Source organism: Odontesthes bonariensis, chromosome 23, assembly GCF_027942865.1.
Source record: "Odontesthes bonariensis isolate fOdoBon6 chromosome 23, fOdoBon6.hap1, whole genome shotgun sequence".
NCBI classification, from domain to species: domain Eukaryota; kingdom Metazoa; phylum Chordata; class Actinopteri; order Atheriniformes; family Atherinopsidae; genus Odontesthes; species Odontesthes bonariensis.
The window spans coordinates 2993878-3065966 of record NC_134528.1 but is presented as its reverse complement, the minus strand read 5'-3'; the positions used below and the strand labels follow the sequence as shown (position 1 = coordinate 3065966).

The 72089-nt window shown below is 44.0% G+C and overlaps 1 protein-coding gene and 2 pseudogenes across 1 annotated transcript; all 3 read right to left on the bottom strand.

Annotated features, from left to right (window-relative positions):
- Window positions 1-16480: 16480 nt before the first annotated feature.
- LOC142374487 (E3 ubiquitin/ISG15 ligase TRIM25-like) lies at window positions 16481-25399 on the bottom strand (annotated as a pseudogene).
- A 3018-nt stretch (window positions 25400-28417) lies between these two features.
- On the bottom strand, window positions 28418-35580 carry LOC142374485 (uncharacterized). The gene is made up of 3 exons (XM_075458210.1): window positions 34488-35580; window positions 33704-34295; window positions 28418-30328 (listed from the first exon to the last, which is right to left on the bottom strand). Exons 1-3 carry the CDS (start codon window positions 35578-35580, stop codon window positions 28621-28623), a joined length of 3393 nt encoding a protein of 1130 aa, XP_075314325.1. The 3' UTR covers window positions 28418-28620.
- Window positions 35581-38795: 3215 nt separating this feature from the next.
- Window positions 38796-40861, bottom strand: LOC142373936 (tripartite motif-containing protein 16-like; annotated as a pseudogene).
- Window positions 40862-72089: the final 31228 nt, after the last annotated feature.

Genomic DNA, 72089 nt, shown 5'->3' with positions numbered 1-72089 from the left:
TGAAAACAGCTGCTCAACCTCACCTTTCAGTGGACCTGGAATAAAATCAGATTTGATTTGTTGCATGTACCAAACACAACAAGATCTTTTTATTTTTATTTCATGGCAGGCTGTAAAAATACAGAAAAGATAGAAAACCGGATCAACCCAGTCTTTATGGTCTTTCTGGTAAAAACAACAATCTGTTCACGCCCGTTTGTGACAGAGTGAAGCAGTTGTTTGCAACGCTGTTAGACTTTTTGAGTGTCCACTTTATCTATAAAAATCATCACAAGGCAGTAAATGTAATTACCAAATGATGCACTTTGAAATCGTGCACGAGGAGCTGAAGGTCACTCATGCAATGAATTTCATTTAAAAGGGGTGAAAACAGATATAAACTCTTCCATCAACATGGCCAGAGTGCTGCCTTCATTTTGAACGACGGATGCACTTTAACTAATGTGCCGGATATTAATTTAAACATGGCCCGGGGCTGTCATGCTCACCCCAACAGTTTTATACCAACTTTTAATAGGTGAAAAAGGGTGAAATAAGCACTAATGCCCATAAAGGGTTGCACTGGCTCCTCATGCAGAAGACATGTTCCCTCTAAGCTGAAATCAACTGGTCTCTGAGGTAGGGCAGAGGAGTTATTTCACATCCTGGTGCTGCTTTCTTCACAAAATCAATGTCCAACAGGATTGTGTCTTCAGGCTTTGATCAGGTGAGGATATAAACATGACGTTTTAAATTGGTTTGAATCATTATGAATTCAGAGAGCAGCAGGCTGGGTGGACCAGGGCAGCCATCCGCCCCGTCAGCCCATCTTTGAGCTGACAGAACCGTCAGCGATGCTAATGTGTTGTTGGAGGAGGTGATTAACATTCACAGCAACCGGGCTCTGGATTAAACCAGAACAGAGATATCCGTCTCTTAGGTGGTTCACTGGGAGGTGGCGTGTTCATGATGTTCAGGCGTTTCCTTCTGATCATTTCTGATGCGATGTTTGTCTGTGTTGAATCCTGAAACATGTATCAAACATGCCTGAAATATGTCTAAAATATATCTGAAACATGCCTGAAATATGCCTGAGACGTGCCTGAAACATGTCTGAAACATGCCTGAAACATGCCTGACACATGCCTGAAACATGCCTGAAATATGTCTAAAATATGTCTGAAACATGCCTGAAAATTGTCTGAAACATGCCTGAAACATGTATCAAACATGCCTGAAACATGTCTGAAACATGCCTGAAAATTGTCTGTAACATGCCTGAAACATGCCTGAAACATGTCTGAAATATGTATAGTTTATGCTTGGCTGAATGCAATTTACGGAGTCTGACAGACGATATGTGACCCATTATATTTAACTACAGTTTGCTGAAGTGTAGAAATGTGTATTTTATGTTCAGCTTAACGTCTCAAGAAGCAAAGATAGCAGGGAGAGAACCCACCCCGGGGGGAGGAGTTTAAGTATCTCGGGATCTTTATTCACGAGTGATGGGAGGAGGGATGGTGAGATGTGCCGCAGTGATGCAGGCGCTGTACCTGAGCCTCAAAGCAAAGCTCTCCACCCTCACCTGAGGTCATGAACTCTGGATCATGACCGAAAGAATGGCTGTGTTCGAAACCGCATACTACTCCTACTACTCACACTAACTTTCTGAGCTAGTATGCAAGTTTGAGTAAGCAGAAGTTCCCGGATGCATACTAGATTCTCCTAAATGTTGGGTATGCATCATGAGGTTACTACTCATACTCAAACTACCCAAGATGCAACGTAACGTGACGTCGCCGATCGTCATTTCCTGTCAAAACGGCAGTTTCAAGCTAGCTACAACGAGGGTAGGTTCACTTCCTGTTTTCAAAACAAAAGCACCAATTGTATCCTAATGGCTTTCCCTGTGATAAAAGGCAACGGGTATTTTATTTTGTGAAAATAACCGGAAGTGCGTTAGCTCCATGCGGCTAGCTTTAGTAGCGCCGAATTCTTGGGAACAAAATTGTAAACAGCCGGTATTTTGTCAGGTTTTCAACACGTTGGGGATCTAAACGACTACTTTCTCTCCTGAAAATGTTTCAAATGTTGCTAAAGTTTACAGAGTTTAGAGCTTAAGCGAAATCAGCTTCAGGCCGGCTGATTTCGGCTCGGGCAGGAGCGCGATGCATTGTGGGTAAACACTCTGCATACTGTCTGATCGATCAGTTTCAAACACTGTTTATATTCTCCTTACAGAAGGGAAACCAGTGGACTTTTCAGCCCCGTCCATTGGGCAGCTTCCCCTGATGTGAGTAACCAGCTAAAACAGTAGCTGCTGCTGGGTTAGACACATGGTTGCTTTCATTATTCTCCCTTTTTTGTTTCTGCAGTGTTGTCTCCTCGCTGACTCTCGCTTTTAAGGGCAGCAGCTGCTTTCGTGTCTTAGCTTTCTGGCTCTTGTTTGATGTTATCTGCAAAAGAAAAGAGGGAAAAAAAACGAAAACCGTCAAAACATTTCACACAGGCGGGACATTTGTTTGAGGGGCTGTGTAATGCCACAGAGTTCCTCAGAAGGACAAGATTTTACATATTCTGGATGACTTGGGGAGCCGTAGAGGCTGTTGTGACTTCTCTCTCCAGACAGCATGTCAGAAAAATAAAGCAAAGGTGGTTTTGTCTGTCGGAGGAAAGAAGGCAGTTAATGTTCTTGTTTCTGACAGGATAGTAAAGATGAATCGGAAAAATAAGAGCAAAGCAGAAAGAGATGAAAATTGGTTTATGTAACGTCGACAAAGGGAAACTTTGGTCTGAGTCTTGCTGTCCTTTGCATAGAGGAACACTGCTAAAGTTCCCTCTCACATTTTTAAAGGGACAGTTCGCCTCTTTTGACATGAAGCTGTATGACATCCCATATCAGCAACATCATTTCTGAACATCTTCTTACCCCCTGCTGCGTCCTGTGAGCAGAGTTCCAGCCTCGTTTTGGTGTTGATGAAGGTAGTCCGGCTAGTTGGCTGGGGTTTAAAAAATAAAGCGTTTGGCTTCTCAAAACAATATGCGTTCAACAGAGTAATACATTTGCATCACAAAATGGTTCTCCAGGAAAAAGTCAGACCTCACAATCGCTTGGTGCTATTTTCTCTCTCCCTTGTTTTGGTTGCCACAGAAGACACATAATGTAGCTGCTGTTTCTCACTCTTTGTAAGGTAAACATGCTTTCAGTATGAGGCCTCGTCTGCGTCTTCATTTCCCACCGTTGGTTCTGACATTTTTCATCTGTTTCTTTGTTTGTTTGCTACGACTGCTAATGCTAAAGCTAACCCGTCCCGCCGCTGAGATCGAGTATGGTCACGTGACCAGACTGCATGGCTGTGTCTGATTGGTGGAACACAGTCAGATGGTAGAGCCTTTGGCGGAAGTCTCTGGCTGTGTTCGAAACCGCATACTGCATACTACATACTGCATACTTCCATACTGCATACTCATCGATCAGACAGTATGCAGAGCGTTTACCCACAATGCATTTCGCTCCTGCCCGAGCCGAAATCAGCCGGCCTGAAGCTGATTTCCCTTAAGCTCTAAACTCTGTAAACTTTAGCAACATTTGAAACATTTTCAGGTGAGAAAGTAGTCGTTTAGATCCCCAACGTGTTGAAAACCTGACAAAATACCGGCTATTTACAATTTTGTTCCCTTGAATTCGGCGCTACTAAAGCTAGCCGCAGTGAGCAACGCACTTCCGGTTATTTTCACAAAATAAAATACCCGTTGCCTTTTATCATAGGGAAAGCCATTACGATACAATTGGTGCTTTTGTTTTGAAAACAGGAAGTGAACCTACCCTCGTAGCTAGCTTGAAACTGCCGTTTTGACAGGAAATGACGATCGGCGACGTTACGTTGCATCTTGGGTAGTTTGAGGATGAGTAGTAACCTCATGATGCATACCCAACATTTAGGAGAATCTAATATGCATCCGGGAACTTAAAAGTTAAAGTTAGTAGGAGTAGTAGGCGGTTTTGAACACAGTCTCTCTCTCTCTGTCAGAATAAAATGAGGCGTACGCGGGGGATAAAAATAATGAGGCATAAAATACCAAAGAGGTAAGAAGAAAAGTAACCAGCTCATTGTAGCCTAATGTAGCGGAGTAAGAGGACAGTTTCTGCTGCAGACATCTACTCAAGGAAAAGTAAAAAGTATAGAGATTTAAAACTACTCCTAGAAGTATAATGTTTTCAAAAACTTATTCAAGTAAATGTAACTCTTTACTACCCACCTCTGATTAAGAGTTCAATTGTTGTATGTAAAGTGGTTAAAAACTGATCTGAATTTGGGAAAGTTCACTTCAGGGTGTTCGAGAGGAGGCTCGGAACAATTTCCTAACCTCGGATTCAGGAGGAGCAGTCGGGTTTTCACTTAGGTCGTAGAACAGTGGACCAGAGCTTTGCCCTGAGTTCCTTAGGGAGTCATGGGAGTTTGACCTTCCAGTCTACATGAGTTTGGTTTAGTTCAGGCTTACAGCTCTGCTTTATGCAGATGATGCGGTTCTGTTGGCTTCTTCAAGCCACGACCTTCAGACCTCAGGGGGAGGAGTCTCAGCTTCAGGGGGAGGAGCTTCAATATCTCTGGATCTGGTTCTCAGTGATTGTGAGTTGGAGTCAGAGATGGACAGACGGATCGGGGCTCCGTCAGCAGGAATGAGGGCGCTTCTCCGGTCTGTCGTGATGAAGAGAGAGCTGAGCCGGAAGGAGAAGCTTTCAGGTTGCTGCTTCATCTTTGCTCCAAAGGAAGTTGTGGATACAAGCGGCTGAAATGAGTTTCCCTCAGAGCCTTAGAGATAGGGGGAGGAGCTCCACCATCCGGGGGGCGGGGCTCAGCCTTAGAGATAGGGGGAGGAGCTCCACCATCCGGGGGGGCGGGGCTCAGCCTTAGAGATAGGGGGAGGAGCTCCACCATCCGGGGGGCGGGGCTCAGCCTTAGAGATAGGGGGAGGAGCTCCACCATCCGGGGGAGCGGGGCTCAGCCTTAGAGATAGGGGGAGGAGCTCCACCATCCAGGGGGCGGGGCTCAGCCTTAGAGATAGGGGGAGGAGCTCCACCATCCGGGGGGCGGGGCTCAGCCTTAGAGATAGGGGGAGGAGCTCCACCATCCGGGGGAGCGGGGCTCAGCCTCAGAGATAGGGGGAGGAGCTCCACCATCCAGGGGGCGGGGCTCAGCCTTAGAGATAGGGGGAGGAGCTCCACCATCTGGGGGGCGGGGCTCAGCCTTAGAGATAGGGGGAGGAGCTCCACCATCCGGAGGGAGCTCAGAGTAGAGCCGCTGCTCCTACACAGAGAAAGGAGTCAGCTGAGGCGGTTCATCTGGTCAGGATGCCTCCTGGTAGGAGGCCCCGGGTCAGAACCAGAACTCTCTGGAGGGATTTTATATCCCATCTGACCTGGGAATGCCTCGGGATCCCCCAGGAGGAGCTGGAGAGGGATGTCTGGGTTTCCCTGCTGGACTTGTTCCATACAAGACCCAATCTCAGATAAGTGGAAGATCATGGATGGATGGATGGTTTTGAAAGGTAGTTAAAGATGAGACGTTTGTATTGGAAACACACCGGATAGAAACTTAATCTAGATTACATTTCATTCACCTTCTTAGATTAACCACGCTCTGAGAGAGGATGGATGCATGGTCCGCTTTTAAAAGTGAAACACAGCTGTAATCCCACACATCTGCATCAGATCATGAATGGACCGCGATTGTTGGAAAATGTGACGGCTCTAATAGGAGGAAGCAGTGATGCTAACTTGTTAAATTACCAGATATAAAAGCAAGAACTGACACACATAAAATAAGCCTTTTTTACACTGGTGAAAAATGCTGTTTGTGGGGCTGATGTCTGTAAAGAAAGATTAATTATTATCTCACAAAGTCTGGTCCGGCACAGCCTGCACCATGAAATACTTTCGTGTTTTTCCCCTTCAGACACGCCACTGTTCTCTGGTCCCAAATTAAAACTCATTCCTTCAGAAACTGAGCCATGACGGATCATTTATGAAGAAATGTTGGAGCAGCTGAAATGAATGATTAGGAATAAAGTCGCTGGCCCTGTTTACATGACGGCACGTTCAGGTCTTCACTGAACAAAGAATTAAATTAATTTACTCAGTAATGAGGGTTTGTTCTATAATAACGACTTTGATCTTTAAATAATTGCTTTGGTGGTTTTACTGATCGAATCATTTTAATCCTCCATTATTTTCTGTTGCTTTGTTCTTGTATCATTCAGCTAAAAAAAAGTGATAATTATTCCATCATGGGTTGTGTAAACTGATGTTAATTAAATCCATCTTCAGAGCATTTTATAATGATTTTCAGGGCACAAAAGAACAAATAAATCAGAGATTCTTTTAACAATCATCAGAACTTTTTGTTTTTCAAAATATTCAGATTGTTCTGGTTATTTTCAAAGCACATTAATGCGTCAATTTTTAAGATAAGTTCTGTTCTCAAAGGATTTAATACTTCCTCCACTGCTGTTTTAGATGTTATACGGTATTTATAGTTTTATGTTTACTCCACTACATATCTGTCTGGTTGAGGTATGTTTGTATCTACCAACCAACCTTCAGGCTCAAATGGATTTCTGGCTTTATGTTCTTGCCTCTGAACGATCTCCAGACTCAGCTACAGACGGATTGTACGAGCATTTAACAGTGAATTTTAATGGTAAATATTTACCCTCTATAAGTAACTTTTGCTTTACAATTTGCAGTTTTTCATTCATTGGATGATAGAAAATAAAGAATATTTGAACTGTTTTGAAATTCTCAGAATAGGCAAGGCAATTTTATTTATAGAGCACAATTCGTACACAAGGCAATTCAAAGTGCTTCACAGCTACATAAAATCACAAGAAGGCAATAAAATCATTAAAAATCATTAAAATAAAAAAATCTAAAAAATTTAAAAATTTAAAAAAAATAATAAAATTTTAGAAAAATAATGAAAATTTGAAAAAAAATAATAAAAATTTGAAAAAAAATAATAAAAATGTAAAAAAAATAATAAAAATTAAAAAACCCATTAAAAAAACCCATTAAAAATAATCGAGACTCAATATGAGTGATTTTAGGAGATAGTAGTTCCAGTGCAAACTGGCCTCAGGATGCTCCTTTGTGTTCGGACTCTGCAGCTAATTGTCTTTGTTTGAAAAAATAAATCGATCAAATAAAACTTCATTCTGTTCCACTCAGCTGTTGGTTTGCACCAGCTTTAACGTCAGAAGGAACAAATAGGCTGAAGATGGTGGTTAGTGTTCTTAGGCCGACTGTCGGCTGTCTAAGATCAGCTGCTTTGTTTCCAATAGTTTGTAGAAAACTGTAAATAAGAGCTTATAAACTCCCGCCTACAAGCATCTGTTTGAATCTGAAACCCAAAGGTTGTACTTTCTAATCCCTAAGCTTCGTCTTTTCCACGCTCACCTGCTCTCTCCACCTCTCTTCTGTCCTCTTTCTTCTCCCCGTTGTTTGCATTTTGACTTCGGTCTGTTGCCTCTGAGAGCAGATGTGCCAAACATCCATAAACTGTTCAAAGTTCTCACACTTATGGCTCCCAGAGACTAAAACCACTTCCAGAAATCCTAAATGTATTTTTTAGGGCTGGGCAACGATTAAAATGTTTAATCTAATTAATTACATGATTTCCCTGATTAATCACGATTAATCGCATTTGTACGCAGAATCCAAAAATGAATCCAAAAGTAGCGTATAGCTTTTAGCATTTAGCTTTATTTTAAATGTGCTGCCATATGAATGAAAGTGCCATAACATTTGTTGTGCAAACACACTTTTAACATCAGCATCTTTCTGTAGTTTTTATGTAGAAGCCTCGCTCCACTGTCTGTTTCCTTGAATGACTTGCTGCTATCAGTTGTGTGTTTTGCCTTTAAGTGATATTTTAGACTGGAACTACTACGCTGAGAAGACAATTCAACTTGGCAGAGTTTACAGATGACTTTGGTTCTGTCGACTCCGCCGTCTGGAAGAACTTTAAAATGAAAATGGCCGAGTAAAAGTTCCGTACCCTTCTCCATGTTTGGTGGATCCGCCGATTACTTTCTTTTCCTGTTCCACAGCAGACAGCAGCAGACTTTTACAGAATAAAAGCCAGTGAGCAAAAGACTTTTACAAAATAAAAGCCAGTGAGCAAAAGACTTTTACAAAATAAAAGCCTGTGAGCGACAGACTTTTACAGAATAAAAGCCTGTGAGCGACAGACTTTTACAGAATAAAAGCCTGTGAGCGACAGACTTTTACAAAATAAAAGCCTGTGAGCAACAGACTTTTACAAAATAAAAGCCTTTGAGCAACAGACTTTTACAATTATAAAATAAATAATAAAACAGGGGTGGTTTGTGGCGTAGTGGGCTGAGCAGGCGCCCCATGTACAGAGGCTATAGTCCTCGCTGCAGCTGGCCCCGGTTCGACTCCCGCATCGGACGGCCCTGTGCTGCATGTTGTTCCCCCTTTCTCTGCCCCCTGCTTCCTGTCTCTCCGAACTTTCCTATCACAAAAGCCCCCCACCCCCCCAAAAAAAACATTTTTAATTTAAATTTTTTTAAATAAATGTTTAAAAAAATTATTTTAATAAAAAACATTTAAATTTATTTAAAAAAAAAGATTTTGATTTAAAAAATAAAAATAAACTTAATTTTTTTATTTTTATAAATAAAACCTGCGTTAATGCGCGATAAAATATCGGCGTTAAATAATTAACGAGTTAACTCGTTGTTATCGCGTTAACTCGCCCGGCCCTAATATTTTCCATTAAAGTTGCAAACCAGATAAAATAGTTTTTAATATAAATATGTTCAGTGATCTGATGCTCGCTGTCCTTCATCTGAAGGTCGGCGGGCTGCATCTACCCAACACGTGGCGTGACTAAAACGGGCATCAGAGTCATCTCCTCGGTGTAATTGTGCAGAAGTTATTCATCACTTTGCGTGAGCCGTGTGTCAGAACATGCGTGTGCGTGTACCTGACATGCTCAGTTGCTGCTTTTAAATGCATTTTCTGCACCTCTGAGTCCCGCCGCCTTGCAGCTCTCAGCAGATCAGAGATTAAAGAAACCTGCTGCTGGGAGGCACTAATGGTTCGGAGCCTCGGCTTCATTAGGAAAACGTCATTAAGTTCAGACCGCCGGGCGCGGTGGAGGCGCTCTGCGCTCTTAAAGTTCAAAGCACTTAAAGGAATTTGTAAGGCTCCTAAATATTTATGGTCATCCTAAACTGCTTTCAACACCATGAGAGACCCTGCGCGTCTCCGTGTGATCGGTTCAAGCACACATTACCCGCTCGGAAAAATCGATAAAAGCTCGGAAGGCCTGAACCTCCCAGCTGCTCACGGCCCGGAGGGAGCATCAGAAACACAGAAGACTCTCCTCAGGACTCCTACCAGCACAGAGACGTCCTCTTAGGTGTCAGGGTTGCATAATATTTGTGATGAATTCACCACCCAACCACCAACTGTTGGAGAAGCTCCGGCCTTCATTACCGGGTCAGAGCTTCAGTCTAATGGATCTCTACCGGGCATTTTAATGTGTGGTGGCCATAGAAACAAGCTGCCTTATTGCAGAATGATTGACACGAATAATTTATTAGCTTCAGTCTGTATTAGCTTCAGTCTGTGTTAGCTTTTTTAGCTTCAGTCTGTGTTAGCTTCAGTCTGTGTTAGCTTTTTTAGCTTCAGTCTGTGTTAGCTTCAGTCTGTGTTAGCTTTTTTATCTTCAGTCTGTGTTAGCTTCAGTCTGTGTTAGCTTTTTTAGCTTCAGTCTGTGTTAGCTTATGTTAGCTTTATTAGCTTCAGTCTGTGTTAGCTTTTTTAAATACAGTCTGTGTTAGCTTATGTTAGCTTTATTAGTTTCAGTCTGTGTTAGCTTTTTTAAATACAGTCTGTGTTAGCTTTTTTAAATACAGTCTGTGTTAGCTTCTTTTAGCTGTGTTAGCTTTATTAGCTTCAGTCTGTTTTAGCTTGTGTTAGCTTTATTAGCTTCAGTCAGTGTTAGCTTCTGTTAGCCTGTGTTAGCTTTATTAGCATCAGTCTGTGTTAGCTTCTGTTAGCCTGTGTTAGCTTTATTAGCTTCAGTATTAGCTTCAGTCTGTGTTAGCTTATGTTAGCATGTGTTAGCTTTATTAGCTTCAGTCTGTATTAGCTTCAGTCTGTATTAGCTTCTGTTAGCCTGTGTTAGCTTTATTAGCTTCAGTCTGTGTTAGCTTTTTTTAAATACAGTCTGTGTTAGCTTGTGTTAGCTTTTTTAAATTCAGTGTGTTAGCTTGCGTTAGCGGTGTTAGCTTGATTAGCTTCAGTCTCACCAGGTGAGTTTTCAGATCGGTCCTGAACAGTGGACTCACTCTGTTTGCCAGCCTATAAAATCTGCAGACAGTCTTCTTTCTCTCCGCCATCAGAAGCTGAGCTCACTGATTGGTTTGTTGATTTGTGAGAGCAGCTGGTGATGTTTGTCTGGAGTGAAACTCTGCGCACACTTGGCTGTCTGGCGCATCGTTAGAGACTATAACTCTGATTTATGTCAGCTCTTCCATTCTTCGCTAAGTCTTAGGAGAACTCCTCAGAGTTTGGATTGAAAGGGGGGGGGCGTGAACTAATTAACCAAAGCAAATGAGAGTTTAATCAGCAAGGGAGCAGCAGGGGTCAGGAGAAGTTTGGTTATCAGGACGGGGAAGAGGGCGGCGCCCCCCGCGCTGTGTTTAATCTGGAGGTGATTGTGTGGGTAATGATGTGGGTAAATGTGCAGGAGATTCCCCTCCCGGGCGCTCTGACGCTGAGACGGCTCCCCCGCTGAGATTCGGCGTCTTTGGAAACACGGTGTGACGAATAGCTTAATGATCACTTATTGCTGTTTGTATCAAAGTGGAACAAACATCTGTTCCTCAGAGCTCGTGTGGACCCGGTTGTGATGGATGCGTTTCTTAAGCTGCTCTGATGAAGATGAGACGGCATTGTGTGACATTTATATTCTCCTTGTTGCAAAGAGGCGCGACGCCGAGCCCCCTGACGGGAGTTTGATCTTTGGCGTGTGTCACGCTGCATCTGACATCCTCCTGTAACTCTGTTCAACATAAGCGAACACTTCTGTCATACACTGTGCACGGAAACCAGCCCAAAAACTCTGCTTTCCTGAATTAAGACTGAAACTGAAAAGAGATTTCATGTTTCTTTGTATCTTTGCCTTTTCACTTTCAATTCAATTCATTTTTATTTATATAGCGCCAAATACAACAAATGTCATCTCAAAGCACTTAGATAATGAAGTCCAATTCAAGCCAATTGGAATTCAATTAATTGTAATCATAATTAATTATAAAATAATCCAATTCGTTCATATAGAGCCAATTGTCTTCTGTGATTGGTTTCTCTCATTTTGGTGATTTGGTTGCTGTTTTCTGTGATTTTGTTTCACTTCATTCTGTACTTTGATAAGAAACTCTGCCACACATCTGTCGATGGAATACAGTCTGAATAGTATTTCTTTGTTTCTAATGTATGTGTCACTCTGTGAGACTATAAATCTAAATATTGGCCTCGTTATAATTAACTTTGGCGTCACAGAGTTGTCTTGGATGTAATCTTAAAACAGCTTCAAGGTCCATGTTTTTATCTCATCTGTTGTTGTTATGTTAGCTTTATTAGCTTCAGTCCGTGTTAGCTTGTGTTAGCTTTATTAGCTTCAGTCTGTGTTAGCTTGTGTTGGCTTTATTAGCTTTATAAGCTTCAGTCTGTGTTAGCTTGTGTTAGCTTTATAAGCTTCAGTCCGTGTTAGCTTTATTAGCTTCAGTCTGTGTTAGCTTGTGTTAGCTTTATTAGCTTCAGTCCGTGTTAGCTTTATTAGCTTCAGTCTGTGTTAGCTTGTGTTAGCTTTATTAGCTTCAGTCCGTGTTAGCTTTATTAGCTTCAGTCTGTGTTAGCTTTATTAGCTTCAGTCTGTGTTAGCTTTATTAGCTTCAGCCTGTGTTAGCTTTATTAGCTTCAGTCCGTGTTAGCATGTTTTAGCTTTATTAGCTTCAGTCCGTGTTAGCTTTATTAGCTTCAGTCTGTGTTAGCTTGTTAGCTTTATTAGTTTCAGTCTGTTGGCTTGTGTTAGCTTTATTAGCGTCAGTCTGTGTTAGCTTTAGTAGCTTCAGTCTGTGTTAGCTTTATTAGCTTCAGTCCATGTTAGCATGTTTTAGCTTTATTAGCTTCAGTCCGTGTTAGCTTTATTAGCTTCAGTCTGTGTTAGCTTGTTTTAGCTTTATTAGCTTCAGTCTGTGTTAGCATGTTTTAGCTTAATTAGCTTCAGTCTGTGTTAGCATGTTTTAGCTCAGTTTGTCCTGAGTCTGTTCACACCTGTATTCAGAGTGTAACTGGATCACTCAGGACACGCGTTGTTTTCCTACTTTTTGTCATCATTTGTTGAGTTGTTGTTTTGTGGTTAATTCTTTCAGTTCTTGATCTCATTTTGTTGGACACTTTCTGGTCTTTGCATTCAGTCTTTGCTTTTCTGTCTCTTTGTCCTTTGCATACTTTTGGCGTTTTGTGCACATTTCCAGTTTCTTCGTGTTTGTTTTTGTCATCGACTGTTTTTCATTGTTTTGTGTGTCTGTCTTTGTTCAATCTTGCTGGTCACTGCAGCTCTCTAACATTCAGATTAAGAATATTTTTGTGGCTAAAAAGGACGAATACGGTCAAAAAAGAAACAGAAAGCAGCTTAAAGGAGACTTCTTTCCCTGAAATTGCTTCTAAGTGCAACAGACGGAGACGGAGCTCTCCTCTTTAGACCTCTGCTGTGAATGATAATTAATGAAGCCGCCTTCAGAGCTGCAGCAGTGCATGCTGGGTAGGCGGAGAGGCTCCCCATCCATCACGGCTGGCATCAGCATTTATCTGGTTAGCACCATCTGAGTTCCAATCCAGCCAGCTCGCTGCTGAGGAGGTCAAAGGAAGAGGAGCCAAAGAGGAGATGGGAAGGTGAGAAAGAAGAGGGAGGACTTAGGTGTTAAACCGACAGAAAATCCATAGAGAAAAATAATCAGCCATGAGTGTAGAGGTCATCATCTCTGAGTCTGCCAGGAGGAAGATATTCACCAAGAAAAAGAGGAGTATTTCCCGTTCTGGTACTTTACTCAGATGTAAGTTGTGTTTTGTCAGCTCTTCATCCGTCTCCATCCTGTGAAATTCTGAGATAAACAGCAGAATAACTTCAGCAAATCCCCTGAGACAACATGTCAAAGCCTTCAGTGGATATAAAAACCGGGACTCCGGTCAGATGGGAGGAAACCAGAACCAATTCAGTTTATTTATATAGTGCAAAATAAAGTCCAATTCATTGTAATCATAATTATTTATAAAATAATCCAATTCATTCATAGAGAGCCAATTCAAAAACAGTTTCCCAGCTAAGGAAACCAACAGATTGAGCTGAAATTTGTCTTCAGTCCAATCAGAACCAGAACCAGGAAGAGTGGCCATCCGCCTCCACCAGTGTTGGTCAAGTTACTTTTAAAAAGTAATCAGTTACAGTTACTAGTTACTGCTCCCAAAAAGTTATTCAGTTCGTAACTCAGTTACCACATTGTAAAAGTAATTAGTTACTCAGCAAAGTAACTGTGGCGTTATTTCTTATGTTCTATAACATCTTTAACATCAAATATGTTTATATTGACTGATTGAAGAATAAAAACACTATAAACAGTCATTTAGAACATTCCGTATTTATTTGAACTCAATAGATTGCAGCCTGCCATATGATGCATAGAAATAAAAACATAAATATTGAATATAAAATGGTGATGGTGGTCACCTGTTTCTGAGCCGAAAGATGTAGTGTTGTTTGTTTTCGAGCGGCTCCGCCTCCTTCGCTGGGGCTCACGCTAGCTGCATTTGGGCTTGGGGTTGGGTTAGCTTGCTGCCTTTGGGGTTGGGTTAGCTAGCTGCCTTTGGGCCTGGGAATGGGTTAGCTAGCTGCATTTGGGCCTGGGGTTGGGTTAGCTAGCTGCCTTTGGGCCTGGGGTTGGGTTAGCTAACTGCATTTGGGCTTGGGGTTGGGTTAGCTAGCTGCCTTTGGGCTTGGGCTTGGATAAGCTAGCTGCCTTTGGGCCTGGGGTTGGGTTAGCTAGCTGCCTTTTGGCCTGGGGTTGGGTTGGCTAGCTGCATTTGGGCCAGGGGTTGGGTTAGCTAGCTGCCTTTGGGCTTGGGGTTGGGTTAGCTAGCTGCATTTGAGCCTGGGGTTGGATTAGCTAGCTGCAGTTGGGCCTGGGGTTGGGTTAGCTAGCTGCCTTTGGGCCTGGGGTTGGGTTGGCTAGCTGCCTTTGGGCCTGGGGTTGGGTTAGCTAGCTGCATTTGGGCCTGGGGTTGGGTTAGCTAGCTGCATTTGGGCCTGGGGTTGGGTTAGCTAGCTGCAGTTGGGCCTGGGGTTGGGTTAGCTAGCTGCCTTTGGGCCTGGGGTTGGGTTGGCTAGCTGCCTTTGGGCCTGGGGTTGGGTTAGCTAGCTGCATTTGGGCCTGGGGTTGGGTTAGCTAGCTGCATTTGGGCCTGGGGTTGGGTTAGCTAGCTGCCTTTGGGCCTGGGGTTGGGTTAGCTAGCTGCATTTGGGCTTGGGGTTGGGTTAGCTAGCTGCCTTTGGGCCTGGGGTTGGGTTGGCTAGCTGCCTTTGGGCCTGGGGTTTGGTTAGCTAGCTGCATTTGGGCCTGGAGTTGGGTTAGCTAGCTGCCTTTGGGCCTGGGGTTGGGTTGGCTAGCTGCCTTTGGGCCTGGGGTTTGGTTAGCTAGCTGCATTTGGGCTTGGGGTTGGGTTAGCTAGCTGCATTTGAGCTTGGGGTTGGATTAGCTAGCTGCATTTGGGCCTGGGGTTGGGTTAGCTAGCTGCCTTTGGGCCTGGGGTTGGGTTGGCTAGCTGCCTTTGGGCCTGGGGTTGGGTTAGCTAGCTGCATTTGGGCCTGGGGTTGGGTTAGCTAGCTGCATTTGGGCCTGGGGTTGGGTTAGCTAGCTGCCTTTGGGCCTGGGGTTGGGTTGGCTACCTGCCTTTGGGCCTGGGGTTGGGTTAGCTAGCTGCCTTTGGGCCTGGGGTTGGGTTAGCTAGCCGCATTTGGGCCTGGGGTTGGGTTAGCTAGCCGCATTTGGGCTTGGGGTTGGGTTAGCAGCTGCAGAAGCAACAAGTGCTTCATATTCGCATGGGTTGATGTTAGGTGCTTCATTAGATTTGAGTTACTTGAGGCAGACATGGATAAAGTTTTTTTTTCCTGGGCATAGCGTGCATGTTACATACACATTCTTGCCTTTTATCTCCATGAGTGAAAAGTAGTGCCGGTACTTCCAGTTAGAGAACGCTACAGGATCTATCGGAGCTATCTTTGCAAACCATGTTTTTATGCATTTTTCCGTGTACCCCCTACGTCATGTTGCGTACCCCTGGGGGTACGCGTACCACAGTTTGGGAACCACTGGCTTAGAAGAGTTGGTGGTCAGGTTCTAACATGTCCTTTGTGGCCTCCCGTGTGGTGTGTAGCTATTTATTCAGGTATTTACTTTCCCAGCACTTCCTTCATGCTTGTTTTGTTTGTGTGTTGGTGGGTTGAGGTGAGGCCCTGACCCCGGTTGGTTTAATCCACTGTTTGTAGCTGCAATCATCCTCCCTGGGAACAGATCTGAGGTGCTGAAAGCGCTAAATGATGTCACAACAATGGACGTTAATGAGGACTCGAGCCCCTGTGAGGATGAAGGTATACGATATAGTCAAGGATAAGAAGTTGGATAAGCCGATGTGGGAATATATTTGGGCTTTAACAGGGATATACATTACAGTATGTGTGGATCCAGGTTATATAACCCCTTGTCCTGATGTTTTTAATTACTTTTGCTGGAGGGTTCAACCCTTTCTTATGGGGTCGGACCCCAGCGATCGCTTCCTTTATTCTTAAGGAGAGGTGTGATGGGTTGGCAGCAGTTTCTGTGGATACCCACAGCTTCACAGGGTCTCAGCCTCTTTATTTCTTCATTGGTAAGAGGATCTAACAAGTCCCTGGTGGTCACGAGTATTTCGTGCATCATTATAACACACATCATTGTGCTCATCCCAGAGCTGAATCCTCACATATTCCATTAATTTCTTTTCCCTGATAAGATGAGCCTTGGGGAGCAGGTGGGCTCAGGGAAGGCTGATAAAAGGCATTCATCAGGAACAGAGCTGAATGTACCACGTGATATTAAGGAGATATTTAATTTCTAAGCAGGACTGCATGCAGGAGTACTTATTTTCCTTTTTCTGACTTGCGTCATAGAGTGTGGGCTGTGTTTTAGACCGTACTTTGACATTTATCTGGGATATAACAAAGGGCAGCAGACAGGGAGAGAACAGAGAGGTATATAGAGAAATATTTCAAAAGGAAGTGATTAACAAAAAACCCAAAACGATGTCGAATACGATCTCTTTAAAGATGTCACATTGATTCCTGAGAATGTACTTTTTTTTTTTTTATCATTTCCTTGAGTAACTGTCAGTTTTAAATAGATCAAATTTGGATGTCCACGGGGTTGGCCGGATGGTGGGTCGGATGGTGGGTTGGGTTGGATGTCCACAGGGAGGGTTGGATGTCCACGGGGTGGGCCGGATGGTGGGCCGGATGGTGGGTCGGATGGTGGGTTGGGTTGGATGTCCACAGGGAGGGTTGGATGTCCACGGGGTGGGCCGGATGGTGGGTTGGATGGTGGGTTGGATGGTGGGTTGGATGGTGGGCCGGATGGTGGGCCGGATGGTGGGTTGGGTTGGATGTCCACAGGGAGGGTTGGATGTCCACGGGGTGGGCCGGATGGTGGGCCGGATGGTGGGTCGGATGGTGGGTTGGGTTGGATGTCCACAGGGAGGGTTGGATGTCCACGGGGTGGGCCGGATGGTGGGTTGGATGGTGGGTTGGATGGTGGGTTGGATGGTGGGCCGGATGGTGGGCCGGATGGTGGGTTGGATGGTGGGTTGGATGGTGGGCCGGATGGTGGGTCTGATGGTGGGTTGGGTTGGATGTCCACAGGGAGGGTTGGATGTCCACGGGGTGGGCCGGATGGTGGGTTGGATGGTGGGTTGGATGGTGGGCCGGATGGTGGGTCTGATGGTGGGTTGGATGGTGGGTTGGGTTGGATGTCCACGGGTGGGTTGGATGTCCACAGGGTGTGTTGGTTGGATGTCCACGTGTGGGTCGGATGCCCACGGGTGTGTTGGATGTCCACAGGGTGTGTTGGTTGGATGTCCACGTGTGGGTCGGGTGTCCACGGGTGGGTTGGTTGGATGTCCACCTGGTGGGTCGGATGACCACGGGAGGGTCGGATGTCCACGGGTGGGTTGGATAGTGGGTCAGATGTCCACAGGTGGGTTGGATGTCCACGGGGTGTGTTGGTTGGATGTCCAAGAGAGAGTCGGATGTCCACGGGAGGGTCGGATGTCCACGGGTGTGTTGGATGTCCACGGGATGGTTAAACTCCACGGGTTGGGAGGTCGGATGTCCACGGGGAGGGTCGGATAGTGGGTTGGATGTCCACGGGTGGATTGGATGTCCACGGCTGGGTTGGATGTCCACGGGGAGGTTAATCTCTACGGGTTGGGAGGTTGGATGTCCATGGGGTGGTTGGATGTCCACGGGTTGGGAGGTTGGATGTCCACGGGGTGCAGGCCCGCCGCTCCGCATACGCAGAGTACGCAGAGTGCGTAGGGCCCCAAGTACCTGGCGGGGGCCCCCAAAATTAAGGTTGTAAAAAAAATGTCATGATAGTTATTATATTACTACATGAAAGAAATTATATAAATTAGTCATGAACAGGCCCAGCGTTTTTCTTAATTCTGTGCGCTATTACTCGATTCGGGCAAATTAGATGTGTTTACCTTATCTATAACCCCCCCCCCCCCACCTTAAATGGTACAGTCCTCAAAGTTACCGCATCGGCGGTGGTGGAGCATCCTCCTACCTGACGTTTTCCGAGTTATGCCCGTTAACAGTGAAGAAGATTTAGAATGTCAAGTAAAGGGCCACATGATTCTGGCGCTGACTAAAGAAAGAAAAGAAAAGGGAGAGATGACGCTCGTGCATCCCTTGCTGGTAAGTTCGTGTTTTTGGTGTAATTGTTTTGCTAACCCAACGTTCAGTGATATTGCTGCCAGCTAACCTCAGCTAACGTCAGCAACCTAGGCTTGGTTAGCGTTTGGGGTTATGAACAAAATCTACTAAATGCTGGCGCCCGTGTGTAGAGTTTGTGTAAAGTACAGCACTGTCACACGCTAAGTGGCGTAGCAGGCCGCCAACAGGTGTGACGGGAATGATTGACATCTACCCATCATTCCCCTAAAAAGCGAGAAAAGTTAACAAGACAAACGCCGTAATGGCATAAAAAAGAAGTTATATTAGTGGCGCGGAAAAACGGAGGAAGAAAAACGACCTGAGGACAAAGGTAAGGCATGTGTTGGGTGATGTGGGCTGGATAGCTGGAGGTGGGACGTTTTTTGTCCCACCTTTGTGTTTATTTGTCCTGCTAGCTAGTCTCGGATAAATGTTGTGTAGCTGGCTGGGGTTTGTTCGTTATAAACTCGGCTTCAGTGTTTGCCTCATGAAAGTTTGCTTATATAAGATGAGTATGACAGTCAGTCCTGCCACGGGAATGACTGACTGACTCCAGTTTATTCAGATTCTAGCAGGGAGGGAGGCATGTTGTTGTCCTGCTCTGTCATTGCTCAGTGGAAGTTGTCTCTCAGGTATTTTACACGATTTTGGCATTACTTAGGATTCATTTACTAAGTTTGCTGTGTTATTTATAGGCCTCTAATTAGAAGTGTTCTACTGTTAGTTTTTTAAGTGATATACAAATATTAGGCATCCTGTTGATAATTTTAGAATATTGTGGCAGTGAATCATTATTCTTAGTTTTATTACTTTAACTAGTACAATGTGTAGATAAATGCAGAAACTTCTTAAAAGTGACAACTTCCAAAACTCTTTTGTTCCTCTGGCCATCAGGATGTACAACAGCTTTAAGTGATGGCACTTCTGTATTTCACTGGTCACTTTATATTTCACTTTGGTCTTATTTCACTGGTCACTTTAGATTTTTAAACTGTTTTTTAAAATAGTTTTTTAAATTCTTAGATTGTTTTTAAAGTGTTTATAATTGTATAAACATTTTTTATTGCTTTATGTCTGCTACTGGATGCTTGAATTTCCTTCTGGATCAATAAAGTATCTATCTACTTTGTAATTGGGTACAATCTTTAAAGGGACGCTGTACATTACAGTTTAATATTTAAAAAAAACCTCAAAATCTTTTATTTATTGTTTTCTTTATATTATATATTTTTATTAGTTTCACTTGCCTGAGTGGTTCAACTTAAGATGTTTAATTTAAACTCTAGCCTGTTTTGCTCATAAAGTGTAATAGATCTTAGTGTTCCATCTAAATGGTTAGGAATCTCTTCATTGTAGTTTGACAAACTAGGGGCCCCCAAACAGCATCTTGCTTAGGGCCCCCACAAAGCTAGAAACGGCCCTGACGGGGTGGTTAGACTCCACGGGTTGGGAGGTTGGATGTCCACGGGGTGGTTAAACTCCACGGGTTGGGAGGTTGGATGTCCACGTGGTGGTTAAGCTCCACGGGTTGGGAGGTTGGATGTCCACGTGGTGGTTAAACTCCACGGGTTGGGAGGTTGGATGCCCACGGGGAGGTTAAACTCCACGGGTTGGGAGGTTGGATGTCCACGTGGTGGTTAAGCTCCACGGGTTGGGAGGTTGGATGTCCACGGGGAGGTTAAACTCTACGGGTTGGGAGGTTGGATGTCCATGGGGTGGTTGGATGTCCACGGGGAGGTTAATCTCTACGGGTTGGGAGGTTGGATGTCCACGGGGTGGTTGGATGTCCACGGGTTGGGAGGTTGGATGTCCACGGGGTGGTTAGACTCCACGGGTTGGGAGGTTGGATGTCCACGGGGTGGTTAAACTCTACGGGTTGGGAGGTTGGATGTCCACGGGGTGGTTAAACTCCACGGGTTGGGAGGTTGGATGTCCACGGGGTGGTTAAACTCCACGGGTTGGGAGGTTGGATGTCCACGGGGAGGTTAAACTCCACGGGTTGGGAGGTTGGATGTCCACGGGGTGGTTAAGCTCCACGGGTTGGGAGGTTGGATGTCCACGGGGAGGTTAAACTCCACGGGTTGGGAGGTTGGATGTCCATGGGGTGGTTGGATGTCCACGGGTTGGGAGGTTGGATGTCCATGGGGTGGTTGGATGTCCACGGGTTGGGAGGTTGGATGTCCACGGGGTGGTTAGACTCCACGGGTTGGGAGGTTGGATGTCCACGGGGGGGTTGGATGTCCACGGGGTGGTTAAACTTCACGGAGCGACCGCTCTTTTTCGGAGCGGTTCGGCTTCTCGCTGTGTTCTGACAGCTTGTTGAACGAGTTGAACGAGTTGAACAAAGAGCTCCATTTCCCTGCGGCTTCCTAAATATTTTGCAGGATTTCTCAGACATCTTTCACACTGAAGTCTCATTGCCAGATGCTCTCTTGGGCTCAGAGTCGCTGATGTTGTGTTTTTCTTTTCACATAACACTTAAGAAGATGTGCTATTTACAGGAAAGTGGAAACCGGTTTTTGCATTGAGTTGCACTTTTATGCCAGTAGTTTGTTTGTCTCGACAAATAAAACCGAACAAGTGCTGTAAAAGCTTTATGGTGTTCGTCCTTAAATGCTTCACCCCCTGGTGACTCTTCAGCCTTTGCCACGGGAAGGAGACGTAAAGGGATGGCACCTATTTATCTGCAAGAGGAGGACCAGCTCTGAGTGTCTTGATGCAGGGAAGCCATGAGACAAAGGTCAGGGGTCATGTGAGGAGGGGCAGTATAGTCTTCTTAGGCTGCAGTTAGGAGGTGAAAGTCGGCTGCATCGGCATAAAGATGTTCATCTTTCTTTCTGTCCAGTGAGCTTCTGCCTTTTCCTACTTTTTTTAATCAGCTTTGAGAAAAATGGTTGCTTCAAGTAAATTAAGAGAAAGGGCTAAACCCTTTTTATAAAATCACGATTTCAGTGGCTGAAGCCAGGCTGACTGAGTGTGCTGATGGTACCTTTGGAAAGGTTGTCACCTCACAACCAAAGGAGAATAAATCCAGATCAGCGTGAAGCATCGAGTGGGATGGCTGGCTGATATGTGGTTTAAATGCCTGGGTTGGTGCAGACTCACTCAGTGGGGTCGCATGGCACTGAAAGGATCAGATTATTGGCTAAATTACAATCAGACTGAGTTATTAAGTGCATGTAGACACCTTAATCTGACTAAGAATTGGACCGGATCGGATTCAGACCCCGAGATAACTGGGTTGAAAGTCACTCTAAACCTGCTTGTAGACGCTGAAGCACGTGGTGAATCAGACTTTGCGTTCTGCGCATGCTCCAGATGTTTTCCCGGGGTCGTGACCCGGAAGTCAAAGGAGACGATATTCCTGTTGTTGTCGCCGTCAGAAAGAAACAAACAACGCGATGGAGAATGCTCCGTTGGGCATCGAGTTTGTGCAACAAGCAGCTCATCACAGACCAAATGTAGAGGGACGTAGCTTCATCTGGCTCTGCGTTCTCCATCTTTCTCCAATGCCTGAGTTTGTTGTTGTTGTTGGTGGTGAAGAGGTCAACAGGAAGTGGCTCTATCAGCAACAGCTGGAATGGGTACAGCGCCACCTATCATACCGGGGTGTGACACGCTTTGTGCCTCTGATCCCATTCATTCACCGGCAGATATCCAAGGAGAATTACCCTTATAACTCATTCTGATTGTAATTTAGCCAATAATCTGGTCCTTTCAGAGCCTTGTGACCCCACTGAGCGTCATTTTATCTCTTATTAACTCTGAGTAGGATCTGAGCCACAGAGCCAGAGAGCCACAGTTTCAAGCCCCTCCCTCCCTCCCTCTTTTTGGGATGTCTGGGATCCATCCCTTGAAGGGGGCTCTTAGCCACTTTTTATGCCCAATTTCTATTAACTAAACATCAACTGAAAGTACTTGATCAGATATGAATTGTGATCATTAATGCATATCTTACCCAGTTATTTTATCGGCTGGTAGTCTAAAGTTAAGTTTATCTTTGGTTTTGGCCCAGTTTGTTTTGGGATTACATGCTGCTTATCTAATGGGACACCCAGTGTTTTTCACATGTAAATTTCAACTTAAATATTGATTCAACTTCGTCAGTTTAAGCTCCCTTCATCTCATTTACTCATCATAAACATGAAGTTTATGATGAGACCCCTGGTCTCATTCTCATTCTCTTTGCTGAGGATGAAGAGTGTAAAACACCTCCATCAGTCCTTCTTCTTCCTCTCTTTGCCTTTTACTGTCTTCGTGTTAAAGCCTGTTAGCTTGTGGCGTCCCTGCTGTTTGTTCTCATCGGTTCTCGGGTTGTTTTTATCGGCTGAAGAAAATGTTTCTTCACTGTTAAAGAACAAATGTCAAAAGAACAGAGCTCACAGAATAATAACTGATCATCTGAAGCATGCAGATCAGATCTAATCAAAGAAAACTGGACTCATTTCTCTGTGATGAAGCTGTTTTATTGAAGAAAGTCAAAAGGACAAATATTTCCTGCTCTGAACATGAACTCTGGACTTTGTGCTGTTACAGGAAAACTGCCTCAGTTAGACCCTCGTATCAGTTTGACATTTTCTCCATCAGAGTCCACAGAAATGAAGACAAAAGAAAACACTTTGCTACTTCCTTCAGAGTCGTGTTTGCTGTGAAAATCTTGGCTGGTTCTCACATTAAAGCTGATGAAGGATCTCCTGATTCCTTCTGCTCCTGGAAATGACAGTTTCTGAACACCTCAGAACAGACTTCCTCATGTGTTGGTCGGTTCAGAAAACAGCAGCAACATTTGATCTTTGAAACAAATCAAAGTCAGCGTAACTCCAGGATTATTTTCCCATTTCCAAAGTGATGAGATCTGAAAAGAGTCTGTGATAAAGGAAGGTCTGCTGATTCCTCTGCTGGGCTCCATGAAGTGGAAGAGAAACAACAACATACAGACACATCAACACCACACTGGAAAAAATCAAAGTCTTACCAAGTATATTTGTCTCATTTCTAGTTAAAATATCTCATTACACTTAATATAAGACACAACTGCCTAACAAGTTCCATTTCAGCCAGATATAGGGACTTGTTTGAAGACAATACATCTGGAATGTCTTGTTAAATGAAAAAGTCTTGGAAACAAATTGTTTTGAGTCACATATCATATGAAACAAGCTTTTTTTTCATTTGAAGAGGTTTTTAAGCTAATTTCAAGATCACTTTGAACTCAAAAGTCCTAAATATCACATTTTATTTCAAAAAATCTTGACAAGCCGATTTTCACTAGTTCCATTGGCAGATTTTTTGCTTATTTCAAGCAAAAACGTCTCGTATTTGTTGTTTTTTTACTTATTTTTGGAGGGGCATTTTTTCCAGTGCCGGATCCGACTGATATTTAGAGCTCAGAGAAGTTTAGATTTTCATGTGGAGAAATATTTCTGTGAATCAAACTCCTGATCAGCAGTGATATCCTCCATGGCTGCACAGACACAGGAAACAGCAGCAAATAAACAGCAGAGCAGCAGAGACATCACAGCAGCCAGCTGTCAGCAACAAGCTGACTAAATACATTTATTTCACTTTACACAAACTCTGCTGAGGCTCCATAAGAATAATCATAAAGCCAAACTCCAGCACAGAGCGGCTGAGTGAATGTGGTCTGGACTCTGTGGAGGAGAGTCATGGTTCCAGAGAGGCTGTAGAAGGACAGAATACCTGCTCTGTGATCCAGGTACACTCCGATTCTGGAGGCCCGACGACCTGAGATGAAGGTTGGGATGTTGTTGTACATAAATGTATAACTGTCAGAGTAATAATATAATGCCCAAGATTTGTCATTAAATCCAAATACACATTCAGTCCCATCTCCTGCTCTGCTGATGTTCTTGTATGCGACTGCTTCACCAACTCCTTCTCCTCCCATCTCCACCTCCCAGTAACAACGTCCAGTCAGACTCTCTCTGCTCAGGACCTGCTGCCATACAATGAATCTGTCTGGATGACGAGAATAAGACTGAGGTTTTCTCATAAATCCCACTTTTCTGTTCCCCTCTGACAGTAACAGCTTTCTGTGTGCTGTGTTTGGATCCAGTGTGATTTCACATGAATATCTTAAGAATCCAGCTCTGCTCGTTGGTTCAGGTTCTGGTTCAGGTTCAGGTTCTGGTTCTGGTTCTGGCTGTGGCAGTAAAACATCCACTTCAGCGACTCTCAGTGAGATGTTGGCCCATTCCTCTCTCAGGATGTCCTGTAGTTTATCTCTGAGCTCTGACACAGCTGCTGTCACATCCTCAAAGTGCCTCAGAGGACGGATCTGGATGCTGGATGAGTGTGTAGCCCCCCTGAGTGCTGCCACTGAGGGGCAGCTGTGCAGAAACTGGCTGTGGATCCTCTGTGTGTGAGAGCTGCTGCAGCTCAGCATCTTTCCTCTTCAGCTCAGTGATCTCCTGCTCCAGCTTCTCCTGAAGCTCTTTGACTCGCCTCCCTTCGGCTTCCTGCTGGGATCTGATCTGCTGCTTCACATCAGAGCTTCTTTTCTGGAGGAGACGGATCAGCTGGCTGAAGATCTTCTGGCTGTGCTCCTCTGTTTTATCAGCAGAGCGATGGATGGCCTCCAGCTGCTGCTGAAGCAGCTTCACATCTTTCTCTGCGTCCTGGATTCTCTGCTGGATCTGCTGCCGACTCCCCTCCAGCTCTCTCTGCCTCTCAGTCCTTTCTGCTGCAGCTAACACTGTGTCGTGGCCTTTATGTTGCTCCACAGAGCAGAGATAACAGATGCACTTCTGATCGGTACGGCAGAACATCTTCATCACCTCATCGTGATCAGAGCAGATGTTCTCCTGGAGCTTCTTGGAGGGCTCCACCAGCTTGTGTTTCCTTAATGGAGCTGAATCATAATGAGGCTGAAGGTGTTCCTCACAGTAAGAGGCCAGACAGGCTAAACAGGACTTGGTGGCTTTCAGCTTCCTCCCAGAGCAGACATCACAGGCCACATCTTCAGCTCCAGCATAGCAGTGATCAGCAGGAGCAGCACGGAGTCCAGTCTTCTTCAGCTGCTCCACTAAATCAGCTAACATGGTGTTTTTCCCCAGGACAGGCCTCGGTATGAAGGTTTTCATGCACTGAGGGCAGCTGTGGATTCCCTTCTGATCCTCTCCATCCCAGTGGCCTTTAATACAGCTCATGCAGTAGCTGTGTCCACAGGGAATAGCCACCGGATCCTTCAGCAGATCCAGGCAGATCGAACAGGAGAAGCTTTCTCGGTCCAGCTGAACTCCTTTCTGCGCCATTTCTCCTCTCAGATCAGCGACTCAGTGAGTTTCACTTCCTGAAAGCTGAAACCGGTCTGAGCTCTGACATACAAATCACGTGTCTGTGCAGAAAACAGAACCGGTCGGTTCACTTTCTGTCGGTTACACCCATCATGAGCTCCAGATCTGAAGGGGAGGGAACAAGGGCCGTTTCTTAATACCCAAGTACGCAAGCCCTTACTCGTGCGCTTCTGACAAGTATGGGATTGTCAGAAGTACGAACTTCAGTGCACACAAGCACGCTCATTGTGCATTTGGAACGGAAGCGTCATCATCGCTCGTGCCGCACTGCTTTCTGGGATAGCAAGCTGTCTGAAGTCACCACAGAAGCAAACTCGATAAAATGGGCGGAGCCAGCACACATCCGGGAATGTGGAGCGTACTTGTCTGGATGCGTACTTTGAATTGGAACAGTACTCGGTCCTTCAGTGATGACGTTTCAGAAGTACACGAGTACGCAAGTACAAACAAGTACGCATACTGAGAAACGGCCAAGGAGATATGTGGGCAGAGGTTATAAGGTTTATAAGGTCATAACCCTAACCCTGCTGTGTGTGAGAGCAGGAAGTGAGTCGAAGCTCTTTCACAGCAGTCTTCATGGTTAGAATACGGGTCGATTCTTCTTTTAATCCCTTTGCAAAGAAACTGAGCTTCACTTTCACAGTGAATCATGATGTTAAAGCTCCAGTTCCTCGTCAGCTTCTTTCCTCACAGAACTTTAAATAAAGCAGACGAGCTTCTCCTGAAATGATGGAATCAGCTGCTGCACATGAATCCAACATGTTGCTGCTTTGGATCCTAAACTGCACTCGACATAAATGCAGCAGAGTTTTGAGGCTGAAACATCAGGAAGAACATTTAGAAACTCTTTGTCCCTCTGATTGATATCATCCTTTTACTTTGGTGTTGATACACCAAGTGGCAGCACATTCTTAACATGAACTTGTAGGTTTATTATTATGGGTGCCAATGCCGAAGGCATAAGACACACATATTACTCTTGTGTATACTTAAAGCTATAATGTGTAATATTTCACGTTGTCTATAAACAAATTTGAGTCTTATCATTCACAAGTATTACCTCAATCGTTATTAATTACCTCCATCACAAAAGTGCAGTGTTCTTATATTCTTTATATTCAGCATGCGAATGTACATAACAAAGTTACACCCCAATGAATGTCTCCATGTCGCTCCGCCATTTTAAAACTACGGGATTTGTAGAAGGACATGTCATCAGCTTCTACAAATCCCGTAGTTTTAAAATGGCGGAGCGACATGGAGACATTCATTGTCCGTGAAATATTACACATTATAGCTTTAATATAATTTTTCCGTTTCCGCCCTATATTTTGACGGCTAACTAGTCTAGCAGCGATGGTCCGACCGGCATAAAAAGCACACCGCTGCGTGCGCAACGAGCTCGATCGGTGTGCTATTACGTTTGGCTCTCATTAGTCGAAAGGAATTCCGGCAAAATGGAAAAAAGTGGGAAAATTGTGGATGGGAAAATGCATTGAAAATTCAAATACTGCCCTATTTTAGAGGCCTTATAACTCAGCCATACAGCATCGCACAGACCTCATTCAAAGTTTATATGTGACAGGAGACTTTCAGCTTTAACTGAACTAAAGGGTTTGTTGCTACATTATACAGCTTTGACACAACGGCAGTTTACGTTTTAGGAAGACTACATCTCAGCTGAGGTGTCTCTCTCACTCAAATCCTCACTCAAAAATTGATTCTGCACCAATTCCACAAACAATGTCTCTCATGTCCGAAATATCTGCCCGATTTGGACAAATTTTACTTAAAAATGTAGGTATTTTTGTCCTCTTTCACACAGTCACACTCATTGAGCTCTGCCTAACAGATTCCTCACAAATCGCCTTTGAGCGCAGAGAGTCGGCCCTCCAGCTGGCATTCCGCCCATTATAAACGCCTACAATCATGAAATTCAGGTGAAAAATGATTTTCAAACTGCCATAAAAAACCAGCCACAAATAGTAGCCGAATGAAAATTACAACGCTGGCTTCTGCCGTCTCTTGGGGCGCTGACGGTTCAAGAATTATTCGGATATGACTTTTACTTTTCGAACAGCGACCGTTTGTTTGAGACAGTCGAGTGCAGTCAATATTATAGTGCGATTTTAAGAAGCCATAATACATGTCAGTGACACAGAGGAGCCGCAGCTGCTCATGTTACCGGGGCAACGAGCCGCACCTGCTCCTGTTACCGGGGCAACGCCTTGTTAGCCTGCTCAGTTCTAAGACTGCTTATGAGGGCAGAGCCAAGATGGCTGCCCTGTTTTAACAGCTTCATGTTATAAATCTGATCTGCTTTTCTCCTTTAAACTGATAGTGAGGGGAAGTTTGAAAATACCCACAATGCAACGGGAAAATGCATTGAAAAGCACTTAACGAGGCCATTTTGAAAAGGCCATAAAATCTGTATTTTAAACAGGACCTTGATAAAAGTGACACAACCGTCAAGAAACTAGACTAATTTCTCTGTGATGACGCTGTTTTATTGAAGAAAGTCAAAAGGACAAATATTTCCTGCTCTGAACATGAACTCTGGACTTTGTGCTGTTACAGGAAAACTGCCTCAGTTAGACCCTCGTATCAGTTTGACATTTTCTCCATCAGAGTCCACAGAAATGAAGACAAAAGAAAACACTTTGCTGCTTCCTTCAGAGTCGTGTTTGCTGTGAAAATCTTGGCTAATGTTCTCACATTAAAGCTGATGGAGGATCTCCTGATTCCTTCTGCTTCTGGAAATGAGAGTTTCTGAACACCTCAGAACAGACTTCCTCATCTGTTGGTCGGTTCAGATTCAACAGCAGCAACATTTGATCTCTGAAACAAATCAAAGTCAGTGTAACTCCAGGATTATTTTCCCATTTCCAAAGTGATGAGATCTGAAAAGAGTCAGTGATAAAGGAAGGTCTGCTGATTCCTCTGTTGGGCTCCATGAAGTGGAAGAGAAACAACAACATACAGACACATCAACACCAGGATCCGACTGATATTTAGAGCTCAGAGAAGTTTAGATTTTCATGTGGGGAAATATTTCTGTGAATCAAACTCCTGATCAGCAGTGATATCCTCCATGGCTGCACAGACACAGGAAACAGCAGCAAATAAACAGCAGAACAGCAGCAGAGACATCCCAGCAACCAGCTGTCAGCAACAAGCTGATTAAATACATTTATTTCCCTTTACACAAACTCTGCTGCGGATCCATAATAAGGATAAAGCATCGTGATCCCAGCACAGAGCGGCTGAGTGAATGTGGTCTGGACTCTGTGGAGGAGAGTCATGGTTCCAGAGACGCTGTAGAAGGACAGAATACCTGCTCTGTGATCCAGGTACACTCCGATTCTGGAGGCCCGACGACCTGAGATGAAGGTTGGGATGTTGTTGTACATAAATGTATACCTGTCAGAGTAATAATATAATGCCCAAGATTTGTCATTAAATCCAAATACACATTCAGTCCCATCTCCTGCTCTGCTGATGTTCTTGTATGCGACTGCTACACCAACTCCTTCTCCTCCCATCTCCACCTCCCAGTAACAACGTCCAGTCAGACTCTCTCTGCTCAGGACCTGCTGCCATACAATGAATCTGTCTGGATGACGAGAATAAGACTGAGGTTTTCTCATAAATCTCACTTTTCTGTTCCCCTCTGACAGTAACAGCTTTCTGTGTGCTGTGTTTGGATCCAGTGTGATTTCACATGAATATCTTAAGAATCCAGCTCTGCTCGTTGGTTCTGGCTGTGACAGTAAAACATCCACTTCAGCGACTCTCAGTGAGATGTTGGTCCATTCCTCTCTCAGGATGTCCTGTAGTTTATCTCTGAGCTCTGACACAGCTGCTGTCACATCCTCAAAGTGCCTCAGAGGACGGATCTGGATGCTGGATGAGTGTGTAGCCCCCCTGAGTGCTGCCACTGAGGGGCAGCTGTGCAGAAACTGGCTGTGATCCTCTGTGTGTGAGAGCTGCTGCAGCTCAGCATCTTTCCTCTTCAGCTCAGTGATCTCCTGCTCCAGCTTCTCCTGAAGCTCTTTGACTCGACTCCCTTCGGCTTCCTGCTGGGATCTGATCTGCTGCTTCACATCAGAGCTTCTTTTCTGGAGGAGACGGATCAGCTGGCTGAAGATCTTCTGGCTGTGCTCCTCTGTTTTATCAGCAGAGCGATGGATGGCCTCCAGCTGCTGCTGAAGCAGCTTCACATCTTTCTCTGCGTCCTGGATTCTCTGCTGGATCTGCTGCCGACTCCCCTCCAGCTCTCTCTGCCTCTCAGTCCTTTCTGCTGCAGCTGACACTGTGTCGTGGCCTTTATGTTCCTCCACAGAGCAGAGATAACAGATGCACTTCTGATCGGTACGGCAGAACATCTTCATCACCTCATCGTGATCAGAGCAGATGTTCTCCTGGAGCTTCTTGGAGGGCTCCACCAGCTTGATTTTCCTGAATGGAGCTGAATCATAATGAGGCTGAAGGTGTTCCTCCCAGTAAGAGGCCAGACAGGCTAAACAGGACTTGGTGGCTTTCAGCTTCCTCCCAGAGCAGACATCACAGGCCACATCTTCAGCTCCAGCATAGCAGTGATCAGCAGGAGCAGCTTGGAGTCCAGTCTTCTTCAGCTGCTCCACTAAAGCAGCTAACATGGTGTTTTTCCCCAGGACAGGCCTGGATATGAAGGTTTTCCTGCACTGAGGGCAGCTGTGGATCCCATTCTGATCCTCTCCATCCCAGTGGCCTTTAATACAGCTCATGCAGTAGCTGTGTCCACAGGGAATAGCCACCGGATCCTTCAGCAGATCCAGGCAGATCGAACAGGAGAAGCTTTCTCGGTCCAGCTGAACTCCTTTCTGAGCCATTTCTCCTCTCAGATCAGCGACTGAGCCGTCTGTGTTCCTGCTGTAAAGGACTCCTCACAGCTGGTGCTCTGAACACTTTGGACTTTAACTGGTGTCATCAGGCTCTAATCTTTCCAGGAGGAGCAGAAACTTGAGATAATATCCAGTAAGTAATAAAAACTGGGTGGTTTTATTCATCATGAAGACATAAAAACAGCTCAAAGTCCAACTTATTGTGTGGTTTGGATCTGATTTCAGAGAATGAACTGATAAACTTTTCTGAGATGATTAACAGGGCAGAGAACAGAGCCGGTGGGTTCCCCTCCTGTTGGTTACAAGGAGATATGTGGGCAGAGGTTATAAGGTTTATAAGGTTATAACCCTAACCCTGCTGTGTGTGAGAGCAGGAAGTGAGTCGAAGCTGTTTCACAGCAGTCTTTATGGTTAGAATACGGGTCGATTCTTCTTTTAATCCCTTTGCAAAGAAACTGAGCTTCACTTTCACAGTGAATCATGATGTTAAAGCTCCAGTTCCTCGTCAGCTTCTTTCCTCACAGAACTTTAAATAAAACAGACGAGCTTCTCCTGAAATGATGGAATTAGCTGCTGCACATGAATCCAACATGTTGCTGGTTTGGATCCTAAACTGCACTCGACATAAATGCAGCAGAGTTTTGAGGCTGAAAGATCAGGAAGAACATTTAGAAACACTTTGTCCCTCTGATTGATATCATCCTTTTACTTTGGTGTTGATGCACCAAGTGGCAGCACATTCTTAACATGAACTTGTAGGTTTTCCTGCTAAGAACGAAGATTAAAATCATATCCTGAGCAAACACACGTCAAAGCTAAATGTATATTTATATGAAGGCTGGTTTCATATCACATCGGCTTCAAACTGAGCTGATGAGACGGTTTCAGGATGTTTTCTTCTGAAACTTCTCTAAAGGAGCTCAGACACTGCATTTAACTGAAATATCAGACAGATGATAGAAGCTCTCACTGACCTGAGCACTAAATTTATTATTATGGGTGCCAATGCCGAAGCCATTAGACACACATATTACTCTTGTGTAGACTTAATGTTATTTTTCCGTTTCCGCCCTATATTTTGATGGCTAACTAGTCTAGCACCGATGATCCGACCGGCATAAAAAGCACACCGCTGCGTGCGCAACGAGTTCGATCGGTGTGCTATTACGTTTGGCTCTCATTAGTCGAAAGGAATTCCGGCAAAATGGGAAAAAGTGGGAAAATTGTGGAAGGGAAAATGCAGTGAAAATTAAGAAATAGGGCAGTTTTGCGCAAACTGCCAAAAACTACCCTATTATAGAGGCCTTATAACTCAGCCATACAGCATCACACAGACCTCATACAAAGTTTATATGTGACAGGAGACTCTCAGCTTTAACTGAACTAAAGGGTTTGTTGATACATTATACAGCTTTGACACAACGGCAGTTTACGTTTTAGGAAGACTACATCTCGGCCGAGGTGTCTCTCCCACTCTGTTTCTCACTCTGAATTCGATACTGCACCAATTCCTCAAACAAATGTCTCTCATGTCCAAAATATCTGCCCGATCTGGACAGATTTTACTTCAAAATGTAGGTAATTTTGTCCTCTTTCACACAGTCACACTCGTTGAGCTCTGCCTCACAGATTTCTGACAAATCGCCTCTGAGCGCAGAGAGTCGGCCCTCCAGCTGACATTCCGCCCATTAAAAACGCCTACAATCATGAAATTCAGGTGAAAAATGATTTTAAAACTGCCATAAAAAACGAGCCACACATAGTAGCCGAATGAAAATTACACCGCGGGCTTCTGCCATCTCTTGGGACGCTGACGGTTCAAGAATTATTCGGATACGACTTTTACTTTTCGAACAGCGACCGTTTGTTTGAGACAGTCGAGTGCAGTCAATATTATAGTGCGATTTTAAGAAGCCATAATACATGTCAGTGACACAGAGGAGCCGCAGCTGCTCATGTTACCGGGGCAACGAGCCGCACCTGCTCCTGTTACCGGGGCAACGCCTTGTTAGCCTGCTCTGTTCTAAGACTGCTTATGAGGGCAGAGCCAAGATGGCTGCCCTGTTTTAACAGCTTCATGTTATAAATCTGATCTGCTTTTCTCCTTTAAACTGATAGTGAGGGGAAGTTTGAAAATACCCACAATGCAACGGGAAAATGCATTGAAAAGCACTTAACGAGGCCATTTTGAAAAGGCCATAAAATCTGTATTTTAAACAGGACCTTGATAAAAGTGACACAACCGTCAAGAAACTAGACTCATTTCTCTGTGATGAAGCTGTTTTATTGAAGAAAGTCAAAAGGACAAATATTTCCTGCTCTGAACATGAACTCTGGACTTTGTGCTGTTACAGGAAAACTGCCTCAGTTAGACCCTCGTATCAGTTTGACATTTTCTCCATCAGATTCCACAGAAATGAAGACAAAAGAAAACACTTTGCTGCTTCCTTCAGAGTCGTGTTTGCTGTGAAAATCTTGGCTGGTTCTCACATTAAAGCTGATGGAGGATCTCCTGATTCCTTCTGCTCCTGGAAATGACAGTTTCTGAACACCTCAGAACAGACTTCCTCATGTGTTGGTCGGTTCAGAAAACAGCAGCAACATTTGATCTCAGAAACAAATCAAAGTCAGCGTAACTCCAGGATTATTTTCCCATTTCCAAAGTGATGAGATCTGAAAAGAGTCTGTGATAAAGGAAGGTCTGCTGATTCCTCTGCTGGGCTCCATGAAGTGGAAGAGAAACAACAACATACAGACACATCAACACCACACTGTAAAAAATCAAAGTCTTACCAAGTATATTTGTCTCATTTCTAGTTAAAACATCTCATTACACTTAATATAAGACACAACTGCCTAACAAGTACTATTTCAGCCAGATATAGGGACTTGTTTGAAGACAATACATCTGGAATATCTTGTTAAATGAAAAAGTCTTGAAAACAAATTGTTTTGAGTCACATATCACATGAAACAACCTTTTTTTTTTTTTACATTTAAAGAGGTTTTTAAGCTAATTTCTCAAATCACTTTTATCACAAAAGTCCTAAATATCACATTTTGTTTCAAGAAATCTTGACAAGCCGATTTTCACGAGTTCCACTGGCAGATTCTTTTTGCTTATTTCAAGCAAAAACATTTTTTATTTGTTGTTTTTTAATTTATTTTTGGAGGGACATTTTTTCCAGTGCCGGATCCGACTGATGTTTAGAGCTCAGAGAAGTTTAGATTTTCATGTGGAGAAATATTTCTGTGAATCAAACTTCTCATCAGCAGTGATATCCTCCATGGCTGCACAGACACAGGAAACAGCAGCAAATAAACAGCAGAACAGCAGCAGAGACATCACAGCAACCAGCTGTCAGCAACAAGCTGACTAAATACATTTATTCCACTTTACACAAACTCTGCTGAGGATCCATAATAAGGATAAAGCATCCTGATCCCAGCACAGAGCGGCTGAGTGAATGTGGTCTGGACTCTGTGGAGGAGAGTCATGGTTCCAGAGATGCTGTAGAAGGACAGAATACCTGCTCTGTGATCCAGGTACACTCCCACTCTGGAGGCCCGAGGAACTGAGATGGTGGTTGGGATGCTGTTGTACTTAAATATATAACTGTCTGAGGAACAATATAATGCCCAAGATTTGTCATTCCAACCAAATACACATTCAGTCCCATCTCCTGCTCTGCTGATGTTCTTGTATGCGACTGCTACACCAACATATTCTCCTCTCATCTCCACCTCCCAGTAACAGCGTCCAGTCAGACTCTGTCTGCTCAGGACCTGCTGATATTCAGTGAATCTGTCTGGATGATCAGAATAAGACTGAGGATGATCCATTAATGTCACTTTTCTATTCCCCTCTGACAGTAACAGCTCTCTGTGTGCTGTGTTTGGATCCAGTGTGGTTTCACATGAATATCTTAAGAATCCAGCTCTGCTCTTTGGTTCTTGTCCTGGTTCTGGTTCAGGTTCTGGTCCTGGTCCTGGTCCTGGTCCTGGTCCTGGTTCTGGTTGTGGTTGTGGTTGTGGTCCTGGTTCTGGTTCTGGTTCTGGTTCAGGTTCTGGTCCTGGTTCTGGTCCTGGTCCTGGTTCTGGTTCTGGTTCAGGTTCTGGTCCTGGTTCTGGTCCTGGTTCTGGTTCTGGTTCTGGTTCTGGTCCTGGCTGTGACAGTAAAACATCCACTTCAGCGACTCTCAGTGAGATGTTGGCCCATTCCTCTCTCAGGATGTCCTGTAGTTTATCTCTGAGCTCTGACACAGCTGCTGTCACATCCTCAAAGTGCCTCAGAGGACGGATCTGGATGCTGGATGAGTGTGTAGCCCCCCTGAGTGCTGCCACTGAGGGCCAGCTGTGCAGAAACTGGCTGTGATCCTCTGTGTGTGAGAGCTGCTGCAGCTCAGCATCTTTCCTCTTCAGCTCAGTGATCTCCTGCTCCAGCTTCTCCTGAAGCTCTTTGACTCGACTCCCTTCGGCTTCCTGCTGGGATCTGATCTGCTGCTTCACATCAGAGCTTCTTTTCTGGAGGAGACGGATCAGCTGGCTGAAGATCTTCTGGCTGTGCTCCTCTGTTTTATCAGCAGAGCGATGGATGGCCTCCAGCTGCTGCTGAAGCAGCTTCACATCTTTCTCTGCGTCCTGGATTCTCTGCTGGATCTGCTGCCGACTCCCCTCCAGCTCTCTCTGCCTCTCAGTCCTTTCTGCTGCAGCTGACACTGTGTCGTGGCCTTTATGTTCCTCCACAGAGCAGAGATAACAGATGCACTTCTGATCGGTACGGCAGAACATCTTCATCACCTCATCGTGATCAGAGCAGATGTTCTCCTGGAGCTTCTTGGAGGGCTCCACCAGCTTGTGTTTCCTGAGTGGAGCTGAATCATAATGAGGCTGAAGGTGTTCCTCACAGTAAGAGGCCAGGCAGGATAAACAGGACTTGGTGGCTTTCAGCTTCCTCCCAGAGCAGACATCACAGGCCACATCTTCAGCTCCAGCATAGCAGTGATCAGCAGGAGCAGCACGGAGTCCAGTCTTCTTCAGCTGCTCCACTAAATCAGCTAACATGGTGTTTTTCCCCAGGACAGGCCTCGGTGTGAAGGTTTTCCTGCACTGAGGGCAGCTGTGGATCCCCTTCTGATCCTCTCCATCCCAGTGGCCTTTAATACAGCTCATGCAGTAGCTGTGTCCACAGGGAATAGCCACCGGATCCTTCAGCAGATCCAGGCAGATCGAACAGGAGAAGCTTTCTCGGTCCAGCTGAACTCCTTTCTGAGCCATTTCTCCTCTCAGATCAGCGACTGAGCCGTCTGTGTTCCTGCTGTAAAGGACTCCTCACAGCTGGTGCTCTGAACACTTTGGACTTTAACTGGTGTCATCAGGCTCTAATCTTTCCAGGAGGAGCAGAAACTTGAGATAATATCCAGTAAGTAATAAAAACTGGGTGGTTTTATTCATCATGAAGACATAAAAACAGCTCAAAGTCCAACTTATTGTGTCGTTTGGATCTGATTTCAGAGAATGAACTGATAAACTTTTCTGAGATGATTAACAGGGCAGAGAACAGAGCCGGTGGGTTCCCCTCCTGTTGGTTACAAGGAGATATGTGGGCAGAGGGTTATAAGGTTTATAAGGTTATAACCCTAACCCTGCTGTGTGTGAGAGCAGGAAGTGAGTCGAAGCTGTTTCACAACAGTCTTCATGGTTAGAATACGGGTCGATTCTTCTTTTAATCCCTTTGCAAAGAAACTGAGCTTCACTTTCACAGTGAATCATGATGTTAAAGCTCCAGTTCCTCGTCAGCTTCTTTCCTCACAGAACTTTAAATAAAACAGACGATCTTCTCCTGAAATGATGGAATTAGCTGGTGCACATGAATCCAACACGTTGCTGCTTTGGATCCTAAACTGCACTCGACATAAATGCAGCAGAGTTTTGAGGCTGAAAGATCAGGAAGAACATTTAGAAACACTTTGTTCCTCTGATTGATATCATCCTTTTACTTTGGTGTTGATGCACCAAGTGGCAGCACATTCTTAACATGAACTTGTAGGTTTTCCTGCTAAGAACGAAGATTAAAATCATATCCTGAGCAAACACACGTCAAAGCTAAATGTATATTTATATGAAGGCTGGTTTCATATCACATCGGCTTCAAGCTGAGCTGATGAGAGGGTTTCAGGATGTTTTCTTCTGAAACTTCTCTAAAGGAGCTCAGAAACTGCATTTAACTGAAATATCAGACAGATGATAGAAGCTCTCACTGACCTGAGCACTAAATTTATTATTATGGGTGCCAATGCCGAAGGCATAAGACACACATATTACTCTTGTGTAGACTTAATGTTATTTTTCCGTTTCCGCCCTATATTTTGATGGCTAACTAGTCTAGCACCGATGATCCGACCGGCATAAAAAGCAAACCGCTGCGTGCGCAACGAGTTCGATCGGTGTGCTGTTACGTTTGGCTCTCATTAGTCGAAAGGAATTCCGGCAAAATGGGAAAAAGTGGGAAAATTGTGGATGGGAAAATGCATTGAAAATGAAAAAATAGGGCAGTTTTGCGCAAACTGCCAAAAACTACCTATTATAGAGGCCTTATAACTCAGCCATACAGCATCACACAGACCTCATACAAAGTTTATATGTGACAGGAGACTCTCAGCTTTAACTGAACTAAAGGGTTTGTTGATACATTATACAGCTTTGACACAACAGCAGTTTACGTTTTAGGAAGACTACATCTCGGCCGAGGTGTCTCTCCCACTCTGTTTCTCACTCTGAATTCAATACTGCACCAATTCCTCAAACAAATGTCTCTCATGTCCAAAATATCTGCCCGATCTGGACAGATTTTACTTCAAAATGTAGGTAATTTTGTCCTCTTTCACACAAAGTCACACTCGTTGAGCTCTGCCTCACAGATTTCTGACAAATCGCCTCTGAGCGCAGAGAGTCGGCCCTCCAGCTGACATTCCGCCCATTAAAAACGCCTACAATCATGAAATTCAGGTGAAAAATGATTTTAAAACTGCCATAAAAAACGAGCCACACATAGTAGCCGAATGAAAATTACACCGCGGGCTTCTGCCATCTCTTGGGACGCTGACGGTTCAAGAATTATTCGGATACGACTTTTACTTTTCGAACAGCGACCGTTTGTTTGAGACAGTCGAGTGCAGTCAATATTATAGTGCGATTTTAAGAAGCCATAATACATGTCAGTGACACAGAGGAGCCGCAGCTGCTCATGTTACCGGGGCAACGAGCCGCACCTGCTCCTGTTACCGGGGCAACGCCTTGTTAGCCTGCTCTGTTCTAAGACTGCTTATGAGGGCAGAGCCAAGATGGCTGCCCTGTTTTAACAGCTTCATGTTATAAATCTGATCTGCTTTTCTCCTTTAAACTGATAGTGAGGGGAAGTTTGAAAATACCCACAATGCAACGGGAAAATGCATTGAAAAGCACTTAACGAGGCCATTTTGAAAAGGCCATAAAATCTGTATTTTAAACAGGACCTTGATAAAAGTGACACAACCGTCAAGAAACTAGACTCATTTCTCTGTGATGAAGCTGTTTTATTGAAGAAAGTCAAAAGGACAAATATTTCCTGCTCTGAACATGAACTCTGGACTTTGTGCTGTTACAGGAAAACTGCCTCAGTTAGACCCTCGTATCAGTTTGACATTTTCTCCATCAGATTCCACAGAAATGAAGACAAAAGAAAACACTTTGCTGCTTCCTTCAGAGTCGTGTTTGCTGTGAAAATCTTGGCTGGTTCTCACATTAAAGCTGATGGAGGATCTCCTGATTCCTTCTGCTCCTGGAAATGACAGTTTCTGAACACCTCAGAACAGACTTCCTCATGTGTTGGTCGGTTCAGAAAACAGCAGCAACATTTGATCTCAGAAACAAATCAAAGTCAGCGTAACTCCAGGATTATTTTCCCATTTCCAAAGTGATGAGATCTGAAAAGAGTCTGTGATAAAGGAAGGTCTGCTGATTCCTCTGCTGGGCTCCATGAAGTGGAAGAGAAACAACAACATACAGACACATCAACACCACACTGTAAAAAATCAAAGTCTTACCAAGTATATTTGTCTCATTTCTAGTTAAAACATCTCATTACACTTAATATAAGACACAACTGCCTAACAAGTACTATTTCAGCCAGATATAGGGACTTGTTTGAAGACAATACATCTGGAATATCTTGTTAAATGAAAAAGTCTTGAAAACAAATTGTTTTGAGTCACATATCACATGAAACAACCTTTTTTTTTTTTTACATTTAAAGAGGTTTTTAAGCTAATTTCTCAAATCACTTTTATCACAAAAGTCCTAAATATCACATTTTGTTTCAAGAAATCTTGACAAGCCGATTTTCACGAGTTCCACTGGCAGATTCTTTTTGCTTATTTCAAGCAAAAACATTTTTTATTTGTTGTTTTTTAATTTATTTTTGGAGGGACATTTTTTCCAGTGCCGGATCCGACTGATGTTTAGAGCTCAGAGAAGTTTAGATTTTCATGTGGAGAAATATTTCTGTGAATCAAACTTCTCATCAGCAGTGATATCCTCCATGGCTGCACAGACACAGGAAACAGCAGCAAATAAACAGCAGAACAGCAGCAGAGACATCACAGCAACCAGCTGTCAGCAACAAGCTGACTAAATACATTTATTCCACTTTACACAAACTCTGCTGAGGATCCATAATAAGGATAAAGCATCCTGATCCCAGCACAGAGCGGCTGAGTGAATGTGGTCTGGACTCTGTGGAGGAGAGTCATGGTTCCAGAGATGCTGTAGAAGGACAGAATACCTGCTCTGTGATCCAGGTACACTCCCACTCTGGAGGCCCGAGGAACTGAGATGGTGGTTGGGATGCTGTTGTACTTAAATATATAACTGTCTGAGGAACAATATAATGCCCAAGATTTGTCATTCCAACCAAATACACATTCAGTCCCATCTCCTGCTCTGCTGATGTTCTTGTATGCGACTGCTACACCAACATATTCTCCTCTCATCTCCACCTCCCAGTAACAGCGTCCAGTCAGACTCTGTCTGCTCAGGACCTGCTGATATTCAGTGAATCTGTCTGGATGATCAGAATAAGACTGAGGATGATCCATTAATGTCACTTTTCTATTCCCCTCTGACAGTAACAGCTCTCTGTGTGCTGTGTTTGGATCCAGTGTGGTTTCACATGAATATCTTAAGAATCCAGCTCTGCTCTTTGGTTCTTGTCCTGGTTCTGGTTCAGGTTCTGGTCCTGGTCCTGGTCCTGGTCCTGGTCCTGGTTCTGGTTGTGGTTGTGGTTGTGGTCCTGGTTCTGGTTCTGGTTCTGGTTCAGGTTCTGGTCCTGGTTCTGGTCCTGGTCCTGGTTCTGGTTCTGGTTCAGGTTCTGGTCCTGGTTCTGGTCCTGGTTCTGGTTCTGGTTCTGGTTCTGGTCCTGGCTGTGACAGTAAAACATCCACTTCAGCGACTCTCAGTGAGATGTTGGCCCATTCCTCTCTCAGGATGTCCTGTAGTTTATCTCTGAGCTCTGACACAGCTGCTGTCACATCCTCAAAGTGCCTCAGAGGACGGATCTGGATGCTGGATGAGTGTGTAGCCCCCCTGAGTGCTGCCACTGAGGGCCAGCTGTGCAGAAACTGGCTGTGATCCTCTGTGTGTGAGAGCTGCTGCAGCTCAGCATCTTTCCTCTTCAGCTCAGTGATCTCCTGCTCCAGCTTCTCCTGAAGCTCTTTGACTCGACTCCCTTCGGCTTCCTGCTGGGATCTGATCTGCTGCTTCACATCAGAGCTTCTTTTCTGGAGGAGACGGATCAGCTGGCTGAAGATCTTCTGGCTGTGCTCCTCTGTTTTATCAGCAGAGCGATGGATGGCCTCCAGCTGCTGCTGAAGCAGCTTCACATCTTTCTCTGCGTCCTGGATTCTCTGCTGGATCTGCTGCCGACTCCCCTCCAGCTCTCTCTGCCTCTCAGTCCTTTCTGCTGCAGCTGACACTGTGTCGTGGCCTTTATGTTCCTCCACAGAGCAGAGATAACAGATGCACTTCTGATCGGTACGGCAGAACATCTTCATCACCTCATCGTGATCAGAGCAGATGTTCTCCTGGAGCTTCTTGGAGGGCTCCACCAGCTTGTGTTTCCTGAGTGGAGCTGAATCATAATGAGGCTGAAGGTGTTCCTCACAGTAAGAGGCCAGGCAGGATAAACAGGACTTGGTGGCTTTCAGCTTCCTCCCAGAGCAGACATCACAGGCCACATCTTCAGCTCCAGCATAGCAGTGATCAGCAGGAGCAGCACGGAGTCCAGCTGCTCCACTAAATCAGCTAACATGGTGTTTTTCCCCAGGACAGGCCTCGGTGTGAAGGTTTTCCTGCACTGAGGGCAGCTGTGGATCCCCTTCTGATCCTCTCCATCCCAGTGGCCTTTAATACAGCTCATGCAGTAGCTGTGTCCACAGGGAATAGCCACCGGATCCTTCAGCAGATCCAGGCAGATCGAACAGGAGAAGCTTTCTCGGTCCAGCTGAACTCCTTTCTGAGCCATTTCTCCTCTCAGATCAGCGACTGAGCCGTCTGTGTTCCTGCTGTAAAGGACTCCTCACAGCTGGTGCTCTGAACACTTTGGACTTTAACTGGTGTCATCAGGCTCTAATCTTTCCAGGAGGAGCAGAAACTTGAGATAATATCCAGTAAGTAATAAAAACTGGGTGGTTTTATTCATCATGAAGACATAAAAACAGCTCAAAGTCCAACTTATTGTGTCGTTTGGATCTGATTTCAGAGAATGAACTGATAAACTTTTCTGAGATGATTAACAGGGCAGAGAACAGAGCCGGTGGGTTCCCCTCCTGTTGGTTACAAGGAGATATGTGGGCAGAGGGTTATAAGGTTTATAAGGTTATAACCCTAACCCTGCTGTGTGTGAGAGCAGGAAGTGAGTCGAAGCTGTTTCACAACAGTCTTCATGGTTAGAATACGGGTCGATTCTTCTTTTAATCCCTTTGCAAAGAAACTGAGCTTCACTTTCACAGTGAATCATGATGTTAAAGCTCCAGTTCCTCGTCAGCTTCTTTCCTCACAGAACTTTAAATAAAACAGACGATCTTCTCCTGAAATGATGGAATTAGCTGGTGCACATGAATCCAACACGTTGCTGCTTTGGATCCTAAACTGCACTCGACATAAATGCAGCAGAGTTTTGAGGCTGAAAGATCAGGAAGAACATTTAGAAACACTTTGTTCCTCTGATTGATATCATCCTTTTACTTTGGTGTTGATGCACCAAGTGGCAGCACATTCTTAACATGAACTTGTAGGTTTTCCTGCTAAGAACGAAGATTAAAATCATATCCTGAGCAAACACACGTCAAAGCTAAATGTATATTTATATGAAGGCTGGTTTCATATCACATCGGCTTCAAGCTGAGCTGATGAGAGGGTTTCAGGATGTTTTCTTCTGAAACTTCTCTAAAGGAGCTCAGAAACTGCATTTAACTGAAATATCAGACAGATGATAGAAGCTCTCACTGACCTGAGCACTAAATTTATTATTATGGGTGCCAATGCCGAAGGCATAAGACACACATATTACTCTTGTGTAGACTTAATGTTATTTTTCCGTTTCCGCCCTATATTTTGATGGCTAACTAGTCTAGCACCGATGATCCGACCGGCATAAAAAGCAAACCGCTGCGTGCGCAACGAGTTCGATCGGTGTGCTGTTACGTTTGGCTCTCATTAGTCGAAAGGAATTCCGGCAAAATGGGAAAAAGTGGGAAAATTGTGGATGGGAAAATGCATTGAAAATGAAAAAATAGGGCAGTTTTGCGCAAACTGCCAAAAACTACCTATTATAGAGGCCTTATAACTCAGCCATACAGCATCACACAGACCTCATACAAAGTTTATATGTGACAGGAGACTCTCAGCTTTAACTGAACTAAAGGGTTTGTTGATACATTATACAGCTTTGACACAACAGCAGTTTACGTTTTAGGAAGACTACATCTCGGCCGAGGTGTCTCTCCCACTCTGTTTCTCACTCTGAATTCAATACTGCACCAATTCCTCAAACAAATGTCTCTCATGTCCAAAATATCTGCCCGATCTGGACAGATTTTACTTCAAAATGTAGGTAATTTTGTCCTCTTTCACACAAAGTCACACTCGTTGAGCTCTGCCTCACAGATTTCTGACAAATCGCCTCTGAGCGCAGAGAGTCGGCCCTCCAGCTGACATTCCGCCCATTAAAAACGCCTACAATCATGAAATTCAGGTGAAAAATGATTTTAAAACTGCCATAAAAAACGAGCCACACATAGTAGCCGAATGAAAATTACACTGCTGGCTTCTGCCGTCTCTTGGGGCGCTGACGGTTCAAGAATTATTTGGATATGACTTTTACTTTTCGAACAGCGACCGTTTGTTCGAGACAGTCGAGTGAAGACAATATTATAGTGCGATTTTTAAGAAGCCATAGATGTCAGAGACACAGACGAGCCGCACCTGCTCCTGTTACCGGGGCAACGCCTTGTTAGCCTGCTCTGTTCTAAGACTGCTTATGAGGGCAGAGCCAAGATGGCTGCCCTGTTATAACAGCTTCATGTTATAAATCTGATCTGCTTTTCTGCTTTAAACTGATAGTGAGGGGAAGTTTGAAAATACCCACAATGCAACGGGAAAATGCATTTAACAGCACTTAATGAGGGCATTTTGAAAATACCATAAAAGCTGTATTTTAAACAGGACCTTGATAAAAATTACATAACTGTCTTCAACGGACTTGTCTTAATCAATGGGAAAATCGATTTAAAAGCACTTCACGAGCCAAAAATGGACTTATGGCCTAACAGCTAACAGCTCTTTGGGAATCACCTTGTTGCTGCAGAAATCCTGTTTTCTGTCTGTCAGACTGTGTTATCTTTGCTGTTTTTCACACATGCAGCTAAAGAAATGGGAACAAATGATGTGTCTCTGTGCTGGGAACAAAGTGCCTAAAGATCCAGTTTAAAATGGCTTCTTTGCTAAGTTGTCTGTTCTGTGTGGACACAACATTGGTTCATCCCTTGAGTTAGGAGCCTTTTTCCTGCCTGAATGGTTCAGAGGTCAGAAAAAACACATTCCTCTGAAGATGCTCAGGTACACGGACTGGACTGAAGATGAGGGAAGAAGCAGAAAATGTCCAAAGAAAAACTCTGAAAGAGCTTCAGGAAGCTGCAGAGCTGCTGATCAGGACACTTTAAAGGTTACAGGAGAGTCTGGCTGCTTGTAAGGAAGATGAATTAAAGCTGATCAGGACTTTTTCACATAACTTTAACTGAAAGGCATGAAAATACGAAAATATGCAACCAAAATATAAACAGTCTGAAGCTGAGGGAAGACCGTGGGCCTGTTGCACAAAACTAAGATAAGGAATTAAGCTGGGATATGTTGGCTATCCTGGCTCAACTTATCCGTGGTCCAGTTGCACAAAAGTGGGATATGTTCAGACGTAAGTTACCATGGAGATTTATTCTGTGAAACTAGCCTGCTCCAGACCAGGCTAAGTTCCAGGATCTATTTAATACTTATCTCAGTCAGCAGTCACCACAAATAGAAACCAATATTTATTCCACTGCCTAGAACATATTGTTAAAACATTTAACTATACCCACTATCATTATTGAAACATTTGTGATCATTAATTGCAATCATTTTAGATAACTGATGATTTTAGATGAACTTGCAATCATTAGATAATTTAGTTTCCCACAGACTACACATAAAGTACATCACCATAGAAATATAAATACACATTAGAGAGTACCATGATATTCCTTTATTGAACAAAGATGAATCAAAGCAAGTAAACCATCAGCTCCTTTCAAAACTGAAGTCACACAGTGCTCTACAAGACAAAAAGCACAGAATCAAAGCATGCAGTTTGAGACAAACTGTTTGTAAAAATGGGCTATACAAATAAAATTGCCTTGCCTATACAGCACAAAAACCTAACAAAGATTCCTCTGCCATTGCAGGCCCAACTTAAATCAACATGCATATTAATTAAAATAATTTAACACATATTGTCTCTGACCAGCTGACCACAGTCGTCATCCGGGAAGATGGCAGGATTGTCCCAGTCTATAAGAGCTGGCACTCTGGGGGCCCTCTCCTTTCTCAGGCAGGCCACAATGATATCACATGCTCTGTCTGGGCTGACTCTCAGGTGGTTCAGACACTGAAAGCGTGCCTTCAGTAGGCCAAATGTCATTTCTATGCCTTGTTCTGGCATAGGCATGGTTGTATGCCAGTTGTGCCTCCAGAGGGTCTGCAAATGGAGTGAGCAGAAAAGGCTGGCAGGCATACCCTCTGTCACCCAGCAATACACCCAGGAATTCACCTGTGAATACAAAATGTTACCATCACAACCTCATAAGTAGTGACATTCTTAACACAGCCATGATGTTAAAAGTGGTTATCAATAGAGGTTCTGTGGCTCACCTTGTGATAGGCGCCATTAGATCTCCGAGTTCCGAAACACTCGGGAGTCGTGGACCGAGCCGGGCCACTTTGCCACAACATTACTGATCAAATAGTCAGCATTGCAGACCATCTGAAATGATAAGATGTTAAACCAATTAATGCACAGTACAGGCAATGTGTGGGCAGGCACATTCTTAATAAAAAGTACACTTGTTAAGTATTTGTCAGGGGACTACCCATTCTGCAGGATGTTCTTATATTTTACTTTGACTTGCTGCCATGTCCGTTTTGGCCCAGTCATGTTAAATCTACTCACAATGAAACAGTGGAGGAGCATGGAGTTACATTTAGATAGTTTCACTCACATGCAGTCAATTTCAACTTATTCATAATCAAAGTAGGCTACAGATATGTTAATTAACATTTTATTTGGATTGTAGCCTAATCGTGATGTTTCAGTGGAGTGGTGAGTGTGTATTTGTGCACTACTTATGCATTCAGGCGGTCAGCAATGGTTTTCCACGCTTGCTCCCTTTGTTTTTTAACTGTGGCAGTATTTCCTTTGTTTTATTTTCTCCTTCACCTCTTCATATGCTTCCATTAATAGTTCTTGCTCCGCTGGGGAGAAATAAGCCGTCCTTGTTGCCATGGTGAATCAGTGAATCTATGATCGATCGTGGGGTCTATTTAAGCAAGCCGTGTGCAGCACTTATCCAGTAATCGAACATTGAGGCATTGCCAGGCCACGCCCTTTAAGTTTTGAAAAAGTTGCCCAACGAATTTTTCCCCCCGTCTTAAGAGTAACCTGGCCAAGTTTGAAGTCTGTAGCATTAAATCTGTAGGACAAGTTCGATCATATGAAAGGCGTGGAATCGGTCAAAAATGGCCCGAAAACGCACCTTCCATCCAAAATGGCCGCCTTCCTGTGGACGTGGAACCATGGAGGCATGAGACTTTTTTGTGCGTCTGGGCATGATGAATGAGTGTACCGAATTTCGTCGTCCCACGGGAAACTAATCCTATTGCGGGGACCATTTTTAAGTATCGTAGGGGGCGCTACAGAGCAAATGAGCGACTCCCAAAAATATAAAGTTTAGATTCTTTCATGTCGTCGACTGGCACGTGGCGCTTGCAAAATTTCATGAGTTTTCGAGCACCTTTTGCAAAGAATAAGAAGAAAGAAAGTACGGAATAATAATAATCCTTCCAGATACAATAGGGTCCTTGCAGTTTCACTGCTCGGTCCCTAATTAAGTAAATGCTAGAGCCATTATCTTGACATAGTGGTATGCTCCAGGCCTTATATTTCTTGAAACCAGCTTTGAAACTGTTGATATTCTAGCTTCAAGCATGTACTTACTCAAAACAGGTCCTAAAATCTCAGTAACAAGCTGTAATATCTTATTTAGATAATTAAGGACAGAAACACTTCAAACAAGTGAAACAGTCTAACATAAAAACTGCTTACTAAGAAGAACTATCTTATTGGACAAAAAATAAGCATATATCCCTTTGATCTAAGATATTTCTTTTTTACTTAGATTTCACTTTTTGCAGTGTGTGAGCTGACGTTTAGGTTAAGTGTCCTTTTGGGTTATTATAGATGGTGATTTGGATCTGACGGGTCATCTGAGAGGTATAAAAAGGAAAAATGATATGAAGTCCTCAGATGTTTCTCAGCACTCAGTACAGGGCACGACGGTTCAAAACAATGAATATTAGAGAAGTGTGGAGGGGAAAACATGCCCCTGAAGGAAGGGTCATCGCTGCTGAAGAGAAAGACGATCGTCAGGCGATGAGACAAATGGAGCAGGGCGAATAGGTGACAGTGTGAGGTTAGACCACTGAGTGGGATAAGAAGTGACTGAGGAGAGGTAAACTGGGCCAACGCAGGAGCAGCAGAGGAACATGGAGGAGCCGACAGGGTGGAGATGACTCACCGAAAGAAGGTCACTGCTTTCAGACAACAGGAGAGGAAGAAAGTGATGGATGGAGCTGGACAGGGCGTAAGGAACAGGAGGGACACAGAGGAGGCAATACTGTCGGGTCGATTTGCCACTCAGAGTAAAATGAGAAAGCGGAAGTGAGATTTGGAGGGAGTGGAGAGGTGATCAGGTTTCCAGTGAGGTGAGGAGATGTGACGGAGAGAGAAGCAGCCAAATCTGAAGATGTGACACTGAAGCTGACAGACGAAGATCAGCATGAAACAGCAAGTTCGGACCCCACAAACACCACAAACGTTCCTGTTTGAGTTTCTCCACTTTTATGCCTTCTTTGTCTCGTCTGTAAACTGAATCTTTGGGGTTTGCTGGTCATGTTGAATGTGCATGGCTGCCGTAGGTATGTCCATGGCTGCCGTAGGTATGTGCATGGCTGCCGTAGGTATGTGCATGGCTGCCGTAGGTATGTGCATGGCTGCCGTAGGTATGTGCATGGCTGCCGTAGGAATGTGCATGGCTGCATGGCTGCCGTAGGTGTGTGCATGGCTGCATGGCTGCCGTAGGTATGTGCATGGCTGCATGGCTGCCGTAGGTATGTGCATGGCTGCATGGCTGCCGTAGGTATGTGCATGGCTGCATGGCTGCCGTAGGTATGTGCATGGCTGCCGTAGGTATGTGCATGGCTGCATGGCTGCCGTAGGTATATGCATGGCTGCCGTAGGTATGTGCATGACTGCCGTAGGTATGTGCATGGCTGCCGTAGGTATGTGCATGACTGCCGTAGGTATGTGCATGGCTGCCGTAGGTATGTGCATGGCTGCCGTAGGTATGTGCATGGCTGCATGGCTGCCGTAGGTATGTGCATGACTGCCGTAGGTATGTGCATGGCTGCCGTAGGTATGTGCATGGCTGCCGTAGGTATGTGCATGGCTGCATGGCTGCCGTAGGTATGTGCATGACTGCCGTAGGTATGTGCATGGCTGCCGTAGGTATGTGCATGGCTGCATGGCTGCCGTAGGTATGTGCATGGCTGCCGTAGGTATGTGCATGGCTGCATGGCTGCCGTAGGTATGTGCATGACTGCCGTAGGTATGTGCATGGCTGCCGTAGGTATGTGCATGGCTGCATGGCTGCCGTAGGTATGTGCATGGCTGCCGTAGGTATGTGCATGGCTGCATGGCTGCCGTAGGTATGTGCATGGCTGCATGGCTGCCGTAGGTATGTGCATGGCTGCATGGCTGCCGTAGGTATGTGCATGACTGCCGTAGGTATGTGCATGGCTGCCGTAGGTATGTGCATGGCTGCATGGCTGCCGTAGGTATGTGCATGACTGCCGTAGGTATGTGCATGGCTGCCGTAGGTATGTGCATGACTGCCGTAGGTATGTGCATGGCTGCCGTAGGTATGTGCATGGCTGCATGGCTGCCGTAGGTATGTGCATGACTGCCGTAGGTATGTGCATGGCTGCATGGCTGCCGTAGGTATGTGCATGGCTGCCGTAGGTATGTGCATGGCTGCCGTAGGTATGTGCATGGCTGCATGGCTGCTGTAGGTATGTGCATGGCTGCCGTAGGTATGTGCATGGCTGCCGTAGGTATGTGCATGGCTGCATGGCTGCCGTAGGTATGTGCATGACTGCCGTAGGTATGTGCATGGCTGCCGTAGGTATGTGCATGGCTGCATGGCTGCCGTAGGTATGTGCATGGCTGCATGGCTGCCGTAGGTATGTGCATGACTGCCGTAGGTATGTGCATGGCTGCATGGCTGCCGTAGGTATGTGCATGGCTGCCGTAGGTATGTGCATGGCTGCCGTAGGTATGTGCATGGCTGCCGTAGGTATGTGCATGGCTGCATGGCTGCCGTAGGTATGTGCATGGCTGCTGTAGGTATGTGCATGGCTGCATGGCTGCCGTAGGTATGTGCATGGCTGCTGTAGGTATGTGCATGGCTGCATGGCTGCTGTAGGTATTTGCATGACTGCCGTAGGTATGTGCATGGCTGCATGGCTGCCGTAGGTATGTGCATGGCTGCATGGCTGCCGTAGGTATGTGCATGGCTGCTTGTAGGTATGTGCATGGCTGCATGGCTGCCGTAGGTATGTGCATGGCTGCATGGCTGCCGTAGGTATGTGCATGGCTGCATGGCTGCCGTAGGTATGTGCATGGCTGCTTGTAGGTATGTGCATGGCTGCATGGCTGCCGTAGGTATGTGCATGGCTGCTTGTAGGTATGTGCATGGCTGCATGGCTGCCGTAGGTATGTGCATGGCTTCATGGCTGCCGTAGGTATGTGCATGGCTGCATGGCTGCCGTAGGTATGTGCATGACTGCATGGCTGCCGTAGGTATGTGCATGGCTGCATGGCTGCCGTAGGTATGTGCATGGCTGCTTGTAGGTATGTGCATGGCTGCATGGCTGCCGTAGGTATGTGCATGGCTGCTTGTAGGTATGTGCATGGCTGCCGTAGGTATGTGCATGGCTGCCGTAGGTATGTGCATGGCTGCCGTAGGTATGTGCATGGCCGCTTGTAGGTATGTGCATGGCTGCCGTAGGTATGTGCATGGCTGCCGTAGGTATGTGCATGGCTGCCGTAGGTATGTGCATGGCTGCCGTAGGTATGTGCATGGCTGCTGTAGGTATGTGCATGGCTGCCGTAGGTATGTGCATGGCTGCCGTAGGTATGTGCATGGCTGCCGTAGGTATGTGCATGGCTGCCGTAGGTATGTGCATGGCTGCTGTAGGTATGTGCATGGCTGCCGTAGGTATGTGCATGGCTGCCGTAGGTGTGTGCATGGCTGCCGTAGGTGTGTGCATGGCTGCCGTAGGTATGTGCATGACTGCCGTAGGTATGTGCATGGCTGCCGTAGGTATGTGCATGACTGCCGTAGGTATGTGCATGACTGCCGTAGGTATGTGCAGGGCTCCTATAGGTATGTGCATGGCCGCTGTAGGTATGTGCATGGCTGCTGTAGGTATGTGCATGGCTGCTGTAGGTATGTGCATGGCTGCCGTAGGTGTGTGCATGGCTGCTGTAGGTATGTGCATGGCTGCTGTAGGTATGTGCATGGCTGCCGTAGGTATGTGCATGGCTGCATGGCTGCCGTAGGTATGTGCATGGCTGCATGGCTGCCGTAGGTATGTGCATGGCTGCATGGCTGCCGTAGGTATGTGCATGGCTGCATGGCTGCCGTAGGTATGTGCATGGCTGCTTGTAGGTATGTGCATGGCTGCATGGCTGCCGTAGGTTTGTGAATATATGATATTCCACTGGAAAGCCCAGATTCTTGTGATTTGTAAAGTATTTTAATATCACCACAAATGCCATTGTGTTGCACAACAAAACCTGTTACGCCAACATGATGTTTCTTTGGCTTGTTGTCCTTCTGCAGCTTTCATCATGCCAGTGATCACATGTTGTTGTGAATCATTATCTGGAGTGTTGAGATGACAGTCGTCCTGGGGCAGCTCTCGCTCGCCTTCGCCCCCCCCTAAGCGCAGACCTTTAGAATCAGTATTTATGTACATGGTTTGGAGTTTAAAAGTGCATTTTACACGCGTTCGTGTCACATGATACTTGCTCTGTAACAACAGCCAGGTAATTCGTTGTCATCTCTCAATTTCTAGGTCTTAAAATTGTCAGCTACATTTTCCACATATAGAAAAATGTTGAAATGACACCATTTCTTGTGCTATTCGCTGGATTGTCACGTTTTGGGCACGTTTAACGTTACTTCGACCTCGCTTACACACCCCACTCTGGCAGTCCACATGCAGACTTTTTCACACATTTTCCAGCCCTGGATGTCGCTTTATGGTTGGACTTTGATCTGAGAGGAGTGGAGCAACCACTGACCTCTGAACCCATCTACAGTCTGAGATAAGTTTGATGAGCCTTTGAGAGCGTTTCGACATCCAATCACCTCATGGTTTGAAGCTCTTATACGTCATGACAGTATATTAATGAGCATGTGTCCTCTTTAATTTGATCTACCTCTGTCAGCATCCACACTTGTATTAAATCCTGCGGGAGAGGATCGAACCAGAAAATTGGATCAAAGCGGGGAAAATGTACCCTGTGAGGATGTGAAATACACTCCAGCAGGTAATAGTGCACGTCCTCCTCTCAGGTTGTCTTCTTCTTTTGCTGCTCTCATCCACTTGCCTTTAAGCAGCACATTAATCAGACAGAAACTCTTCCTCTCCACCTCCCCCCGAGGACTCAGATTTAACAGCCTCTGTCTCCTCAGGTTTCCTCATTTCTCGTCTTCTTTACTCAGTCTCCGGATTTCAAATATCGCTGCTGACAGGTTGCAGGTTTAGTTTCGGCAGGTAGCTTCAGGTCCGGAAAGCATACGTCATGAGTTTAAAGGAGCAGCAACAATTACTCACATCAAGCGGTCGAAATGGAGATGGCAAGTGTCTGAAATACCATTCACCCTCTTTTTAGCTACTTCAGATTAATTACCACTTGGAGAGAAAACAAGAACTCTGAAGACTTTTGTTCAATATCAGAATTTTCTATCTGGGAAAAGCCACACTGATGTTTACTCTTATTAATCTGGCCTCATCTCTTCATGTTTTGGCTGTTTTGATAAGGTTGATATCTGTGGATCGTATAACTTTGGTTATATCTCGACCTCGTCCATTTTACAGATACATTTGATCAGAGAAAGCGCTTCTATGAGGCAGGATTACATCAGAATTATCTTTGTTGTTATACCAAGTTCTGAAAGAAATAGCTATTTGAATAATAAAACTGAAGACACTAAGAATACAAGGAGGCAGTTGGCAGCATTTAGATAAAAAATGGTAAAATATTAGAGGATAAGTTATATTTACAAAATGTGGAAATGAGATTAGAAGGAGAAATATTGCAAAATATTTATATGTACATGTTCTATTTGTATTGCTGTGCTGCTCAGTCTTGATGGCAGCGGTAGCCTTATTCCTTATTCCGTATTCGGAACAGAACAACTGTAGGTAAATGCGAGTTTTTAGAACCATGGACACTTTGTTGTAGTTTGCATGCAAATATTTCACTAGCATGCTACATTAGAGTTTAGCCCGAACATTACTGTTTAGATTGAACATCCCTGGCTTCAATCTTAGATTGTTTTGTAATGATTTTTCAAATCCTGTTCTCAAGCATGAAATGACACCCGCCACATCACAAAAGCATCTGCCGAATATTAATAAGTAGTTGGGCCTTCTGAGAGTTAGCTGCAGCTTATGGTAGCTAGCATCATCTAGCATTATCTAGAGTTAGCTAGCATTATCTAGCATTATCTAGCATTTGCTAGCATCATCTAGCATCATCTAACATTCATCTAGCATCATCTAGCATTATCTAGCGTTTACTAGCATTATCTAGTATCATCTAGCATTATCTAGCGTTAGCTAGCATCATCTAGCATTATCTAGCATTAGCTAGCATTATATAGCATTATCTAGCATTATCTAGCGTTTACTAGCATTATCTAGCATCATCTAGCATTATCTAGCGTTAGCTAGCATTATCTAGCATCATCTAGCATTATCTAGCGTTTACTAGCATTATCTAGTATCATCTAGCATTATCTAGCGTTAGCTAGCATCATCTAGCATTATCTAGCATTAGCTAGCATTATATAGCATTATCTAGCATTATCTAGCGTTTACTAGCATTATCTAGCATCATCTAGCATTATCTAGCGTTAGCTAGCATCATCTAGCATTATCTAGCATTATCTAGCGTTAGCTAGCATTATCTAGCATCATCTAGCATCATCTAGCGTTAGCTAGCATTATCTAGCATCATCTAGCATCATCTAGCGTTAGCTAGCATCATCTAGCATCATCTAGCATTATCTAGCATTATCTAGCATCATCTAGCATTATCTAGCGTTAGCTAGCATCATCTAGCATCATCTAGCATTATCTAGCGTTAGCTAGCATTATCTAGCATCATCTAGCGTTTGCTAGCATTATCTAGCATCATCTAGCATTATCTAGCATCATCTGGCGTTAGCTAGCATTAGCTAGTATTAGCATGCTCTATTAGCTTCTAGCTGCTGGCTCCAGAGTGATGTTTAGCTTCTGCTCACTACTTTTAGTGTGATACATGAGTTTTAAGTGCACTACAAACTGGCTAACTGATTACATAACAGACAATAGAATGAACAAGTGGACAGTTTACAGCCGCGGTCTGTGAAAAGAGGATAATTTCTTGTAATGTTGCTGAAAGAAAGAAAGGAATTGATTCAGAACTTTAAGCTTTGCTTTAATCATGGTGGAGAACCATTACAGCAGAAAAGAAAAACACAGAGGATCCTCTAAACAATGTGTACACACATAAATAACTTTTTTTGTTACGTTTGTGGTATTCGAGTCATTATTTTGACTCATAAAAGAATTTCTTTCTTTTTCTTATGTGATGAAAATAGACTATTTTGCATCACATCACTGCTTTTCCTGCTTCTCAAAGAACACCTGCTGATATTTGAATATCTAGTCTATTCTTTTTTAAAGAAATGAATAATATTAAAGACCCTTTAATTAATAACCCTTTTAATAAAAGGGTCTTTAAGTAATGATGTATTAAACAGGTGATCAGAGAGTGAAGAAGGAGTAAAACATTTGAACCATGTAGCAGTGCATAAGTTCATATCTGGGGTCTGCAGGGTGCATAATTGTGCTGTTTTAGTACATTTTACTTCCCTGTTAATTGGATCGGCAGCCGTTCGTCAGCAGCTACGAACCAGCTGTAGAACGCAGACATGCAGACATGATATTTATGATTCTTCACTGAGGACAGCCGACGCTTCTGGTAACTTTTGGATTCTCGGTTCCCTCCCTGAGGAAGAACTTATTTACTGGGTTAAAGGGATAGTTCGCCTCTTTTGACATGAAGCTGTATGACATCCCATATCAGCAACATCATTTCTGAACATCTTCTTACCCCCTGCTGCGTCCTGTGAGCAGAGTTCCAGCCTCGTTTTGGTGTTGATGAAGGTAGTCCGGCTAGTTGGCTGGGGTTTAAAAAATAAAGTGTTTTGCTTCTCAAAAAAAATTGCGTTCAACAGAGTAATACATTTGCATCACAAAATGGTTCTCCAGGAAAAAGTCAGACCTGACAATCGCTTGGCCCTATTTTCTCTCTCCCTTCGTATCACTGCCTGCTGTGCAGACCGAGCAGCAAACACCGTAACTGGTGCGGCTATCGCTAGGTGGCTGTACGCATTGATATGAAGGGAGGCAAAAATATGGCCAAGGGATTGTGAGGTCTGACTTTTTCCTGGAATCCAGGCGCTTCCACATCTCTTTATTGAGGACATTGGTCCAAACGTCCTCACACTCTCACCGTGATCTATGCCCCACCACAGTTTGGTCACAGAGGTGTTAAGCTGCCATTTGTCCTCGTTGTAATACGAAAAGTGGAATCTTATATTGGCAGGTGTTCTTTTTGCCTCGGATTGGTTTAGACGACCTGTTGGAGGAGGATTTCTCTGAGGAATCCTCCACCCTCCACCTGTCTTTGCTCCACTGGTAAATGCACATTTTCCTGCTCGTCTGTTTGTCAAAGCACATTCATGCATGCTTTCTCTCCCCCCCTTCCCTTCCCTTCCCTTCCCTTCCTCATCCACCTGCTTCACTTCTCTTTTCTCAGCAAATATTGATCCGCCAAATTACTTCTCAAGGTCGTTGGCATCACGATAAGCTCCCACGGAGCCGTCGGCTGGCGTCGCCGTCTGAATGCTCCTGGGGTAAATGCCAAAGCGTCCCCCCCCCCGTCAAAACAAATGTCAGGCAACACCTCAGGACGGCAGCGGCGTCTGTAGCGGCCGCCGGGTCGGGTCCACGGTGAGTGTGCAGGACGAGGGAGGACGGGGTTTATTCAAAGCGCCTGCATGACTCCCAGCTCTCCACCCTGCTTTAGGTCTCACGTTGTGCCTCATCTCCTTCGCCGGGAGCCTCAGGCCTGTAGCCAGGATTTTGCTTGGTGGGGTTCTTTTTGTATAATTTTGGGACTTTGTTCTAGGGGGGTCCGGGAGTATGCCCCCCCGGGAACATTTTGAAAATTCAACCCTCTGAAATGGCATTTCCTGCGTTTTTGAGAGGATTTCAAAGTAAGAAACGGAGACTGTAGATAACTGTTTCAGGCAGTATTGTATTCAAGGAATGTATACATTTTCGATGAAGAATACGAATTCAATATATACATTTTTGTAATGCCTCCACATGCATCTTTTTAGACTTTGTAGAACACCCCCTGCCTACGGGCCTGCACCGTCAGTTCTTTGGGCTCTCACAGGCCTACCCACTAAGCTATTTTCATGTTTAAAGGGACACTATGTAATTTCTTCCCCCATCTCGAGGTGCAATTTTATTTTGCAAAGTCGAATAAATTTGCTCTCTAGCGCCTCGCATTTTCAAATGTGCGTTGCAACTTCTTGAACTACGGCAGGCGGTATGTGTCAAGATTCAAGAAGCTATAGCTTCAGACTCATGGTCTATACAAACAAAAATACATCAAGACACACAGTACAAAGGATTACATAACACACATACAACAACACTATAAATACAGATGACAGATAACATGTCAGATAACAGAAGTTAACATCTCCTTTGGTGTGCAAACAATGCAATTAGTCATATTCCGGGAGTTACCGGAAGTGACGTCGACGCAGCGGTAGCGTTAGCAGCAGTAGCATTAGCAGCGGTAGCGTTAGCAGCAGTGTGTAGTTGCTATCTGGAAAGTGTTCTTTTAAATAAACTCCCGGTAAACTTACAAACTTTCTAATGCCTCGTTTTGTGAGTTAAGAGCCTGTGTGTACTACGGCAGAAGTTTGGTAACAATCAATGCATTATTAGTGGGATCATTTACCAGATAAAATCTATTTACCATTAGCGCCAGTAATAAGCCATTCGGCGGACAGGCCTGGCGTTGGGGAAAACGCGATTCGAAGTGCTTTATGTCCCTCTCGGCACTTTGTCGTTTTTCATAGAGCGGAAGGACATGGCAGCCTCCATAGAGCTTACCTGCTCTATGTAGATACAGACAAGTCATTCTTCACTCAGGAGGATAAGTGAGATTTTTGACAGAGATAATTTTACACCAATGAGGACTAATTTATGAACGAATATGTTGATTTGAGCTAATAAATGACTTAATTTATTACATAGTGTCCCTTTAACTCATCACAATGACAGTCACTTTGCAGCATCTTAAGAATAACTTGCTAGGCTACTTCGGGGCACTTTACACGGAAACAAAAACGGGTTAAAAACGCAAAACCTTTTTGCGGATGCACTATATCGTTTAGATGGTAACGGCGTTTTGGGTGGGATGAAAACGCAAGAAAGTGAAACCGCCCTCCAGAGTGGAATTCTTGAATTTTGAAATTCTGTCGAGTGGCTGTTCCCATAAATCCGTGCAAATGTTCGTAATTACCCCCTGAAGAAGTTGAATTAATTTTTTCACATGTGTGGTCTATCTGCTTATTATTTACTGTTTCTCCAAAATTCAATTAAATTCATTTTTATTTATATAGCGCCAAATAAAACAAATGTCATCTCAAGGCACTTAGATAATAAAGTCCAATTCAAGCCAATTGGAATTCAATTAATTGTAATCATAATTTTAAAAAAAATCATTTTGATCGATGAAACACTGTGTTCATTGGTGTTTTCATTCAAACATATTATAACAACCCTTAATCTGTAGGCTATTGTACATCATAAGGTAAGGAATCCTTGCGTATCAGTAATTGTTAACTCATCACCTGCCGCGACCGGACTTCTCAGGACTGTGGGGGGCTTCGTCTGAACCCCCCGAACCCCCCCCTGCCTACGGGCCTGAGCCTGAAAGCAACAGCAAACCGCAGAGAGGCCGACTTCATGTTTTCGTACACGTTTTATGGAGCAATAAAGCCCGGCCACAAACACCCAGGTGCTGATTTCACTGCACTTTATTGTTCCTCCTCCCTCTGCGGCAGCCGTTAAAAACACACCAGAAGACATGCAGCGCATGAACATGAAGAATATGGGCCGTTAATTTACACATTTGGGCTGCCTGGGGGTGGAGTGGAAATATTCAAAAGTATTTAAGCAATAATGATTTTTTTTTTTATTGTATAACTGATTTTTTTATTTGACAAATACATACATACAAACACAGAGGGGGTGTATATTATATGCAGTTATACTTTCTTAAAGTTCTTTAAAAGTCCTTTTTCTCTCTTTTTTTTCTTCCACTGACTAGATCTTTGTAAATTTCAGTCACCGTTTTGCACCTTTACGTCATATTTCTGCTAATCCAATCTTCTTCTTCGCTCTATGTGCCCTAACGAGCATTCTGCGTTAATATGAGTACTTTACAGGTGAGAAAAACAACCATACAGAGTACGAGTCATTTACAGGTGAGAAAAACAACCATACAAAAAGAAAAAGAAAGAACCTACTCTCCTGTAATTAATAAAAAAAAATAAGAAAAACAAGTGTATATATATATATATTTTCCTTTTTATTTATATATATATATATATATATATATATATATATATATATATACACACATCATAGTACAATATCATGTAAATTATCCATATACCCCATATTTCTTATTGGTTCAGTCTGCTCAGTTAAATTTATTTTTACCTTTATTGTTAAATGTACAAATCTGTTTTTATTTAGTTTACTGATGTTTATTATTATTACTATTATTATTATCATACTGTAGATTTGTTTATAGCTGATGTTTATTCTCTATTTTTATTCTATTCTATTTGCTTGTTTTTCCTTTAATTGTTTACATATCTTTTATACTGTACGCTGCTGCAACACAATAATTTTCCCAATTGGGATGAATAAAGTATCTATCTATCTATCTATCTATCTATCTATCTATGACCATCTTTATCAAACATGTCTGTTTTCAGCTGTAGTCTTGCTGTGATTTTTTTCCATGATAAACACATTTTCTCTCCATTGCATTATGCTCGGAGGCTGTGGTTTCAGCCAGGAAGCTGTTACAGTCTTCTTTGCCATCAGCAGCAGGATTCTCAGTACATATTTAGAGCTCTTATCTGTCACACCGTCAGGAATTATACCCAAAATGTAAAGTGCTGCTTCCAGATGGAGGTTAATGCCCATAATCTGTTTAATTTCCTTTTGAATATTCTTCCAAAAGTCCTGTATTTTTGGGCGATCCCAGAATATATGAGTGGAGTCGCCCACTGCTCTACACTCTCTCCAACATAAATCAGTTGTGTTGCTGTATTTCGATGTGTTAAAGTAACGCATTTTCACTTTCCAATCGAATTCCCTCCATGTTGGACTATTAGTTAGTTTATGTCCTCCCACTCTTCTTCTGATATTATGATATTCGCTTCCAGTTCCCATTTTTCTTTGATAAATAATGATTATTTTAATGATTACATATTCTGGAGATTGTTTCAGTCCCAACGAGACGCAGCTCACTAAAGCTGCAGCGATCGTTCACAAATGACTAAATAACTGGTACGAAGAACATGTTTTTGCACATTTTTAATTCATCTAAAGTCGTATCAGGGCGTATTTTTCTATCTTTGACCTTTGACCTTTGACCTTTGGCCTCCAGACTGCACTGCAGAGCCTCGTGCCCACTTTACATGCATGTGATGTTCAGTATTTCAGATTCGATTCAGAGAAGTGTGTAATTTCCCGTCCTTCCTCAGGTAACCGTATCAGAGGCGGTGGTGTTGCTGCATTTCCACGGCTCTGCGCATCCTGCATGAAATAGTACGGCTAAATTAAAAAACTCTTTTTGGCTCGCCTAAAGGATTTCACGCCACACTGTCTGGAGATAAATCTGAAAAGCCTTCAGGTGAGCCAGCTCCCGTTTGCTCTGCAGATGCAGTGAGATGCTGTAAGTTGGATAAAGTTTTCTTCGGAACAGCGAGTGATGAGCGCTGCTCTCATTAACTGCGCTCGTCCCGATGAAACTCGTTTATCAAAGCAGGAAGATGCAGCTTGGCTGATCACAGCCACTCTGATAGCTGTGGGGTGAGATAGCTGTGGGGTGAGACAGCTGTGAGGTGAGATAGCTGTGGGGTGAGACAGCTGTGGGGTGAGACAGCTGTGAGGTGAGATAGCTGTGGGGTGAGACAGCTGTGAGGTAAGATAGCTGTGGGGTGAGACAGCTGTGGGGTAAGATAGCTGTGGGGTGAGATAGCTGTGGGGTGAGATAGCTGTGGGGTGAGATAGCCGTGGGGTAAGATAGCCGTGGAGTAAGATAGCTGTGGGGTGAGACAGCTTTGAGGTGAGATAGCTGTGGGGTGAGATAGCTGTGAGGTAAGATAGCTGTGGGGTGAGATAGCTGTGGGGTGAGATAGCTGTGGGGTGAGATAGCTGTGGGGTGAGATAGCTGTGGGGTGAGATAGCTGTGGGGTAAGATGGCTGTGGGGTAAGACAGCTGTGAGGTGAGATAGCTGTGGGGTGAGATAGCTGTGGGGTGAGATAGCTGTGGGGTGAGACAGCTGTGAGGTAAGATAGCTGTGGGGTGAGATAGCTGTGGGGTGAGATAGCTGTGGGGTAAGACAGCTGTGAGGTGAGATAGCTGTGGGGTGAGATAGCTGTGGGGTGAGATAGCTGTGGGGTGAGACAGCTGTGAGCTAAGATAGCTGTGGGGTAAGATAGCTGTGGGGTGAGATAGCTGTGGGGTAAGACAGCTGTGGGGTGATAGCTGTGAGGTGAGACAGCTGTGGGGTGAGATAGCTGTGGGGTGAGATAGCTGTGGGGTAAGATAGCTGTGGAGTAAGATAGCTGTGGGGTAAGACAGCTGTGAGGTAAGATAGCTGTGGGGTGAGATAGCTGTGGGGTGAGACAGCTGTGAGCTAAGATAGCTGTGAGCTAAGATAGCTGTGGGGTGAGACAGCTGTGAGCTAAGATAGCTGTGGGGTGAGACAGCTGTGGGGTGAGATAGCTGTGAGCTAAGATAGCTGTGGGGTGAGATAGCCGTGGGGTGAGATAGCTGTGGAGTAAGATAGCTGTGGGGTGAGACAGCTTTGAGGTAAGATAGCTGTGGGGTAAGATAGCTGTGGGGTAAGACAGCTGTGAGGTGAGATAGCTGTGGGGTGAGACAGCTGTGAGCTAAGATAGCTGTGGGGTGAGATAGCTGTGGGGTGCGACAGCTGTGAGCTAAGATAGCTGTGGGGTGAGATAGCTGTGGGGTGAGATAGCTGTGGGGTAAGACAGCTGTGGGGTGAGATAGCTGTGGGGTGAGACAGCTGTGAGCTAAGATAGCTGTGGGGTGAGATAGCTGTGGGGTGAGATAGCTGTGGGGTAAGACAGCTGTGGGGTGATAGCTGTGAGGTGAGACAGCTGTGGAGTGAGATAGCTGTGGGGTGAGATAGCTGTGGGGTGAGATAGATAGCTGTGGGGTGAGATAGCTGTGGGGTAATGGCAGCAGTTACTGAGATATAATTAGGGCTGGGCGATTTAACTCGTTATTATCGCGTTAACTTGCTAATTGTTTAACTACAATAAATATTTTATCGCGCATTAACGCAGGTTTTATTATCGTAAAAGTCTGTTGAATTCATCACATTCACACAGTTACAGCAAACACCACGAAGCATGGAGTAATAAATAAAGATAAACTGAGAGCTGATTCCTCTCAGTCCTGCTTTGGTCACTTTGAACCCTCCAACCCGATAAGTTTTCACCAGTTAACCCACAATCCATTTACCTGAAACTCTCTGTTTCACCCCCTCTTCCATATGTCAGCTGTCTCTGTCTTACTGTTCTTGTTTCTGTAAATAGAAATAAGCACATCAGGTTGGTTGCAGTTCACACCTTCACCACTAGATGTCACTAAATGTTACACGTGGTTTTTTTTAATGGGTCATTTGAGTCTAAAAGCACAGATGAGCACCTGTGGCTGATGGGACGATAAGAAATGGACCAGCTCTCCTGACAAAACTTCTTCCATCAGTGTTGATCCAGAACCGGCTGATATGTTGGTGTCAACCATCCAAGAGCCTTGCTTTGCAAAGGACTCAGATTACAAAGGACTTAGTAAGTTTGCTGAAATGAAGGAGGTCAGTTCATGGTTAAGGAGGGAAAGAAAAATGAGATGAAAGTTAAAAACTGCCTCTGCTCCAAAGTGGAGTCGCTGAGCGGGACAGATAGATGAATAAATCCTTGTTAACTTGGTGTTCCCACCTGAAACAACTGAGGCTGTAGTTTTTTTTTCTCAGACCATCTCCAGGAATGCGAGTCAAGAGTCTTAAAACTGTCATCAAAAGAAAAATTACGTTTGGATATTAATTAGAAATATGAGAGCCTGATTTTTCATTTTGATCTAGATTTACACATCAGATCGTTTTCCTACTGCGAGGCTTTTTTACTCAGCATTTTCATTTTGAGTTAAAGATTTAACCTGATGTTACCAGGACTTTAACAGGTGATGACTTCCAGTTAAGTTCCATCAGCTCGAGATGGACCATTTTGAACTGATTAGCCAAACAATAGGAGAGGCATCCGTGTATAAGGCGCAGGTTATGGTGTTATCTATGACATCATCTATGCTCCCACAGCGGCCAAATAACTGGGTGAGTGTGCCTGGACCCAACTTTACTCAGAAACAACAACATATGAGACAAAGGTGAAGAGCAGAAGAAGAACTTTACAGGAGCTGTGATCCTCTGCTGCAGCTGAACCCGAAGGATGCAGGATGCAACACTCAGTGGGGTCACATGACCCTGAAAGGATCGGATTATTGGCTAAATTACAACCAGACTGAGTTATTAAGTGCATGTAGACACCTTAATCTGACTAAGAACTGAATCGGATGGGATTCAGACCCCGAGATAACTGGGCTGAAAGTCACTCTAAACCTGCTTGTAGACGCTGAAGCACGTGGTGAATCAGACTTTGCGTTCTGCGCATGCTCCAGATGTTTTCCCGGGGTCGTGACCCGGAAGTCAAAGGAGACGATATTCCTGTTGTTGTCGCCGTCAGAAAGAAACAAACAACGCGATGGAGAATGCTCCGTTGGGCATCGAGTTTGTGCAACAAGCAGCTCATCACAGACCAAATGTAGAGGGACGTAGCTTCATCTTGATAAAGTACTGTTAAAATCCGTTGTATTAGTCAAAAGTATAATATGAGTTTCGCCAGCAGAGGGCGCTCAGTGCCGTGTGCACCTGTTGATGACGCTCTGGCCAGCAGAAGAAGTTGGTGATGAAGCAGCTCCTGTAACCTGCCGTATTTTTCTGTTTTGCAGGTAAGCTGGGTGGTAAATGTTTAGATTGGTGATAACAGTAGTCATATCATAAGTGCTTTGTGGTAGAAAGAGGAAACGCTAAACAAGAAAATCTCACGTTTAAGGTGTTTTGCTGTTAAAAATGTCACCCGTTGTGTTGGACCGCAGACCCTTTTTGTGTTTCTTTAAACTAAGAGACAGAATCTGAACTACAGAGATGCTGGTAGCATCAGTAAAAGCATGGCGTTATAACTGTAACCTACATTAGATTGCAAGAGAGTCTGGCTGCAGACCTGCACTGTCAGGACCCTGTTGCAGACCGTCACCTGCACTGTGAGGACCGGAAGTTGATTCGAAGCCTTTCAAAATAAAAGCGTGTGTATCGGAAGCACGTATTTTTAAACGATTTTAAACGCTATATTTTCCAAGAGGTCCTCACAAATGAATTAATTAGTTAACAGTACGACATAAAATCTGTCAATTCCCGGTCTATTGTTTTTATTTGTATTGTAAACTTTTGTTTGGTCACTGCACACATTTTCTCTTAGACTCATATTCATAAGCCAATATCTCACAAGATGCCATAGGCCTATACTGTACATTGTATTGTGTACTATAGAGTAAGTCACTGGTATTTCAATATCATTTCATTTTGACTTTATCGCACTGGTCTTTATATATATATATATATATTTCTTTCAATTAGTTTTTCTGTTGTATTATTCTGTATTTTTATCCTTAACCACCATAAATTTCATGTTTGGTTCTATGTCTATGCCAATTATGTTCTTGTGCTGCTGGAACACCTTAGTACCACTAAATAGTACCCTAACTCTTGATATCTACAGTAAAATCTTAGTCAAATTATTAAGGGATCAATGATAAAACATAAAAACACACCAAGTCACAACATGATCAAATGTTCTGTAGTGTTTATTCAGTCAAACATTCACAATATGACAAAAAATCTTTGTTTTTGTCGACTACCTGTTCACAAAATATCAACATGTCGTTAATATTGTGAAATATCATTTTGAAAGGCTCCAGGATCGCTTCTCTTTCATCCTCGTCCAGTTCTTCGTTCCACAACCTCCCATACTGTAGAGCAGCCTCTGCCTGTTCCTCTTCCCCCATGCCCAGAACGTCAGGCAGGTCCACTCTGGCAGACAACAGTGGTTTGTTGGCCTCAGCCCACTCTGCTGCATGTCTGCAATTTTGAAGAATGCGATTTTCAACCGAGTCCTATGGAAAAGACAGAAAGAAAGATGTCTGTACTATAGCTGCCACACCAACAGTATCCGACCAATAGATACTGTGCAAAAGCTTACACCTTCCACTGGTGTGTCCACATCTGCAAGTCTGGCTCTCTTGGAGACCTCTGCCTGCTGCTCTTCTTCCTGAGTACTCAACTATTAATATGAATACATGCATTATACATACTTTATACTCTTACCTGAATTTGTAGTCCAGTTTTCTCTGTCCAGTTGCCAGGATTTAGTGACTGGGATAGGTTTCTAAAAGACAGAAAGTGAGGTGTCAGATGTTCTTCACTGCAACCTACATTCCCTTCATTTTCCTTTTACCCTTTTACAAACCAAACCACAACCTGCCAGAAGTTAGTAGCGTTGGCTAATACTTATGAGTACAAACAAACAGACAAATACATTATGCTTACCTTTAAATAAAATGCCACCTTTTGTATGTGCCTCTAAGTGGCTCTGCAGCTTGGACAATTTTGCTGGTTTAAATTGTAGGCACAGAGGGCAGTGAAACAGTTTCAACATGACGTGCAGCGTTCGATTTTGGGCGTAGTGCCGGCGGTTGTTATTGAAATATGCATCAAATAATGTCGTAATAAGTAAAACTAAATTATATATATAAATGGCGCATTTAAGTGAGCACTATCGATACGATAACAACGCTAAAGACTAGCCAAAAGTAAAAAAAAACTGATTCTTTAAAATTAATATAACTTTACAGTATATAGTTATTGAAATATGCATCTGTAAGAGACAAATAATGTCGTAATAAGTCAAACAAAATTATACAAGTGAGCACTATCGATACGATAACAACGCTGAAGACTAGCCAAAAGTTTAAAAAAAAACCTGATTCTTTAAAATTAATATAACTTTAGAGTATATAGTGTGCAACGTAACGTTCCAGTGAATAAAGACTGTTTCTGTTTCTTCGTATGAAAGAAAGTTGTTTTCACTCGACTTTTACTCACCTCGTCGTCTCCACAGTTCAAATGGGGAACGAAAAATACGTGCTCCTCGCTTGTCGCTTCGGGTCCTCACAGTGCAGGTGACGTCACAGTGCAGGTGACGTCACAGTGCAGGTCTGCAGCCAGACGCCTCTCTTAGATTGAGTAAATGTGTTACGTAAGGAGGCGCTTGGGTAAAACTGAACTGTGGAGCTAACTTTAGCATCAGGCTAGGCTAATGGTTCTTGTGCTAGCTCAGTTAGCATCCCCACACAGCTATCTTTGGTTTAAAGCTGTACTATATTATCTGTATATATTCTCTTAATTATCAGAAGATATGCGAGATTCTTTTGATTTCATTAAGGTGAAATATATTAGGAACATGTTAAGACATTAATTTAAAATGGATTTAATTTAGAATACAATTCATAGGTGATTTGTAAAAGGTTTGAAACTGGTTAAAAACTGTTAAAAGTACTATAAAAAAGGTAAACAGAGTTCATTATGGTACAGTGGAAACCGCTTATAGTGGTCACGGATATAGTAATCAACCGCTTATATAGATCAAAAGGCTTGGGACGGAATCATCTCTATACAAATGCTGTTTAAATAATTCGTTTATAGTGATCAAGAAATCCGCTTATAATGTTCATTTTTGGCCATTTTATGAATGTAAACATGTGCAAAAATAATTTTAAAACTACGTGTAGCTATTTTATTTTTTACTCCCTTGATTCCTTTCTGGACGTCTGCTTCTGCCTCGCTAGCCAACGTAACGAGTTGACACCGGGCAGCAAGCGCGCGAATCATGGCTGGAAAAAGGAAGTCATGGAGGAGCATGTGTCCGAGGATGGGTGCTGGAGAGCAGATTGAATGCGCGTGTGACCGCTGGAAGCTCCAGGCTGGTTCTTGTAAGATGGGAGGCCGGTGCTCATTCGATTTCTCCTACTTGTCGAGAATTGCTACTTTGTGGTTTTGCGCATGCGCCAAGCCGATTTTCTAAGTTTCGTTTTCACACCAAGTAGCACAAATCGACAGAACACCGGCACGGAGGAGCATGGATCCGAGCAGGGGTGCTGAAAGGCGGATTGAATTCAAACTTTATTTTCTGACTTGTAAGAAAAAAAATGCACCGGCGGCACAGCAGAGAATAAGTAACTTACTGTATTTGAGTTAGCCTACAGTATGCCTGCGCACTGCGCAGCACTGTAATTAAACTTGCATGATAATAAAATTCAGTAAATGCTGAAGCTATCCGTTTTATTTCATTTTTCTCATTGAAAAACGATACAAATGGCATTTAGATGATATTCTGCATAAAAAAATAAGTGAAATACTGTACTGTAATACAACTTCGGTTTTAGTAATCAACCGCTTATAGTGTTCAAATTGGCTCTGGACCAACGTGATCACTATAAGCGGTTTCCACTGTATTAGTTCATGTAATAAAATACATTCTGGTGAACTTAGTCAGTTAATAAAAGTGATGTATGTGGGAATAAAACTGCAAAAATGTACAGACTGTAATATAAGTGGCTATACTAATAACTGTTGGACTGCTGTTTGAGTTCTGCAGTGCAAATGTATTGTACTGCTGTTACTGTTTAGCAGAAGAAATTGGCCAGCGCTTGATGAAACAGTTTAGAGAAATACACCATATATCCAAGGATAATTACCCTTGCTCAACTCATTAGGGACCGAGCAGTGAAAGTGCAAGGACCCTATTCTATGTGTAGGAGTTATTCTTTGCAAAAGCTGCTCGAAAACTGATGAAATTTTGCGAGCGCCACCTGCCAGTCGACGACATGAAAGAATCTAAACTATATATTTTTGGGAGTCGCTCATTGACTCTGTAGCGCCCCCTACAATGCTTAAAAATGGCCCCCGCATTGGGGTTAGTTTCACGTGGGACTACGAAATTCGGTACACTCATTCATCATGCCCAGACGCACAAAAAAGTCTCATGCCGCCATGGTCCCACGTCCACAGAAAAGCGGCCATTTTGGATGGAAGGTGCGTTTTGGTGCCATTTTAGCCCGATCACTCGTTCTTATTGTAATTTAGCCAATAATCCGATCCTTTCGGTGCCATGTGACCCCACTGAGTGACACCAGATTCTGTTGTTGATGCAGAGCTGCCTGAGCAACATTCAACTCTCCTTTTTCCTCAGATTCTCAGTAGTTTTACTTTAAGAAATCTCTCTTTGAAAGTGATAAGCCTCTGACGGATGTTGTGTTTTGCTTTATTTTTGTAATCCCTATCTCTTAGTCTTCAGTCGCTCCTGCTGTTCTCGTCTCACACGAGTTTGACTCGAACCCAAAGGACTCCCAGACTGAGACGATAATCAGCAGTTTTTGTTAATAATGAAAGTTAATCTTTATTCCCGCTCTGTCTCTTTCTTATTATTGTTGCTTCGCTGCTGTGACGGCTTCTGTTTCATTTGCATCGGGTCGATCTGTCTGGCTTATTGTCTGCATCCAGCACAAATACCCGAGTTCAGAGTTAAAAATAAAGGAAAATCAAAGACGTTGAAGCAGTCCACACACACACACTCACACACTCAATGATGTGGGTTGTAGGGCTCATTATACGACCCCCCTCCTCTCTGTCCTCCCCTTTAAGCCGGTCATTATCCTCCTTGATATATCACCTTTTCACTTGCAAATGACTGACACCGTTGAACTCCGGCGCTCACACTCAGCAAGTGGCACTTCTTCCTCCAAGAATAGAGGCCATAATAAGTCTCGGTGTGGTCGAGGACAATAGACTGCTTCCTGTCTCTAATGACCGTTGCTGCAGCAGAGGGCCCGTTGCTGCAACTTCAGAGGCAATTTGTGAAGGAATTTCAACATTTATGGTGCATTTAGGCTACATACTGCAGAGCATTGATGCACGGTGAGCAGGAGGCCCAGGAAGTTGGTCGCTTTTCCTGTTTCCAGGTTGAATTAATTGCTTTTATGTTCAAATTTAGTTTGGGAGAGTAGCTTTTCTAATTTTAAACGATGATTGATCAACTTCCTGATGTTTAGGGTGCGTCACTGCGGTCTTGGATCAGGATCAATTCTCTTAGGACTCGTTACGCCCTGGACCCGCCAACACACGTATTTTGCGATGTGTTAGCAGGCGGATGTTGGCAGGGAAGACAAACTGCCGTGCACGGGGGCTCCTCTGGAGTTTAAAGGGACAGTTCGCCTCTTTTGACATGAAGCTGTGTAACATCCCATATCAGCAACATCATTTATGAACATCTTCTTACCCCCTGCTGCGTCCTGTGAGCAGAGTTCCAGCCTCGTTTTGGTGTTGATGAAGGTAGTCCGGCTAGTTGGCTGGGGTTTAAAAAATAAAGCCTTTTGCTTCTCAGAACAATATGCGTTCAAAAGAGTAATACATTTGCATCACAAAATCGTTCTCCAGGAAAAAGTCAGACCTCACAATCGCTTGGCCCTATTTTCTCTCCCTTCGTATCACTGCCTGCTGTGTAAACCATGCAGACCGAAGTGCAGACTGAGCAGCAAATACCATAACAGGCGCGGCTGATAATAACAATAGAAATAGAATATCTATCGTGAATATGCACTCAAAAGGTTTAGGTCCACGTTGCACCTTCAGAGGTTTGTGATGACCAGGACTGAACTAAACGCTGAGCACCTGGTGGGAAGAAGAAGCCGGAATCTGGGAATGCGTCGGTCCTGGTTGTCTGGAGGTGCTGCAGATGTGTGCAGCTGGAGCCGTAGAGAGACATTGATGCTCAGAGCAAGTTCACTTCAGTTTATTCATTTCAGTTTTATTTATAAAGCGCCAAAACACAACAAATGTCATCTCAAGGCACTAATAATACAGTCAAATCAATTCAAGAACAGTTTAACTGAAACTCCTCTCTGATCCAATCTCCCATCCTGAGCGTGCACGAGGCGACTGTGGAGAGAAGAAACTCCCTTTGAACAGGAAGAAACCTCCATCAGAACCAGAACCAGAACCAGGAACCATCTGCCTGGACCAGCTGAGAGGACAGGAAAGAGGGGACAACAAGCAGCGTAACACCAGGCCAGAGACACCTGCTGAGAGAGAGAAACACAAGTTAATGACAGCAATGATGTCACATGTACATGGAGAGGTGCATCATGGGAGCTCCCCCGGCAGTCTGGGCCTACAGCAGCAGAACTATGGGATGTTTCAGGGTCACCAGGGTCGCCATCCCTAACTATAAGCTTTATCAGAAAGAAAAGTTTTAAGCCTGATCTTAAAGGTAGAGAGGGTGTCTGCTTGCTGAAGCCAAACTGTACCTGGACTGAAGTATTGTTCATTATTTTGTTGCATACTGTGTTTTTTAGTAATATTTCGTCTCTTAAAAGGCTGACTTGATTATGTTTGAGCTACAGAAGGAGGAATAGAAAAGCTAAATGGTTTTTATTTGCTTGGACAGCCTGTAGCTCTGTTAAACCTGCTGAGGTTCGTGCACGTGAATAAATGTTCTTATACATCCAGAACAGGCTCCGGGCCCCCGTACAGCTGTATCCCCGGCTACGTCCCTGTCTCAAACAGCACAGGTTACCAACCTGAAACATGAACACTTTGTATTTCTTTAATGTTCTGGACATGGAGTCCCAGCAGGGCTGAACATGTGATATTTACAGAGCTTTCTTTGGTTGTTTTTCCTCCTCTGAGCTCTTTGTCTGAGGGTCTGATATCAGATGAAGCGCTGCAGGCCACGCTGCACATGCCGTCTCCTGCCTCCTTGTTCACTTAGAAGCTGGGATTGGTTTGAGAGGGCGGACGGGCTATCAGCAGCTCCCACTGACTCCACTCGCTGGTACTAACCGTGGCGCTTCACTCTGTTACCATGCAACTACCTGCAAGAGTCTCCCTGTGAGTCAGAGAGCCGATGCTTATATATGTGAGGAGAATGAGTGGCTGGAGTCAGAAATGGACGAGAGATCAATGAAGGGACGAGCTCCACAAAGCCAGAGGTCGCCTGTTGATGCACTTTAAGAAGATGGATGCAGCTCAGGAGCTGAGGAGGGTTTAAAGTGTGGGAGGAAAATATGTTTTCATGCACGTCACGGCCGGTGGAAAGAGAAGCAGAACCTGACTCTGTTAGTTCTGTGGAAAAGCAACACTGAGCGGATGTTGTTCGAAACTGCATACTACATACTACATACTACATACTGCATACTGCATACTCATCGATCAGACAGTATGCAGAGTGTTTACCCACAATGCATTTCGCTCCTGCCCGAGCCGAAATCAGCCGGCCTGAAGCTGATTTCCCTTAAGCTCTAAACTCTGTAAACTTTAGCAACATTTGAAACATTTTCAGGTGAGAAAGTAGTCGTTTAGATCCCCAACGTGTTGAAAACCTGACAAAATACCGGCTGTTTACAATTTTGTTCCCACGAATTCGGCGCTGCTAAAGCTAGCCGCAGTGAGCAACGCACTTCCGGTTATTTTAACAAAATAAAATACCCGTTGCCTTTTATCATAGGGAAAGCCATTACCATACAATTGGTGCTTTTGTTTTGAAAACAGGAAGTGAACCTACCCTCGTTGTAGCTAGCTTGAAACTGCCGTTTTGACAGGAAATGACGATCGGCGACGTCACATTACGTTGCATCTTGGGTAGTTTGAGTATGAGTAGTAACCTCATGATGCATACCCAACATTTAGGAGAATCTAGTATGCATCCGGGGACTTAAAAAAAAGTTAGTCAGTAGGAGAAGTATGCGGTTTCGAACACAGCCACAAACTCTCTTTGTTTCAGGCTTTGTGATATTTCTCAGGCTTTTTTCCTTCTGACTGTTCAGGCAAAGCATCAGCAGTGTGCAGCTTCTGGATTTGGTTAAAGTCATTGTGTGTCAGTGGCGGCTGCTGACTTTTAAAACAGGGGAAGCCCATATTACGCGTTCAGGGTTGTAGTGGCTCGTGCCATCCCAAAGCAGAAGATAGCAAAGTTAAAAAGAATTAGTTATAACATAGCTGTGTCTAGTATGACAAATATGCCCAACAAATACACAGAAAGAAGGCATAGACTTTGAAAATTCCCACAGCAAGGCCAAAATCAAGTATGATGGAATCTAAGGCCTGTAAATGGCTGGACCAGAATCTGTGGAGCATTTTTTCTCTCTCATGATGGACAAACACTAACTCCAATCATCCCGACACAGCCCCTCATATTGACACACCCACGTCTAATCTACCCCCAGAGACGCCGGGCAGCCTGGGAAGTGATGAGTTTTTGTCGATTTAGCCAATGATGACCTAGAATTGTAGAAAGAAACTTGACTCTCCCGCCCCCTCCTGAAGCCGGGCAGCCCTCGGCTCGGAAGCCTGGCTGTTAGTGGCGGCTTCATAACATGATTTCCTCAGTGAACGGCGGCCATTTCAGAACAAATCACTTCATTAAGCTACAGGACAACATGTTGTAGTTATGAAAGTAAATGCAGTATTGGGCATATCTTGTGTTTTGTGAATAACTGTTTTAGAATGGGAGAGGCTGTCCGGCTTCCTGTATTGTCTCTGAATAGCCGCGGCTGTCGTGTGTGTTTGGCTGTTGATAAGCATCAGCATCGAGAATCGATTTGAACTAGTTTTAACCTTTTTCCCTCCCCTCTCCCTTATCACTGCCTGCTGTGCAGACCGAGCAGCAAACACTGTAACAGGCGCGGCTGTTACTCTCTCCTTTTCCCTGTTAAAAAACCATCGGCCCACCCAGGTGCATGCTGGGACTCCAGGTGCCCAGTGTGACCCAATTACCAAAAATATTCTAAACAAATAACTAAAGGAATATTAGCTTTCTAAATAAAGCACTGAAATTAATCAAATAAAGTTACTCATAATTAGCAAATTAAATTTACAACTAGAACCAAAAAACAAAAACTAACTTTACAAATAGCTCCTACAATATCTGTTTGTAGTCTAGCTGAGAAAGTCAGCTTCTCCATCCTATAAATGTTGAGCATTTATCTCCACCCAATCCTCCACTGTGAGTGCATCTGTTTTCAGCCATTTCCTGGTGATGGCTTTTCTTTAGCTGCCACCAACATTATTTGAAATATATATTTTTTTCCTGACCTTGTAATCTCCTGGTTCGCTTTTCCCAAAATATAAAACTTCAAATGTGAAAGGAAGTTTCACTTTCAGAATTCTTTCCATACTCTTCTTAAGCTCGTGCCAATAAGATATAACACGAGGGCATCCCCAAAAGATGTGGAAATGAACTTTGACTGATTCTATTTAACGGTGTACGTTTAAAGTAAAAGAGAAGCGGTGAAAGTGTTGATCCGTCTGCTGAAAACTCTGTTTCAGGCCTGGAAACGACCTGGAAGTTCTGGGATCGGACCAGAAAAGTGAAAATCTGATGAGTGAAATCATGGTGTTCTCATTTTGGGTGTCTGTTGTCTCCCCCGCCTCCCCTCAGATGCGTTATGAGGACCATGTTTCATTATTATGCTCCAAAATGGGTTTTCTCTCAACCTAAAATACGCCTGTGACACCAGGAACCCTCCAAAGGTTTGACAGCTCAGTCAAAGAATGGCAGGTTGGATTTATTTTTATTTTTTTCCTTTTCTTTTTTTTTATATGTAAATGCATGTGTTACGGTATGTATGTATGTATAAATGTATGTATGTATGTATAAATGCATGTGTTAATGTATGTCAGAATCAGAATTCGTTTTTATTGCCATTGTTAGTGAACAGTGTTCACTAACTAGGAATTTGCTGCGGCGTAAGGTGCAAACATGTAACAGGGATATAATAATAAAAAATAAAGAATAAAAATATATGAATACAAAATGTACAAGGTGTGTACAACAATACACGGTAACCAATATACAGAGCAACAACAGTGCAGTTCCGTGCAATTTTAATGATGGTAAAGTAAAGTAAAGTGCCTGGGTTCATGTATGTATAAATGTATGTGTGAATGTATGTGTGCATGAAT

Excerpts from the sequence above, each read along its gene's own strand:
- LOC142374485 (XM_075458210.1), bottom strand. The coding sequence starts at position 35,580 with ATGGCTCAGAAAGGAGTTCAGCTGGACCGAGAAAGCTTCTCCTGTTCG. Across the intron at positions 34,296-34,487 it reads ACTGAGAGTCGCTGAAGTGG|CAGGACCAGGACCAGAACCT; the intron begins ATGTTTTACTGT and ends CAGGACCAGGAC. Across the intron at positions 30,329-33,703 it reads GGATCCTCAGCAGAGTTTGT|GAACACAGACGGCTCAGTCG; the intron begins GTAAAGTGGAAT and ends CCTTTACAGCAG.